The sequence below is a fragment of the Pan paniscus genome, chromosome 5 (assembly GCF_029289425.2).
Source record: "Pan paniscus chromosome 5, NHGRI_mPanPan1-v2.0_pri, whole genome shotgun sequence".
Classification (NCBI taxonomy): domain Eukaryota; kingdom Metazoa; phylum Chordata; class Mammalia; order Primates; family Hominidae; genus Pan; species Pan paniscus.
The window spans coordinates 183843772-183915860 of record NC_073254.2 but is presented as its reverse complement, the minus strand read 5'-3'; the positions used below and the strand labels follow the sequence as shown (position 1 = coordinate 183915860).

The following is a 72089-nucleotide window of genomic DNA, read 5'->3' as shown; positions in this document are numbered from 1 at the left end:
CTCAAAATCTTGGTCTGTAGATTTTAAACTGAAGAGAACTTAGGAATTGTTCAGTTCCATTCTTCCATTTTACAGAAGGGAGAACCAACATCAAAATGAGGTCAATAGTAGTTGACAGAAAGAGATAAATTAATTGAAAAGAATCTGGACAGTTCCAATCCACTCAATAAACTAAAAGCTCGGGTCATTGTCCTCATTGATTTAATCTCTTCTTGCTTAAAATTAAACATGTGCCAGATAAAAGTTTTTCACTGGGATCAAAACAAGAGAACAAAAATCAGCAAATATTTCCACTGTTTTCTTCTTCCTGACATTATATCTGTCTCAACGATGAGACAGAAAACTGATTGGTTAAATCTATATTTAGCTTTATTATATTTATCTTCTTTCTACTTCTAAAAATGGATTTGAGACAGCAGTACAAACTCAGATGCTTACATTGAAGTAATTAGGGCAAGGCAAAACGAGAAACAAAGAAAAAAGTGTAGGAAACAACAGCATACAACAACTGTGGTGACATACAAGAATTGTGGTGAAGACAACTTCAGCTTCTGATTGCAGATTTTAATGCTGAGCATCCCACCAGCCTAGGCAAACAGGGAAACACAGCATAAATATCATCTAACTCTGGCAGTGGGAAGAGACTTCTTTTTTTGTTGTTTGTTTGTTTTTTGTTTGTTTTTGCAACAGAGTCTCACTCTGTCACCCAGACTGGAGTGCAGTGGCGTGATCTTGGCTCACTGCTACCTCCAACTCCTGGATTCAAGCGACTCTCCTGCCTCAGCCTACCAAGTAGCTGGGATTACAGGCACCCACCACCATGCCCAGCTAATTTTTGTATTTTCAGTAGAGATGGGGTTTAACCATGTTGGTCAGGCTGGTCTCGAACTCCTGACTTCAGGTGATCTGCCCACCTCGGCGTCCCAAAGTGCTGGGCTGACAGGCATGAGCCACCGCACCCAGCTAAGACTTGTTTTTATACTAACATAAATGAGGCTTCTCAAATTAACTCAGCAACTGTTTAGAGGCAAAGAAAGAGAAGGCAACTAGCAAACTGAGCACTTACAGTGTGCCAGGCCCTGTGCTGATAACATGATTATCACATGAATATTTAATTTAATCCTGACAATAACATTATGCAATCACAATGTGAGGGCCCATGGCCAGTGGTGGACACAGCCTGAAGACTGGGTTGTCTGAGAGAGGCTTGACAGACACTCCACTGTCTACTTTATGGGGTAGGAAGGAAATTAATTTGCTTATGTATCCTCATGCATCAATAAATAAATTCATAAATAAGGAATATGAAAGAAAGCCCTTGCTCTGGAGTGCATGCCATTTGGTTATACTTAGAAACTGATATACATCCTGGCTCAGAGCCAGGAGCTGAGGCCTAGTGTCAGGGGTCTCCCATGCCCTCATCTCATTGATAAGCGGATCCCGCCAGTGCCTTGGTTAATGACTCACCCCCCATCTGCTGCGACTGCCTGAACTCAGGCCTTCACTGTCCTGCAGCATCCTTCAGGAGGGGGCCTGGCTGGTGGATGGCAGCTGACCTCTGGGGTCGCACTGTCTGGGCCCAACCCTTGACCTGTAAGTTACTGGTGAGTGACCCTGTACAGAGGCCTGAATTCTCTGTGCCTCAATTTCCTTGTCTGTCAGATGAGGGTGACGATAATGGTGTTTATTTATCATCTCACAGGACAGCTGCAGCCTCTTAGATGCCTGCACCTAACACGTGCTCCATGCATTTCTGCGGTGGCCGTGCCTGAGGCCTGCAGCCATGTGTCCTTTTGAGTTCATTTACCAGATGCTTCCAGGGTAAATGAGGAAAGTGCAAATACAAGCAGTGCCTTCCCCTGACAGATGACCTGTAAGAGGTCTCGATGGCCTACCAAACAGAGCCCAAACCTTAGAGGGCTTCTGGGCCTCACGAACTGGCCTCCCGCAGACCCTCCATCCTGGCCCTCACCATCCCCTCCAGCCCAGGGCAGCCCTCGCCCTTCCCCAGCAGCCGGCTCTGTCAGGGTCCTCGGCCTCCCTCCTGCTTCCTGCTGTGCCTGGGATGTTTCCACTCCAGGGACTCCAAGGTCACCTACAGGACTCGGCCAAGTCTCTGCCTACTCTATGGAGACGTCCCCATGCCCAGAACCCAGCCACATGAGCATCTGTCCCTTCGTGGCCCAGGAAGTGGCTGCTCCCTGCACAGCACCCAGGGGCAACTCACAGCTCAAGCCTATCCATGCATCTCTCTCCCCGTCAGACCACAAGCCCCTTGTTGCCGGGTCAGTGACACGAGCACCTCTGACCCCCCAATGCCGAGCACAAGCCCCAGCCGGCAGTCTGCTCAGCAGGTGACACAGGAATGTGACAGGGAAAAACAGCCGCAGCAGGAATCCCTTCCACTCCAGGCACCACCGTGGACCAGGCACTGCGTTAGAAGATTCCACAACACAGACAGGACAGAGATCCCAGTGGGTTTGGCTCTGGTGGAGGACGCAGAGTCACAAGAGCTTCAGAAACACCCCCAGGCTATCTGGAGGGGAGCGGTAACGGGTGGTAAGGGGCAAAGCCATGTTGGGCTCGTGGCTGCTGTGGCTAGGCTCAGGGCTTCCAAGGCCTCGAGCTCTTGATCTGGTGATTCTGGGGTCAGAGCCCACCAGGCTCCCACAGGGCTGAAGCCACGGTAAGCAAGGCTGGTCCTTCCGCGGCTCTAAGAGAAGCCCCTTCCTCACCTCACCCTGCAGCAGACAAGACAAGACCCCAGAGCAGAATGAACACATTTGCCTTCTTCAACTTACTTCCAGCAGGTGCAGGCCCTGCCTCCCTGCAACAGGGAGGGCCAGCTGCTCGCCGGGGACCATTCTGAATGGGGATGCTGCATCCCACAGTTCCGACTGTACAGGTAATGAACTCCAGAAATACCTGTTTCCTCTTCTTTCCAGTTCTGTTTGGTTCTTCCCACCAAAAGCCCAGGTCCAGTCTGGCATGTTTTCAAATTAACGCCAATTATGCAAAAGAGTAGCTTATTCCATAGAATCATAAACAAAGCAAGACAGGCACCAAAGAATTTGATGTGGCTTTTAGTAATGGGTGGAGGAGACTCAACCACTTTAGGTAGGTTACAGTCTGCCCCAGGTTCTCCCAAGACCTCATAAGAAAATCACCTCTGATAAGAAAAATAAAAGGGGAAGGAAGAGCGGGAGTTGGAGAATAGAAGAATCATTTTTCTTTTTGCTTCGGGAGCTGAAAGGGCCCAAATTGTCGCATCCGACCTGCAATCGCAGGCCTTCCACACCCCGGGAGCCACTGGAAGGGAGGGGCCCTTTGGGACTGCTCCTAATGCCTTATCTTCAGTTCTGCCACCTGGGCCTTAAACTCTCCACTCAGACTCCTCACACTCTGTCAAAACAGTAACTGGAAGATTAGATCTCCCTTCTCTGGGAATTAAAGTGCTTCGAGAAAGGGGATGAACACAGCCTTGCCTGTCTCTGATCACAGCCCCCTCCCCACCTACTCTCACCTTCCTCTGCCACTTAAGTACCCCAGGTTGTTCCTGGCTGGATTCTAGCAATCCTAACTAGAACCACAGGACCTGAGAGCCACTATTCTTTACGTCCATCCAATTCTTGGGAAGAGAGCTGGCAGCCTGTGAAAGTTCCACCTAAAATGATTGGTGTTCTTCATTCCGAAACTCCATCAGTACTGGACACGTGCTATCCGGGGCTCCACTCACATTACAAGCGTGCAGGTGCTGTCCCTGAGAGCTGGTGTTGGCCCTGGTGGTGACCAGCTGCTCGTGCAGTGACGGGCTCTTTCACCTCCTACTCACGGAAGTCAGTCCAGCTTCTCCCATGCCCTGCACACGCCGTGCCGCCAGGTCTCATTTCTGTCTGGTCAAACCTGATCTCAATACAAACCCTGGGTGCATCGGGGACTTTTCTGAGTCCAAGGAATTCTTTAACCCACAAATAGATCTTTTCCTGCCTCTTGTAAAGAAAAGTCTAGAGCGGGGTTTCTCAGCAGCAGCGCTACTGCCGCTTGGGGCTGGAATCTGTGGTAGGGGCCGTGCTGTGCATTGCACGATGTTAGCGGCTTCCCTGGCTTCTACACACGAGATGCCAGTGGGAGGTACTCCCTCTCCCAGTGTGGCAACAATCAAAACTATCTCGACAGGGCCACATATCCCAAGGGAAAAACTGCCCCAGTTGAGAACCACTGGGCTGGGGAAAAGACAATGGGAAGTGGTGCCTGTGTGACCGTAAATCCAGACAGCGGTGTCTAGAGCTTAAGGATGTCGGATCTGGGCTCTTCTTGGCTGTCAGTCCTGATTCTGGCACCTCTGCAGACCACTGTGAGAGGTGAGAGGGTGAGGGGGCTGCCTGTGTAGAGGGACCAACGTGGAGCCGGGGAGTCCCAGAAAGGCAGCACCCAGTGCCGACAACCACAACAAATCCACCTCCTGATGTCACACCTGATTAAAAGTCCTCTCCAACCAAGGCCACCACACTGAAGAAAGAAAAAGAGGCCCTATCAGGACAGGAATCTGCTTTAAAATACACACTGGGCAAAGATATATGCTTATTGCAGCCTTATGTGTAGTAGCACTCTGAAAACCACCTGCCTATAAAAAAGCACTGGTTCAAATAAATCACACACATGCAGCCACGTCCTACTGCCATTTTAAAATACAGCAGACCCGTTTATGCTGATATGAAACGGGCCCCAAGACCTACTTATTCAGAGAAGAGCAAGACACTGTAGTGTTTATGGTATGTCTCTGTTTCTATGAAATTAAAATGTGGATTAAAGTGCATGAATGTACAGAGAGTTTTTCTGATTTTTAGTCGTTATACTAATTTGAATCCTTCTGCACAAAGAAGTGTGCCTACAAAACAGGAAACCGACACAGACCTTCTTTAAAAAGAAAATGCTGCAAGGTGACCTAAGAAAAGGCAATTTTGCTAAAAGTAGATGGCAACCAAGCTCAGCTGGCACAGCCCTGAGGTCTCAAGCCTTTAAATTTAATGCACTCTTTAAGTCCTTGGTGCATGCTAATTCTCGATAAACAAAGTTGAAACAGTTGGTAGGTTTTTATGTGACTATTATATTATCATGAATGCTTATTGAGGATTAATCCACAATGACACAATAAACCAGGAAATACCCTCAGACTGAAGGAGTGATTTCTACTAACATCACCCACACCATGAACTTGGTCTTTGCTGGAAGTGGGTCTAACAGACACGGGCAGGATGAGATGAGCAGACCACACAATCAATACACCAAAAGTTACAACTGTCAAGTATTTATTTGTTTTTAGTTCAGGGAGTAACATAATTTCATAACTAGCAGCAATGTTGTCTGATTCCATCTCAATTGCTTCCAAAGTATTGAAATGGAAATCTCTTTGTATATCAACAAAGTCCTAACTACTACCTAAACACTACCCCTCAAGCTGGTGGGACAGTGACAGATCAGGAGCCAGGAAGATACAAATGAATTAACAATGAATGAAATGAAAGGAAGGGCCGGGCGCAATGGCTCACTTTTTGGGAGGCTGGGGTGGGCGGATCACTTGAGGTCAGGAGTTCGAGACCCACCTGGCCAACATGGCAAAACCCCATCTCTACTAAAAATTAGCCAAGCATGTTGGCATGCACCTGTAATCCCAGCTACTCGAGAGGCTGAGGCAGGAGAATCGCTTGAACCTGGGGGGCAGAGGTTGCAGGCAGCTGAAATCATGCTACTGCACTCCAGCCTGGGTAACAGAGCAAGACTCTCAAAAAAAAAAAAAAAAGAAAAGAAAAAAGAAAGGAAGAACATGTAAGTATACATCTAAAGTGATAAAACAATAGGATTTCTCACATTCTTGGGTAAGTTTTCAAATGTAGTTAAAATTAGAAAAAGTCACCAATTTTGTCAAAAGGATCAACTTTTTCAACATAAAGTGTGCTTAAAAGTTTTCATAACAGAAAATTATTTATTTTGAAAACGAGGAGGATCCTGCTTTGGAGTTTCATGTTAATTTTGGTCTGTGTTCTTCAACCACTGAATCATATGTGACTCCGTTGTCTGCCTTTGATGCTATCTTCTTCAAGGAAGGCCAGGCTCTTCGCAGTGAAACAGATTGGCCGATTAGCAGAAAACGTGCCAGTAAAACTCCTGTGCGTGGTCACTTAATGTCATGACCTTTTTGCCACCATATAGTTTTAAAAGAGCTATCCTATGCACGCCTATAAGCTCAGAAACACCAGAAAGCAAGAATGTAATTGATCAAGCACCTGCTATAGGCTGGGCATATCAACAATTCTTTTGCCAATCTTTCAAATAGGGCACCATTATCATTGTTTTTCAGATGAGGAAACTGAAGCTCCAATGGTGTGCCCAGATCACACAAGGTGGTGAGGCAGGGTCTCCACAGGGACCCTGGAGGTGCAAATGCACTCTCCTGACCACATCCCACGAGAGCCACACCAAGTCTGGGCATCAGTGCTGCCACTGAGCATGACATGCTCCCACTGGAGAGACAGCTGGGGTGTCCCCTCTTGCTCCCTCCTGGCAGCTCTGGGGCTAAGGAACCCGGAGACCGCTTTCCTCCCAGAGCCCCATGTTCACCAACTTGCCAGTGAGTCTTACGCCTTCCTTGCTTGCCTTTCCTGGCAGTATTTGTTTTGCGAAGAACAGAAGAAAGCCAAGGCAGGTAGGAAAATCAAGCTTCGGATGTCCTTGGCCTGGCCTTCTGCCTTTCAGCAGTGCCCGTGGCATAGGCAGGGCGGGCTGGCCTGGCCTGAGGCCTAGGGTGAGAAGACGCTCATCCTGACCGACTGCCCATGGGCTGCCAGAGGACCCCACATTTTCTACCAATAGTTCAGCTTGCAGCATAAGCAGGGGTGGTCCTGACTGTCCCCTAGGCACTGCCACCACGGGGAGAACTGGACTCCAAATGCCGTGCAGAAGGGCCGCCAGTCATTTTCCTCCGGTTACACTGTGGCCTCTTTCCCCACGTCAGGAAAAATGAGGCCATTTTAAAAGCCAGTTGAATAAACTGATGAGCCCATTGGGCTGGAACCACAAAACAGATCGCAAGTTGCTGTAAGACAGCCCCAGAGGAAAAAGGAGGAGCAAGTATGTTGGGCAGGTACTATCTTGGTTTGGTCTGGGAAGAAAACTCTCCTACGAAAAGAGAACAAGGAGCCTAGCTCAGGCCTCATTCTTCACATTTCCTGCTAGCTAGCACCCATCATGGCAGGCCCCATCAATTCAATTCCGGGATGTCTGGAACCCAGCCAAGAGCCGCTGGGCCTCCACACACTCAGCAGAGCACAAAGCAGTGACTGCTGCGCCTGGCAGGCACGGCGGGTAAATCATGGCCGCTCTCTCTGCAGCCCAATTTCTCCAGTTTATTACTTGATTTTGAAACATCTCCTCCCTGCACGTGCTTCCTGATCTTGGTCTTCCAGGAGTCTCTGGGTCCCACTGCCCACCCTGAAGACCTGTTTTCCTTGGTTTGCTGTGCTCTCACCTGTCCAGAGTTGCAATGATCATATCTATCACCCTCAGGCTGTCAGAACAAGAAGTCAAACATGTTAGTCACCCTCCTTCCTGGGCCCGTGTTTCTCTCGGCCCTCTCGGCCTCTCAGCCTCTCCTTCGCCCACAGTGGAGGAGACGCAGTGGCAGAGAGAAAGCAGTCGATTCTCCCAGGGCCGTCACCCCTGGGTGGACATGATGTGGCCTGCAGTCCCCCCAACCCCTGCCATTCTGAGTCTTCCTCTCTCTTCACATGCACACATTCAAAAGTGTAAGCACACACATGCACACACACATGCATACACACGTGTACACACATGTCCACACACACATTTTTTTGCTCCCTATTCTGAATCAGGCCTGGTAAGTGTGCACTCTGTGTGCAACCTGAAATTGATGCCCCTGGCTGGTGACCTTGTCCAGGTGGACCCTGCAGAAGGGTCCCTCGGTTGTGAAAAGTCCAGTTTTTACGGCCCAGTGAACATCAAGCATGAATGGGCCTTTCTCCACTCCTTGAATTTTTTTCCCATGAAGTTTAAAACATGTTGAATAAATGAATTGAACTAGTTACACACACTTTGACAAGTCAGTGAACCTCTCTGTACTTCTTTTCTCTATCTGTAAATGAGCAGAGATACATCCAACTCATGGGGCTGTTGTGTGGCTCAGGGGACGGGGTCGGCAGGCACTCACACATACTTGTAGCTGCAGCTGAACTCGTGGGTATCCACTGAGGTCTCACTATTGATAAGATCTTTATTTACAAATGCTATGGGATACAAAAGAAACTAAGGCCCGGGGTCCAGGCACTGACACCTAAGAAGTGAAATGTATGTCACCATGTGCAGCAAGCAGACATTTCCTCGGGAGCACAGAGACCTGCCTTCCTGCCATCCTCACTCTCCATTTAGAGCCTTTATGTGTGATTTTGATTTTGATTTTTTAGGGATGCTGACAAGCAGCAGAAAGAATCCGTGTAGCAGGTGGGGAGAAATAAGGGACAGAGGGTGGGCAGCTCCGACTGCGCCCATAAACTCTGGAAGAAGACCCCATCCCCTCCAGGCAGGGGTGCCCTCAGCATGTGCACTCCCTTTCCAGGCCCCGGGGGGCGGTGCCACTCCTCTTCCTATGCGTGCTGCCCACACCCATGCTGGGGTGACTCCGTCTCTCCTTCAAGGCTGCAAGCCTAAGAGGGTATGGAATTGAGAAAGCAAGAAAACACAGCTCTAACACTAGAGATGCCACCTGGCCCAACCCCCAAAGACATTCTAAGCTGGGACACTTCCAAATTTGGTGGGGTTTCAATCTCACATACTTGCACAACCCTCTTTTAGAAAAAGGCCACAAAATAAATGCAAAATTCAGCACGGATATGAACAGTTATTTGGAAGAGGCTTTGGGCTTCATGTTCCTTTCCTCTGAGACATCTTTAGCCGACTGGCCACTCAGGTTCACGCAGACACTGTGATTGTGAACTGGCTTTCCTCCTCACCTAGATCCCCCTACAGACACCAGCACCAGCCACGCGTGCAGGGGCACACAAAGGTGTCTCTTCAGTGTCTTTGTGGTCAATCCACCTGTGTGTTCATTCGGGGCTAAAATGCATGCTGCTCTGCCTATGTTTTTACAGAATGATGACAACTATGTCAACAGCTGAAATCCTTGGATGGTTTTGAGTGTCCAACGGCAGGCTTGTGGGGAGAAAACGAAGTTAAAACTCATCTGAGTCATTTTCATTAAGTGAACCAGATCATCTAAATAACCCCACAAGAGCCTTTCCAAATTCTGAAGGGCAAGGGAATTGCTGCATTCTAGTTTAATGGTTATTCCAGTCGGCATATTGGTTTTCAGTGGCCTGCTCCTGATGCAGTAGAGTGGACCCATGGGCTAATCCCACTCCCAACCCCACTCTGCCTTTTGCACAAGCTCTTTCACCCTCTGACACCTCCCTCTCTCCTCTGGGTCCCTAGCCCACGCTTCAAGGCCCACTCCCCTTTCCTCCACGTCTCCATCCGCCAGCACTCAGGATCTGTTTAGCTCCATTTGGTCGACAGGAAGCTTGCCCATGCTTGTCACTGCAGAGTGTTTCAGAAACTTCCACCATACATCCCTGTTCCATTTCCCCAAGACTACAGGGCGGCAGGCGAAAATGCCCCCAGCCATCATCCCGGAAGCCCCACTGGCCACATTTCCCAGGACAGAGCCTCACCTCTGTCCCACCTCTACCAGGCAGTCTTATTCCCACACAGGTGGGTCTTTAAGGCCCACCTGTCTGTGCAGATCACCCAGCCACCTGAGCTGGGGGTGGGTGTCACTCCTTTTCTGAAGTTTTGTGGCAGTTACACTACTGCACAGTGATTTTTATCAGAGTCACATGTGTGCCTAACTTCAGTATCCTCACTAGACTGCAATCTTTCCAAAGGCAAGCTTCCCGGCATGTCTATCCCCCTACGCCCAGAACTTTGGAGAGTGAATGAATGATCCATGAACTAAACATGCTTTTTATACAAAAGACTTCAGGCTACTTTTTTATTGAAAACCACATTATTTTGAAAATTATTGATTAAAAATGTTAAGAACAACATTGGGCATAGAGAGGTGTCCGTGTGCCCTTGGGCAATTCATTTACCCTTTTGGTGCCTCCATTCCCTCCGCGGTAAACCGAGGACAACAATGGCCTCTCCGGCTCATCAGAAGTGTAGGTGGATTTGTGAGTTCAACTGCTACACAGTACGCACGCAGAAAATATATGCTGGCCTAGATGACAGGGAAGAAATTCTACTTGCCCCTGTAGCCACACAGTTACAGCTACCTTTGGGAATAAGGCTGTCTGGAAGGTACAGTTCTCAGGTAGTTGGGCCGTGTCAGCACCATTGCTAGCAGCTTCTGCCTGGAGAGCAGCGTTGTAGCTTCCTGGCTGCAGAGGGCCCATGTTCGCACACAGCCCCTACGACCTGCAAATGTTCCCGTGCAGATCTGTCTAAATGAGTCACCTTCATCTGTGTCTCCACGGCAGTCGAACCTGAGCCTCCAGGGAAGCGCCACCCACCCCAATGTGGTTCTCCACCCCCAGAGGTTCAGGCCTGCCCTCGGCTGGATGCTCCCAACACTCTTCTGAACAAATGAACTTGACTGTGTAATGACTACACCATATCTAGTCTGTCTGTATTTCTCTCCAGTTTGTTTCTGCAAACTGCAAAGTGACCACCCTGATGATTTGGTAAAATTGGGTGTATTTTTAAGGGTAAAATTAGAGAGAGTTGGCCTACAACGCCCAGGACAATAACTCACTCATCTTAAAATGACACAGAAATATCCTGCAATAGCTTAGCACTCCCCTGCCATACGCACAGCATGTGAACAGCACCCTGTATAATAATTGCCACTGTCAGACGTCACGTCCTCATCGGACCCGGCTAACTAACCTCCCAACTGGTCTCCCTGTCCCCATCTCACAACCTCTCCTACCCACCCATGCTTTCCATAGTCAGCCACCCGTGACTTTTAAAAACTCTTAACTAAGGGTTTTTGGGGGAAAAATAATAAAAGAGAGCTGAACTTCAATACCAAAAGCCTTACAGCTGAGAATAACTACCACGTCATTTTGCTAGTTCATGAGTTTAAGATCTGATTTTCTAAAATGATTTAAAACCCCAACTAGACAATTCTATTAAAAAAATACATTGATAAAATGGATGACGAATTTGGAGCAAGCAAAGGAAATCTTTGGTATTTGGCATTTTGATAATCATATGCCATCAGTGACCTCTACATGTATCCAATAATAATAACAATCATGCCAAGTGGCATGTGAAAATGAAAAAAGACCACAATGACCACACCTCATAGCTGAGAATAGTATTCAGTGTCTCTGTGCCTCTGTTGGTTTCAAAGCTTCTAGGTCATGTGTTTGAAACTGAAGTGCATTTATCAGTTTTAGGGATGTGACTGTTAGCTCTGGGAATATTTTGTTTTGTGTCTTCATTTTGAAAATCTTTTAAAAACAATGTATTGTCTCTGTGCTGTTTCAAAGCTTATGTTTATGTCTGTGCTTCTAAGTCCAATGATCATCTATATCTATTGCGCCTTTAATATGCTGCTATGCACTTCTGTCCACCTTGAGAGCACCATGTCCTCAAGACAAAGCCCTACAATCATCCAGTATCTATTGTTATTCATTCATGTTGTTTTCTTTTGCTTTTTAAATGTTTTTTAAACAACGCTTGTTTTGAAATAATTCTCAACTGAGAAGTCTTTCCAAAAAGTTTGATTTCTCAGATTATTTCGTAGAGTTCATGGAATAATGTAAAATATTTCAGAGAGAAAGCATAGGATGGTGGTTAACAGTACAACTCTGGAGCTACAGTGGCTGGGTTCAAATCCTGGTGCTGCCACATATTTGCTGTAGAACCCTGGCTAAGTTAATTAACCTTTCTGTGCCTTAGTTTTCTTAACTGTAAAATGGGTATAGCCTACTTGGGGAAAACATTACTCTTCAGTAAAATTTCTAGTTCTCCTCTATTTTCAGGTACATGTCCCCCTTGAAGTTAGGTGTGGCCATATGAAATGCTTTGGCCAACAAAGTATCAGTGGTAGTGATGTGAGTTACTCTCGGGGATAAATACTTAAAAGCTGGTAAACAATTCTCCAGGTTTCTTCCTGAAGAGAAATAATCTTGAAAGCTGAGGTTCATTTTGAGGTGACATAAGATGGAAACAGCCTAGAAAGCTAAGCCTCCACTTAGTCTTGGACAGTCTCTGAGACCCACGAATGACTTCACACGCACAAGAAATAAACATTTGTTGAGTTAAGCCACTGAAATTTGGGTGTTGTTTCCACAACAAAAGCTAGCCTGTTCTGGCTGACACATTTCCTCACAGAGTGTTGTGAGGATTAAATGAATTCGTGTACATAAACACTCTAAAAATGCTAACACATAAAAACTATACAAATATTTGCGAAAATTCTCTATTGCATTCATTCTAACATGCATTTTTTTTCACATTTTCACATCTTTAATTGATAGTGTTTCATATTTTAACCGGCACCAGTGTCTCTTTCCTAATGGTGCACAAAATCACAAGGCATCTTACTTAGATCCAATGAGATAACATATTAGTATTCTTATTATCTTAGAGGCTAGTGAGTAAAGAAAAGAGGGCTTGAGAAAAAAGGACTGCATTCCCACCTATGGTACAAACAAAGGTTTTGCAATAGTTTGAGTAGAGGAACGTGAGGGAGAACAGTCATTGCTCGAAACACAGCAGTAACACATGCCAAACTCAGCATTAGTCCGTATTTATTTTGGGCGCAGATGTATTATTTGGATTCTCTCTTTGTACACACCAAGTGGTGACGGTTCATTAGTAGTGAATACAGCAGTCAATATTCAAGGAAGGACTTTTGGTAAGTGCTTTTAAAAAAACCGTTCAGTATTATACCTTAGAGTGCACTAGTAAATTAATTCACATGTCAAAATAATAATTGGCAGTTACAAACAAATTCATTAGGTCTTTTTCTCAGCAAGACATCAGTCATCACAATCAATTAATACTAATCTGAATATTATTTGTTGTTATAATTTTCTCCACATTAAATTTGGAAATTTGTTTTAGTGATTTAGTTACATGTGTAAGAACTAACTATAAAGTTTTTTTCCCAGTTTTCTATTTGTACACATTAATGTAACGGAATAATAAACATAATTAAATCAAAAAAGATGTCCTTTAAAGGGGGTGCATACATTATTAAACTTTGAGAAACACTGGCTCAAACTACACAAACATGCAGTGGTCTTAGTCTTCCCGACGACACTCCTAAAATATTCTCTGTAAGATAGGAAATCTTCCCGAATGTGCAAACCAGGGAGAACCCGCTGTTGGACAGTCAGCCTGCAAGCTGAGGCTGGAGAGGCCTGTCTGAATCCTCCACTCTCAGTCTCCAGCCTCACCAAAGGCTAGGCTTCCCCTCTTCACAGCTGCTCCTGCGGCTTCCTCACCAGAGCCAACCTTTCCAGCCAAGGAAGGTGGCTGGACTAGCGGGAACGAGAGAACAAGCTTGACAGGAGGTCCTGGGAAACCCAAGGAGGGAATGAGCCTTTTCACACATGCCTCCCCTGAGTGGTGGAGGCCCAGTGTGGGAACACAGCCTCCATCTGCTACTGTTGCTGCCCGGGAACCACAGTCATCGTGGGCTTGTTAACGAACAAGCTCCTGTCGGGGCTGCCTGTGCTGCCAGGGCCTGATCGTCGCAGCCACCGAACATCTGGGCCCCAGACCCACAGCATCTGTGTTGCTTTCTCACTGACACCAGCATCTCCCTTGACCAAACCACGCCACACACAAACCAGATTCCACTTACAAACGCTGTGCTTGGCTGCTTTTATAACTAAGAGCAAGAAAACACTTGTTCTTTCTGCATCTTGATTGGCATTTGGACCTCGACTGAATTATTTAATGAATGAATTAATGATTTGGAAACCCTGATTAGCAGCAGAGTCATGCTGGCTTCTTGGGGAAAATATATTATTCAAGGTGAAGAACTGAAAAATCATTCACATTTGATTATCTGGCTCCATGAACCAACACATAAGCTAAAAACAAACACACACAAACACCACCACCCCCAGACAAAGAGATTTTGGGAATTGTCTCATCTTTTCCAAAACTTATAAATGTGTTGATGTTACGGTGCTGGACTTGACCTTAGAGTCTTCTGGTTCTAGCCCCTAGTTTTACAGATGAAGGAACTGAAACCCAGGGTGAAACAATAACTTTTCCAATGCAACATAGCTAACAAGCAGCAAAACTAGGCTAAAACCAGCTCTCCTGACTGCAGACCAGGGATCTTTCCTAACTTAAAGAAAATATAACAGACCATTTCTTCTAGTTTCCCTCTCACCATCCAGCGGCTCTCAAGCATGGCACCTGCATATGATAAATAAGCCACCACATGTAGCCCCAGATTTGGGTCATTCGACTCAACTGAGCAAACCCACTGTTTGGCAGCATCAGTCAGATGGAGCTGAACTGAGTAGCCGGGGCCCAGGAAACAAGGGCACAACTCGAGGCACTGGTCAGGCCCCTCGACAAAGAACAATAGTGGGCTTGTTGCAACATGACTTGTGAAGATGCAGGGATGGGGTCAGTTGCCATGGTCTGAATTATGTCCCCTGAAAGTCATCTAGAAGACTCCACCCGTCGCACCCATGAATGTGACCTTACTTGAAAACAGGGTCTTTGCAGATACAACCCCATTAAGATGAGATGACTAGGGTGGGCCGTAATCTAATATGACTGGCGTCCTTCTACAAAGAGGAAGACAGACATGGGGACAGATGTACTCAGAGGGGAGACGTGAAGACACACAGGGAGAAGCCGGGTGAGGACAGAGGCAGAGACGGAATGATGCACCCACAAGCTGAGAAGCTCCAAGCTGGAAACCACCAGAAGCTGGAAGAGACAATGAAGGATCCTCCCGACAGGTTTCAGAGGGAGCACTGCCCCACCCACAACTTGAGCTTGGACTTCTGGCCTCCACAGCTTCTGTTGTTTTAAGCCACTCATTTTTTGGTACTTTGTTATGGCAACTCTAGGAAATGAATACAGGTGGTCAACAGTTTTACTAAAACAGTACAAGGCTCACTTGTTGAGTGGTGATTTTAGACTTTTAAACTCTTGAAGGGCACCACCAAAAATTTCTGGAATCTGAAAGTATCCTGCAAACATGAAATAAGAGAGAACAGCTACCCAGACGCTCTCATTTCCCCTGCACGCCTACATTCCTTCTAATCACTATTTACACCCTCTCCAGATCCCACCCCTGCTTCTCTGCCTCCACCGCAAAACAGAAGCCTCTCCCAGCCATCACCCACAGGAGGCAGGGCTGAAGGCAGGGGATGGTAATGCTGACTGTGACCTGGCCCCATGGCCTCTTCATGTTACAACCACACACAGGCCTCTCAGTCAGACATTCATTCAGCAAGTAAGTACTGAGCACCTACCACGTGGTGGACATGACTCCAGCCTGGGGACACTGTGGGGGGCAACAGACCAGACGGCTGTCCCAGGGAGCGTCCATCAGAGATTAAACAGATAGATGACTGATTGACAGATGTGCAGATAGGTGACAGATGGTATAACAGACAGATGATAGGTGACAGAGAAAAATGACAGATGACATGTGACAGATGATTGACAGATAAATGATAGACATGTACAGAGATGATCAATAGATGATACATAGATGACAGATGATTGACAGATAAATGATAGGCAAAAAAAGAAAATTTCAGGTAGTAATCAATGTCAGACAGAAAGAATAGAGTGAGGTGATGGTGGCCAATCACGGGGTTATTTCGTGGTGTCTGGTCAGGGCAGTCACAGAGGAGGGGACCCTCTACCTGGCCTCCGGAAGAAACACCAGTTCCTGCATCCTGACAGAGGGTGTGACCAGAACCAGGACCCTCAGGAGTGAGAGCATATCTGGTGACAGAGACACCCCCAGCAGGTCCCAGCCCGCCCACTTCCATCACAGGGTTGTCTGCACTGCCTCTTGGAAGCCAGACGTGGCCACGTGACTCACTCTAAGCAATGAACCCTAATGGTGCCCACTTCCCCTTCCGCCTTCTGCCAAGGGCCCAAGGCCCAGGTGCAGCCAAAGCCTGGGCAGCCCCAGCAGGGCCTGTCATAGGCACAGCCTCTGGACCGCCCACACTGCACCTGGAGTTAGGAGACCTGCGCTCTGGTCCCAGCAAAAATACATTTTTGTTTTAAACTGTGAAGGTTTGGAGGTTATTTGTCAGCACAGCACAGCCTGACCCTCCATCTCCAAAGGCAGGTTTGGGGCAGGAGGGTGGGGAGCCTGGACGGGGCTGCCCAGGGCTAGGGTGTGGGGGCAGGGGCTAAGGGAAGGGGCTTCTCTTAAGTCTATGTGAAGCCAGTGGGAGGTTTCCACAGGGAACTGGTCCACAATGAAGAGTAGGCAACAAGCAGGAGGGCAGGCCTCACACAGCAGGGGTCTAAGAGCAGGACCCCCAGGACCATGACCTCTAGGATGCACCATTCACCAGCTCTGTGACCTGGAGCAGGTCACTTCTGTGCCAGGTTTCATTCACCTTTTTTTTTTTTTTTGAGACGGAGTCTCTCTGTGTCGCCCAGCCTGGAGTGCAATGGCGCAATCTCAGCTCACTGCAACCTCTGCCTCCCCAGCTCAAGTGATCTTCCTGTCTCAGCCTCCCAAGTAGCTGGGATTACAGGTGTGCACCACCACACCCGGCTAATTTTTATATTTTTCTAGTAGAGACAGGTTTTTTAGTATGTTTTTTAGTAGAGACAGTTTCACCATGTTGGCCAGGCTGGTCTCGGACTCCTGACCTTAAGTGATCCACCCACCTTGGCCTCCCACAATGCTGGGATTACAAGCGTGAGCCACTGCGCCTGGCCTCATTCACCTTTATAAACAAGGATAACAAAATGACCACTGGCACGGTGCTACGTGAGGATGAGAGGCGCCAGTTCACATGAAGGGCCTGGAAGAGCACCAAGCGCCTGGTCAGCACTCAAGAGGAGCTGAGGAATCACCACCATTCCTGCTGCTAGAGACCAGTGACCCATTCCCCAACAAATGCCAGAGCTGGCTCTTAGGGGCCCCTCACTCATTCCTGCAGCCTAAGTCTGAGCTCCGCTTCAGCACCTTCCAGGGCAGCAGCAGAAAAGGGGACTCCACCTTTTCTAAAAGTCAGAAGTCAATTTAGGAGAGTCCCGGAAGCCACTGGAGCTGCTGACTAGGTGCCCAATTCTGAGCACATGTGGGTGACCATGCTTGAAGGGACAGGTGGGGGGTCGGGAGACAGAGGCACCGCGTTAGTAAACAGCTGGAAGATCTTTGTGCTTTTTGGAGACACACACTCAGTGGCAGGAGCCTTGGTTTCCTTCTTCATTTATCAGTTTTGCCCTGAGGGAGAGACAAGGCAGAGACTAGGAGGTGAGAACAATGAATGACAAATGCAAATTTACAATGGATAAAATATAATTAGAGTTAATTCAATCTTTCACTAAAGAGATCAAAAACTGAAGGAATGGTGCCTGAAAGTGCTTCCGACGTCAAGCTATCCTGAAGCACCAAATTCTCAACTGTTGCCGTATCTTTCTGTCCCAGCAAAGACCTTACTCCAAAAAAGGCTCAAGTCTACCAAGAAGGCACCCAAACCTTCTGCACTCAATAAATGCAGAAGGTTTGGGTGAGGGCAGCAAAAACAGTGATTGCCTAGTAACAAAGTGACCAAGGGTCCCTCACGCCAATATTGTAGCACTCATTTTTTTTTCTGTAATTGTGAATCTTCTTGGTAAAGTAAACATATACTAAATTGAAGACCACTGTGCACTGGCTTTTAATCTGTTTTAACTTTCACAGCATCATTAGAAATCACTTTGACGCAGTTCAGGATGCCCATAAGATCACAGCCACCACTGGGCCTGTCCACATGGCAAGCTTAGTAACCAAGGAAAAGTTTGCAAAGCAAAACCTATAAAGTGACAACAAGCACCATGTTGACTTTCAGCAAACGCTAACTCCACACATAGATGCTCCCTATAAACGCATAGTTTTATGGACCTTAAATGTCTCTGATGGTTCTGTAAATGCTACGCTTAGCGAGTGACAGAATTCATGAAGGAAGAGGGGGCTGGCCTTGCTGGGTGGCCACCATACCCTCTCCTGAGTCTCCTGGGGCCCCAGAGTCACTGCGGCCCAGGGGCATGTTCAGGTAAGTTAGAGAGAGGGGTGCCCTGGCAGGTGGGGAGGGAGAGGCTGTAATCCAGGGCTCCTGGCTTCATTGGTTTGGGCAGCTCTAACAGAACACCTTAGACCCGGCGGCTTATTCCTCACACTCTGGAGGCTGGGAAGTCCAAGATCAAGGTGCCAGGCGATCCTGTGTCTGGGGAGGGCTCCCTGATTCACAGCCGGTGCCTTCCAGTTATGTCCTCATGTGGTGGAAGGAGCGAGGGAGCTCTCCAGGCCTCCATTTTGAGGGCAGGAATCCCATTCACAAGGGCTTCACATCATGATGTCATTGCCTCCCAAGGGCCCCACCTCCTAAGACCATCCCCTTGGGACTTTTGAGTGACACAAACATTCGAACCATTTGGCCCCTGATGAAATTCCTAACCTCCCCTTGTTAGAGTCAGTCTCCTGCCGGCTCTCCACTGCCACTGTCTCTGGCTGCCACCTTGGTCCTAAAGCAGCCTGGCCCTGCTGGCTCGCTGCTCTCATTCTCTGGAGCCAGACTTCTGATTCCCATGCATTTGACCTCTGGCCTCCTCAGCCCACACCACCTCAACTCTTGAGCATGGAGCCCAGGAGGAGGCCCCTCCGGGGACAAGGTCACCACCCCTCTGCGCCTCCCTCTAAGGTGCCCCCAACTGTCTCTGCCTCCATGGTCGCTGCCCCCTCCCACCCATCCACATCATCCTGAGAGGCTGTAATCAACCTCCCCTCCCCGCTGTCCCCCCGACATTCCCCTCTGCCCTCCCATCCCCACATCAGTGTCTTAATTCCTTTCCCCGTACTCCTCCATTATACCCTAAATATGGGCTTCTCTATCTGAGAAGTGGGGTCAACCCGAGGCCAAGCTGAGAACCTGCCCCAGCCTCCCTGCAGACCTGGCCTGGGACCCTCCTGTGGAGGAGCTGGGTGCCCAGGGAGACCCTCGCAGGCAGCCAGACAGCCTGAAGAGAACAGGGTGAGGGGCAGGGTGGAGGGAGAGGAAGGGAGGGAAGTGGGAGGTAAGGGGGACTAGGAGATGGGAAAGGAGGGGAAAGGAAAGGGGAGCAATGTGGAAAGACAAGGAGCACCTTCTTTAACATTCAGGTCACTCTGGGATAACCTAAGTCACTCTACAGCCTCAACAAAGAGATGGGGGTGAGCGGAGAATGAGGAGGAAAGGGTTGGGGGTGAGGAGAGGGTGGGGGAGGGAGAGGAGAAGGTGGGGGTACGGAGGAGAGGGTGGGGGGCAGGAGAAGAGGGTGGGGGTGGGGAGGAGAGGGTAAGGAATGGGAAGGAGTGGGGGGAGGGGAGGAGTTTGGGGGAGGAGGGGAGACGGTAGGGGGACTGAAAATGGACATGTCCACTTTCCAGGCACCCTCTCCTGGGTGGGAGGAGCCTACAGAAACCTGAGGCTGGAGGGATTCCCTGGTGGGAAAGGCACGCAGGGCTTCGGGGAGACTTGCTGAAGTCTCCAGGGGAAGCCCTGAGCCAGAGCTGGGGTCAGGACTCGCTGGAGCCAGCACCAGGTGACCGTGGCCCTGGACGGTGTGTGGAGGGGAGGAACAGAGAGATGGAGCTTGCACTTGACTGTGCCTGGCTCCCTGCAGGCCCCCAGGTTCCCCTTTCCAACCCCAGCCATGCCACCGTGGCCAAGATGGAGCAGCCAGAGCCGGGCACACCATGAAAACACTGGCATTTTTATCTGTCCAAAATTCAGTTTTTAACACCAAATAGCTGTAGGCCCTGCAAGAAAGAGATGAGGAAGGGGGTCAGGGGGGCCTATAAGCTGAAAAATACCAAACAAGCCTCTCCTGCTATTTGTCCTCCTGAATAAAAAAGCAAAAAAGTGGCTTTTCCTCTCCTGGTCCACACCCAGCATGCATTGCTCTGCCTGTGCCTCTCACGCTCACGCTGTCCCAGTTCTGCGTTTATCCTCATGCTGGTGGGTGTCCTCCACCAGAGGGTAGGCTCCTGCAGGCAAAGGGTCTGATTCATTGCTTCCTGCACAATATTTCAGCTCCGTGTACAGTAAGAGCTCAGACAGCAACTGAATTTGGGTGGCTGGAAAACTGAGTGGTCAGGCCACTGCCAGCCTCATTTTCCCCCAGAAGCAGACCCCAGGAGGCTTTCACCCACAGCCACCCTCAGAGCAGCCAGCCCACTCCCGGAAGAGCTGGACGCTGGGTCAGCACGCTCCCCTCCAACACTCCCTGGGGAACAGAGGCCAACACATGGGCTGGAGCACCGTGCTGTGATGCCACAATTCAAGGGCCTATCTTTGTAGGCAGCTGAAAAGAGGAAATGCAGCGCCAGCGTAGCTTCTCAGCAGCAGCTCACCCCAAGCTGCCAAGGAGGATGTGGGCAGGCAGTGGGCAGCTGTGTTTCGGGAGGCCTGCAACGCTCCACTTCCCTAGCGCGCTCACATGGGATCCCTGGGTTTCCAGACTCATAATGTGCACGGAGGGAAGGCTGGCTGAGAAGTTTTGAAATCCATCCCTCGTCGATGGGGTCTTATGCCAGTTCTACTTAATACTTTGTTTTTCTAATTCTAAGCATCAGTTCCCTGCCAGAAAATGAGTTGTGTTTGCTTCAAAAATACTACAAAATGCAGAACTGGCGAGTATAAATGGCTTTAAATTTAATAAATATTGATCACCCAACCAATGTGCAATATTTTTCTTCCCACCCTTTCAAACCCTTCCTTGACCTTGAAGTCAAAGTTTAGCTGGAGGACCAGCCTCCCACGCCTGTTCTGGCCTTCGTTCCCAAGTTCAGCCTGGACAGTTAATTGATAACAGGTGCGCCACCCATGGTCCTGGCAGGGCTGACCCGGGCTGGAAGCCTCCAGCGCCCCCAGTGGCAGCCCTTCTGCAGGATTTGTGTCCCAACCCAGTTTATTTGGCAAACAACAGTCTTGATGTGGGTGGAGATGGGAAAAACATCTGCCTTCCTCATCTGGCTTTCAAAATACAGCGTTGCCTGAAAGACTGGAAGGGAGGACAGAGAGTTCTAACTGGCTGGAAACTCCTGCCCAAACAGATGACTTGGAAAGCTGATTTCATTCTGGGGGATGGGTGTGGAGTGTTCTAGACCCACCCAGCAGGTTACAACCTTTCTCTTCATTCCTTCCTTTCCAGAATTGGTTATGGCCATTTTTTCTTTTTTACCCTGAGCATCCACACCGTATCAAACACCATCCAAGTACACATATTTTGTGTGCAGTAGGTTGATAGTTTCTAAAAGAACACACAAAAGCATCTGAGCCAGACTTAAGTATCGCCAAGAAGGAAAAGGCAAAAGGGACCCTATACTTCTGTGACCTGTCAGTGAAGACTTTAAGAACTGAAAAGGACCTTGTTTCCTCCATCACGTGCTGCCCCCTTGCAAACGAGACTGGTGGCATATTTTGTTCATCAGACCATTCTCGATTCTGGACCTCCACACAGATGCTCCGTTGCTCTGCAATATCACCCAGTATCCAACATCGGGTGGCCACAAGCACAGCAGAGAGCTGGTATCATGAAGGGCTCTGATCTCTAGAAGTTTTCATTTTTAGAAACAGGCACTTACATTCTACAAGAAGTAATGAAATGTTGGCAAGTAGCAATTGTAGGCATGGATGCAGGGGTTAAATAAAACTTTCCCTTAACTCACTGCTGGAATGGATTAGAGAAATCCTTCAAGACATAAACTGTGTGAAGGAGAAGACAGATTGCCTTTCTTCGGCTGACTGAAACTTAAATATTAAAAATTAGGCTTCTATGAAAGCAGGAAATGGAATAGGAAGTCCAAAAAGTAACCAGGAGTGGAGAGATGAGGAAGTAAGTAAAAATCATGAAGCACCTCCTTGGCTATACCCAGGACCCCGGGGCTTCACTGCAATCTCCTCTCTTTCCAGAGGTTTCTAATCTCCAGTGCTCCTCCATATCGATGCAGAGCAGGACGCCTGTGAGTGACACGAGGTGCTTGTCAAACACACAAGCTCCTGGGCTGAGAGTCTGCAGCTACAGGCCTGAGTGCAGCCAAGGATTTTGCCTGTTGATTTCCAGATGACCCAGATCCACACTTGGGTTTAGACTAGTCTCCAAAACCTAGTCTTGCTGACTTTCTTCCCATATCTGTGAGCACGAATGTTGGGCCGTTACATAAGCAGCATTGGAAAATCATTACAAAATTCAAGAAGAAATATCTGAGCTATTTAAGTACAAGGTTTACTATGAGCATTATTTTGGCTTCATTTTACGTGCCATGCTAGTTTATGAACATTCTATAAGATTTTAGGAAGACATTTTATATTCATAATCAAATATTGAAAGGAGAGGGCCCTTATAGCTAATCTGGCTCAAAATCAGCTTTCTGAGAGGATAAGGATGCTCAGGAACCACTGATTTAGGCTGGTCTACAAAATGCTGCTAAGTGTCAACAGCCTGTTGAAAGTGGCATCACCCTTCCCTAACCTCTAGTGTCTGTTTGTGGGTGTGCTGAGGAGCTAGGAAGTGCCCATAGCCTTCAGGGAGTATCTAGTGTGGTGGCGAATGGGCAGCCCTTTAAAGCCTGTGCTTCGTGCCCAGCAAAGAGCATTCCCATCAACTCTGTTATTTCAACAGGACTGGGTCCAGGGACCTGGCAAGGAGAACCAGTGGCCCTGGACTCTAGGTTCTGCCCTGGGCTGCCCAGATCCAGCCAGGAAGAGCCCAGGGTTGGCAGGGGATGAGACGTGGGGGCTCCATTGACTGAGCTGCCTAAGTACACGCTGCTGCCTTCCATCCTGCACCCCTTCCCTGCCTGGCCACAGTCAGAGCCAAACTGGAATGAACTGCACTGAAGAGAGAAGTGGCTGCCTCCCCTCCCTCCCTGGGCCACAGCCCTGGCTTCCTCTCCTACAGGAAGGGAGGTAAAGCCGCTCCTTATGAAGGATGTGGACTCAGGAGGGGCCACACACAAAGGGGAGCCTGTCACATGGGGGGAGCAAGTCAGGATGTTACTCACAATCAAAAGCTTCCTTCAAAGGTTCCTGTTTAATTAAACATTTCAAAGGGTAGGACTTCCAACCTGCTGGTCTCCCCAGGACACCCCGAGGGTCTCAGGGGAGGGTGCACTCAGACAGATGGTGCCTCCCCACCCTATCAGCCACCCCGGCCTCTCTCCTCAGTATCTCCAATATAGGGTTACCTCTTAGGTGGTCCTAGAGAACATTTTATTCTAGTGGTCACCTGGCTGAATGCACAGACGTCCCCTGGGACATCTTGCTGGCGCAGAGAGGGGGGCCTGAGGATACCATCACGGGCAGGCACCGTTCCCAGGACAGGGAGAGAGGAAGCAGATTCGTGCCCTTTCTTCATGGTGGGCTCATCACTGAACAGAAAGGAAATCACTGTCAGTCACTCCAGCTGCCAACCTGGGTCTCCCTTCTGCTGCTGCTGGGTAGCAGGCAGTTTTGGTGACCCCAGGTCATGCACCCAGGGGGATTTATTGCCAAGGTTCCTGGAGGACATCTGCCCCCACTGTTCCCTTTGGAGCGTCTCAGTAAGAGAACCCATAATGTCTAAAAATAGTGCATGTCAAACTTCATAAGGTTCTAGAAAGAGGCCTAAGTATAGTTATCCACTAATAAATTAAGCCGATTTTGAGAAAGATTAGCTATAGGGGGCCTTCTCAAGATTTGATTACGAAGATAAAGTGCTGTATTAAAATATTACAGACTATTTGTAAAGCAGTATGGCACATAAAATGAATCTCAAAATAATACTCAGTAAACATTTAAATAGCATGGATCTTTTTGCCTTGTATTTTATAATCATTTTTCAATCCTTATTATACTAAAAGCCCAGGATTCTCATTTTGTGGATATGGGGGGAAAAAAAAAAAGCAAGTCAAAGCAAATAACAAGAAATCTGGTTTCACAACTCCTAGCCCAGTAAGTTCTCGGGACAGAATGAGGTCCAACGTGGTCAACAAACATGACATCATGCCACCCACGAGCTGGACACGCGACACCTGGGGCTCCAGCTGGCCATGCAAGAGGGTGAGGTCTCCATCCCTCCTTCCGTGACAAAAGTAAGCTCTCCTTTCTGAAGAGCCCTCAAGCCAGAGACTGAATCCCCAAATAAAAATACAACAGAGGTCAGCTCTGAGAAACCAAAATGACTCATCACCTCACCTCCTGTCCTAAGTCCCTGGCTTCTCACACTCTCCCCTCTTGACTGTGTTTCGAGGCAAGGAAAATACCTATCATTGCCAATTATGGAACCTGTTACCAATGAAGGCCACCTTGGCTGCAAACTTATCTTTGATATGGGACATTCTCCATTGCTTGTGGTGGAGAGAACAGACCCTTTTCCCTTCTATGGTAATATGCCCCAACGGAGGTTTTCCACCACGTGAATAATCTAGACGACAGGTTTTCTGTGTAGCATCTTATGCCAACCTATGTCCCTCGTGCACAGCTTTGGAGAAGGGTCCATAGCTCTGTCTAGAGGCCCGTCCACCCTGAGCCCAGAACATCTCCATCCCTCAGGCGGCCGCCTGCAGCAGTGCAGCTGGAGGAAGTAAGTATTTTAGAGCATGTTTTCATACCTTGCTACTAGAGAAGTGGCAAAGCACTCTTGTTTTTGAGAAGTGATAACCTCTTAGAGATGAAAAAGGAAAAAGCTAAGGGGAAGCACTGAGCTGGGGAAACTCTTACAAATCAAGAATCTTATAGCAGAAGAGTTTTGCTTCTTTTGGAAACTGAATCAGTGTCACTAGTGGAATTACACCCCCGTGGGGGGTGGGGGGGCACTGTTTGTCTGGCAAACAGTGCAAGTCATTTGTCACACCTAAACACGACTAGGTTCCCCTCAGCTACACCGTGTTTCCCACCGTGTGACCTGTGATTTCTTCCTGCTCTCCTTTCCATCTGTGTCCATAAAGACTTGGAGTGAGATCCGGTTTGCTTTTCTGCCTCCTCTGTCCTATCTGCCAGAGAAAACATTCTGGAATTCCTCCCAGGAACCTTCCCCCAGTGGTTTCTGTCCAGCCATCCGCATTCTGTCCTTTGGGGAAATATTTCTCCTACCATTCTGCACCAGCAGGTGTGCTGACGTAAGCCTGTGCACGAGCACCACTTTGCCTGAAGATCACATCTGTCACAGGAGTGTCTGTTCTGTGGACAACACTGAGGAACGCCTCTCTTTCCTCATGCCAAGCCACTAGCCCTCCACAGACACTTTCTAAAAACTGCCACCCACATCACAAATGGCTGCTTTTACTTCTCTCTCTACTCTCCCAGCTCGTTTTAAATGCTCCAGCTTAAATGTATCACATGTCCTCACTGGAGTTTACGGATAGCTTCTAATGTACCCTAATTCTAGAGTTATGGGAGAGAGAAGCAAATAAAGTACAGGATGTGGCTAAACCAATTTGTAAAAGGAAAGGGAAAAAATGCAACCCAGGCAGAAAACAACGGCATTCTTTTCCTATTAAATGTAAAGCAAATATTAAACTCCTGCAAGGATTTTAGAATTTATATCCATACCCATGCATTTATATCCTAATTGCTCATCACTATGGGAACCAGCTATTTTTGACTGATACTTTAAATATAATAAAGACACAAAAGAAAAAAATAGATCCAGCTTTCTGGGTGTAGACATTTTTCTAGGTGGTGCTTAATGAATTTAAGCTTCTGAGAGATGGTTTGTATTCATTGGATCCCCTATCCTGATACCAGACCCTAGTTCCTTGGTCTTAAACTGCAAGGATCAGACTCGCCTGGAGGCTTGTGAACATCCAGACTGGTGTGGGGCACCCCCAGAGTGTGTGACTCACTGGGTCTGGGAGGGGCCCAAGAGCCTGCAGTTCTAACAGGTGCTATAGATGCTGCTGGCTTAGGGCCCACTTTGAGAACTGGCTGCTTAGCTCAGTGTTTTGAGAATTAATAAGAGGAGGACACGTGGGAGATGAGACTCTGACATTAAGGATCACACCAAAATACCTCTACGCCCTTCGCCGAAGTCCTCACTTGGTGTCTTCATGTGCATATTCAAAACTCTGGAATTCAAGTTAATAATAAGAGCATGGAGGCCTATGCTCTATGAAATGTCCTGACAACATCCCTAACTTATCTCAAAGAGACTTACTACACATTGAATTTAGGTTTCACAGGGAAGTTTTTGCATGTTAATTAAATGCCAATTGATTACTAAAGGCAAATCCACTGAGGATTAACTAATGTCACTGACATGGACTTCTGACATAACTGCAAAATCCAGTACTTAACAGATAGTAACAAGCTGTCTCATTAGAAATCAAATGACTATGGAAGAAATCATTTTTAAATGTGGGTATTTTTCATCATGAGATTTGCTGACACATGGCAGCAAACAGACTTGATTTGGGATAACATTTTCTAACTATTGTCCTTAGCCTGCCATGTTTCTGAAGCTGCTCCTGCCACAGCAGAATGCCTCTAATGGATGACCCCCCACTTAGGACAGCACTGACTCGCCCACGCAAATCCAAAGTGTGGTGCATGCAAATTTCAGCCTCGAGTTCTAGTCTCAGAGCACAAAATTGTAACAACTACAACAAAAATAACAGCACCACGCACTGAGTGTACTGTGCTTCATGTACTACATGAAAGAGGAACTGCAACACCAATATTCCAGTCAACGGAAACGGGGTTCAAAGGGACTAAAGAGTGGACTGACCAAGGTGACACGTGCGAGTCAGTGGTGGAGCTAAGATCAAAGCTCTTCGCTTAATCACTACAGATATAGTAAATATTAAACATTTACAGTCTACACAGTCTCTATTTTGTTGAAGATTTTTATGTGGCACATAATAGCATCATTTTACATGGTACATAATGGAATATTTATTACATTTTACAAATAAAACTGAGGCCGAGTGAGATTGGGAGAGTTACACAAATTCACAGAGGAAGTCCATAAAATGCCATGATTCTAACTAGACTACAAAGCCCCCTCTAAGCTCTGTCATTGCTCTTGGAGAATCCATTCGTGTGCTTCACTTGGTAAGTTCAGAGGTACTTACAAAATGCCCTCTATGTGCTAAACACTGGCAAAATGAACTTGCTGATAATTTTTATGACTGATCAACTTGAATGATGAGCTCCTATAGATTAAAGATGGCCACGTGTTCTTTGATGCGCTTCCCTATTAAGGGGAGACTATTTCCCCTCCCACAGGAATTCTGGGCTAGTCTGAGGCCCAGTAATTATATCCCAATTACTCATCACTATGGTTACCAGGTACTTTTGACTGGTACTTTAAATATTATAAAGACACGAGAGAAAGAAAAAATTGCTGGCCAGGTGCGGTGGCTCACGCCTGTCATCCCCACACTTGGGGAGGCTGAGGCAGGTGGATCACTTGAGGCTAGGAGTTCGAGACCAACCTAGCCAATATGGTGAAACCCCGCCTCTACTAAAAATACAGAAATTATCCAGGCATGGTTCTCAGCTACTCGGGAAGCTGAGGCATGAGAATCACTCCAGGAGGCAGAGGTTGCAGTGAGTCGAGAGTGCACCACTGCACTCCAGCCTGGGCAACAGAGTGAGATTCTGTCTCAAAAAAAAAAGAAAGAAAGAAAAAATTGACAAGATACAGACTGCTGGGTGTAGGCATTTTTCTAGGTAGTGATATAGTAAGTTTAAGCTTTTGAGGGACAAAAGAGAAGGAGACTAATCTCTTTAGTCTTCTATATAACTCATCATTCAAGTTGACCAATCATAAAAATTATCAGCAAATATATATTTTGTCAGTGTTTAACACATAGCAGGCATTTTGTAAATTGCTCTTAACTCACTGAGTGAAGCACACAGGTTGATTATCCTAGAGAAATGACAGCTGAGAGGGGGCTTTGTAGTCTAGTTAGAGTGCATTTTATGGACTTCCTCTGTGACTATTCAGCTTTGACTAACATGGCATGGTGAAGTGACTGCAGGCCAGTCCACAGGCTTCAAAAGGACAGGCAGCTTCCACCTTGGTCTCCTGGAGCCCTGTGCTGCCAGGTAAGAGATCTGACAGTCCCGCCTTAGAGGCTATGGGGAAGCCCTGAGATGACATGGGGAAGCTGAGGTATCAGCTGAGCCCAGGCTTCCTATCCCTACCAGAGTGCTGGGCCTCTGACAGAAGCCTTCTTGAACCCCCAGGCCAGCCCAGCTACTAGCAGAAAAATTTCAGGTGTCTGAGCCCATTCATGCTGCTAAAACAGAAGACCACAGACAGGTTGGCTTAACCAACAAACATTTATTTCTCACAGTTCTGGGGGCTGGGAAGTCCAAGATCCAAGCACCAGCAGATTTGGTGTCTGGTAAGGACTCACTTCCTGGTTTGCAGATGGGTACCTTCTCATTGTATCGTCGCAGGGGCAGAAAGTAGAAAGGGAGAGCTAGCACTTGTGTCTCTCCTTATAAGGAAGTAATCCCATTCATGAGGGCTCTATCCCCATGACCTAATCACCTCCCAAATACCCCACCTCCTAACACCATCACATTGGCAGTGAGGATTTCAAAGGTATGAATTTTGAGGGGACACAAATGTTCAGTCCCCAGCACTAGGTGACCTCAGTTAATACAACATGAAATTAAAGAATCATCCAGCTGACTCTTGTTCAAATTCCTCACTTCCCAAATGACAAAACATAGTCAAATTGCATGTGCTTTCAGTCACTGACTTTTGGGGTAGTTATGCAGCAACAGGTTACCAGAAAAAAAAACACTTGTTACCTGGAAGAGGGGTGCTTCTGAGACAAAAATGGCAGCATGTGGCTCAGGACTGGAGACCTGGTGGTGGAGGTGGAGCAAGGTCTGGAAGGCCTCAAGACATCTGTTAATGGGGAAGGAGGGACAGTGAGAAATTGTTATTAGAGACTGGAGTAGAGATAGCCCATGTTATGTGATGGCAAACAGTTCAATGAACCCATCCCTTGACGAACATGGAAAACAGAAGGTACAGCTATGAATTCACGAATTAGGCCTAGGAGCTTCCCAGGTGGCATACAGAACTCATCTCCTGGTTGTCAATGATAAAATTCAAAACAAAGATGAACCAAAAAAGGAACTGTTAGTTTTTATAAACAGAATGTAGAAGAAATATAAAGGAGCCAGGACTTGCTAGGTTTGAAAATAAAACTTTCTTATCCTTAGTCTCTCCCAGCAAAAGATTCTCAAAGGAAAAACTGGTTCCACGGCAAAGATCAAACCCAAGATGTTACTGCAAGATTCTTTGTTAGCTCTTCAGAAGGTCTAAGGTGGTGTCTCACGGGTCATTTCAGACAGACGAAAGTCCTGCAAGGGATGTTCAAGGCATGCCTCAAAGAGCTTCTCTATTAAAAAGATGGCTTCCATGGCTCCAGACAGCCTCCCAAAGAGCTAAAGTTAAAGAAAGTTCTGTGTGGCTCCAGGGAATTGGTGTGTACTGAGAAGGGGAGGGGCCCACACGAGCTCAGCCTCCCAGGACACTCTTCCACAGCTGCAAGGGCATGCGTAAAGCCATCTTGAACCCTCTGGACCAGCCCACTTGCCAATGACCACAAAGTGATCCCTGTCAAACTCTACGTGAAGCAGAATAATCGTGGGCCAGTGCCTGCCCAAATTCCTGATCCACAAAATTGTGAGACATAAAAAGATGATACTTTAAGACACTAATTACAGAAGTCACTTCTCACGCATCAAATAACAATTATGACATGAAATTTCACAGCAAATGAGATGAGCACTCCAAAGGTCAAGTGGAAATTGTTATCACCTTCTTTGTGTTCATATCTGCATATGGTTCCACCAAGGTATGACCTGCTACTAACCACCTAACAACCAGATGCAAATTTCTTACCCTTTCTGCAGCAATAGACACAGTTCGCTTACCCCCCTCCCCACCCCTCTGCCCTTCTTGAAACTCCTCTCGGCTTCCACTGCACACTGAACTTACCATTTTCTCAACTCCGCTTTCGAAAATGGCTACCATTTGTCCCTTTCTATTTTCACTTCTACCACCTACTTTAAGCCATTCTCTCTCTTACCTGGGCTGTTGTAGTTGCTTTGTAAGTAGTATCTCTACCTCCAGGATGTTCTAAACCTCATGTCATACTAATTTCCCAAAGTGCAGCTCTGATCATATCCAGCCCTACCTCCTACCTAATGTAAACTATTCACCAGTCAACATACATTACTCACTATTCTCCAAATATATGCCCCAGATCTTTACACATGCCATTTCTTCTCCATAGAATAACTTCTTTTTCTCACTCAACATCCCTCTCAGCCTTTAAAAGTCAGCACTATTGCCACCACTGCACTGCTGTTTTCCTCTCTGAGGAGGTATGGACCTAACCCCCCCAGCCTAAAGTCAGTCTCCTTCCCCCCAAATTCCCATGGTGGATGGCTCACAATTGCCTAACAGTTTTACCATATTCGGTCAAGTGATAAATTCATAGGTTCATCCTCTACCAGATTATATGCTCCTCAAGGTTGGGAAGTAGATCCCAGCTGTGGAAACACAAGAAGTCCACACACTGGGGAAGACAGACCTTGCTCTCAAAAAATGTTATATTCAACAAAAGACAAGACTAACACAATGAACACTTAGAGAACGAAATAAGACGGGATATAATGAATTTCTGAATTACACGGTACAGATTGTAAGTGCTTTAGGAGATTGGAGAAGTAGAGGAGCTATCGTGGAGCGCTGGAATCATCAAGTGGAACTTTGTGGGTGAGGCAGAATGTGCACTTGTAATGTCAGGCTGGGAAGAGACAAGTGGAGAGGAAGGAAGCCACTTCAGACAAAGAAATCAACGTGAGCTCACAGACAGGAGCGGATAAACACTATGTATTCACAGATGAGTGAGGAGATGGGCTTCAGCTAATTAATTCTCCAGGAACAGGGAGACTCTCCAAGGCAGCCTCTTCTCCTAAGAAATCCCTATTCTTACCATAAGCTCACCTTACCTTTGGCTATAGAAATCATTAAGATATTTCCCAGACTAAAATCTGGGACGTGTAAGGGAAAAATATTTGAGTCCAGTACGGTTCAGGAGAATCAAGGAAATACGAGCACCCTGCAGTGAGGGTTTGGGGCAATTATTCCCCCCACCTGTAAGAAGCACACACAGGAGAGTGGACCACTCCCACGGCTGTATCCACTGCAGAGGGCACTGAGCCACAGGCCCTCAGCAGCCCAATCTCTGCTCAGTTTGCAGAACCACTGTCAGTTTTTCAGCCTGTCCTGCTTAACCTAGTGAGCCTTTAGTCATATATGTTTCCTAAACAAGGTTCTCTCACCTTTGTTTTAAAGACTGTGGATCTGTGGCCCCAGGGAGGTTTGAGGAAATGGCCGAAGACCCCACTGCCCAGGATACAGCAAACCCAGAAAAGGAAAGCTGCTGTCTGGCTCTGCACCCCAGGGGTTCTCCCTCTCTGTTGTACTTTCTCCCAAGAAGATGAAGTCTTGCACAGGTCACTGATATTATCTAGAGCAATAAGCTGCCACATGGAAACTATCTGATGGCGTGTACTCAATAAGTGTTTGCAAGGAGCACCCTCTCCTACCTCCCTGCCAGCCCACGAACACTGTCGTGCCACCAACACTGTCGCCCTCTCAGGAGGGTGGAGGAAGAAGCAGCAGCCTTTTCTCATCTCTTGTCGGCTTTTCCTGAGGACAGTAAAGAAGATTCGCATGAGATGGGACAATACGCATCCCACAACCATGGTCTCGTTCCTCTGGGAGTGGGGGAAGCGGCTCTCCTAGGCTTTCTCTCGAGCTGCCTGTCCCCTCAGGCCACATCACCCTGAAGAGCAGGCCCTGCCCATCTGCTGGGCGCACAGGCTCAGCTGGGAAGTTCAACTCAGGAGAAAGGGAGTAGGGCGCTCATTTGGGCTTCACAAACAAGCTGTTGGATCCAGTTTTTCCAGCCAAGAGCAAATTTTGGCCCTCTCTGAATTCTCTGTATCTTTTTCCACAAGTTCAGAATTCAGAAGGCTTGAGAAAACTGACTCCCTCAGAACCCTCCAACGCCACCATCCTGAAAGAAAAATCAACAGAAATGGTGCTTCATGGGAAACCTCAGGGGGCTCAGAGCACAGAAACGATCCATGCCAATGGTTACTCATGTGAAATTCCTCCACTCCCTCTCAAAAGGACTCTGAATTCACGACCCCTCCCCAAAATAAACAAAGCTCTGGGCCTGACATTAGTCAACTCATTTCACGGTGTTGTGGGGCCTCAGCCTTGTCCTCTCCATCTTTTTCCCCAGTTCTTCTCTGTGTGCAGGGAAGTGCCTCCCACAGGAACCGGGGGTGCCTATTGTTAGCAGAGCTGACCCCAGCCCTGGAGGTGGCACTGACTGCTTCATCGTGGCCTCTGGAGCAAGCCAGCAACCTACAATGCCTTTGAAGAGCCAGATGGCAGGAATATGTTTTCATAGCTACCTTCAAAAATAAGAGAACAATGAAACAGACCTAGACCATGGAGAAGCAAAAAAGGGCAGCTCCTTTATGACTGCAGCCTGTCCGGCTCCATCTGCTCCTGGGTCTGTGGCTGCACGGCACTCAGGCTGACGTCTCCATCCAGGGCTGTGGGTCCCCCTCCTTCTGCATGAACTCCAACCTTGAGTGGGATCCCACAATATCCTTCCTCTGCCAGACCCGGCTCCACCTACTGTCGTTCTCCTAACTCAAACCGTGATTCTTTCTCTGTCAACTGGATGCTTGCCCCAGCCTATAAACTTGCCCCAGTTGCTCCCATCCAGAAGGAAAAAAAAGAAAAACCTCTACCTGTCTCTCTAGCACGCCACCTCCACTCTCCTCTCCCCTGGCCAGGTGCTTCAAAGAGCTGTCCATGTGCTCCATCTCTTACCCCTCTCATCAATGCTACCTACATCTGCCCACACCACTCATGGAGACCACTCTCTCCGTAACCATCTCCAAAGATGGCCTGTACTGGGCTAAAGAGTGTCTCCCAAACATTAACATCCACCCCAAGCCTGTGAACTTGAGGTTATCTGGAATTAGGGTCTTTGCAGATGTCATCAAGTTAATATGAGGTCATTAGGGCGGGCCCTAATCTAATCTGACTGGTGTTTTTATAAAAAAAGAAGAGACTGCAAAACACACAGGGAGACCACCATGGACAAGGGAGGCAGTGACTGGAGTGACGCATCTACAAGCCAAGGAACACCAAGGTCTGATGTCACCACCAGAAGCTAGGGAGGCAAGGACAAATTCTTCCTAAGAGCCTTCAGAGGGAACAAGGCCCTGCCAACACTTTGATTGCAGACTTCTAGCCTCCATATCGATGAGAAAACAAATTATTGTTGCTCTAAGCCACCCATTTTGTGGTACTTTTTACAGCAGCCCTGGGAAGCTAACACATGACCTCTTTTCCAGTTCTTCTAGCCACTTGTTTGCAGAATGTGGCACCACAACTCCATCCTTTCTGAAATTCTCTTCATCAGTGATTTCAGCAAGATAACTTTCTGGTTCTCCTCTTAATTCTCTGCTTCTCCCTTGCCTTTTTCAATGTCAGATTCCCCCACAGTTCCGTCCTTACTCCCTTTCTCCTCATTCTACTCTTCTTTCCAAGGAGAGCTCATTTGACTTCTGTCCACGATGACCCCCACATTCACACCTTGCCTCTCCATTGAGCTCCAGGCCCGTGTCCCCAAACACTTAACAGAATTCCCATCACATACACCTCATAATACCACCCATCCAGAAGTAAACTCATTATGTGCTATATTAATTTTTTTTTAATTTTTATTGAAGATTGACCCTGGCTATCAGATGGAACACCAGACCTAGTCTTTTCTATGGCTACTTCGGCTTCCTCCCAGCACAGTGGCTGGTTCTGAAACTGAGAAACTTAAGGAACACTCAGAAAAAGGTATAGAGCCTTTCACTGCCGAATCACGTAAGCCCCACAGCATCTCTTCCACTCTAGTCATAAATCTGCCCAAATGAAGGGGAGGGAGAATAGACGTCACCTTTCAATTGGAGAAGTGACAAAGTTACAATGGAAGAAGAATGGACGGGATGGGAGATAGTGGGTGCTAGAAAATGCAACCTGCCATGGCTTCCTAACTAGCCTCCCTACCTTAGGGTCTCATCCCTCAACCAAAGTGACCTCTGCATCTGTGCCAAGCTCATGGCTCACCCTTGCTTAAAACAGCTGATGAATCCCATTTCCTACAAAATAGGTTTCTCAAGCTTTCCTATCACCAGGAGCCTGGTTACTTTGCTATTGGCTCTCAGCTCCAAATGCACCCTTGTAAACCCTTCTGTGACACTGGGCTGTGGCTCTGTATACCACACTTCCCAGGCCCCCTTGCCAGCTGCCTCCATTAGGTTCTGCCAAGTAACTAGAAGACACTAGAAGGAAACTCTAAATCAAGTGGGTGGAGAAAGAGGTTCCTCCCTTCTCTTTGCTTCCTGTCAGCATCACCCCTGCATGGGCACTTTACTCCAGCAGTGACCGAAGGTTCCAGCTTCCACTTTCTTTCTATGCTCCCAGAAACAGCCTAGCTGAGTTCCTAAGAGTCCTAGAAGCAGCTGGGTCAGACCCCTTTTTGGAAGCCTGAGTCCCGCCTCTATAAAGCCCTCTCTCCAAGTTCCAGGATCTGAAAACCCCATCTCTCCCCTTGTTCTCCCAGCCCTCAAGGTGGCACCTGCAGCTGTCAGGGTTACCTTGGTGTTCTCTTCTGGCCCTTTCATGGCAATGCCTATGAGATCAACCCCCCATATAAAAGTCCCTCTTTGAAACACCTAGTGTGGGTCCTCGCTCCCTCACCAGGCTCTGGCTGATAGGGCATGTTAAGACTTTTCGTTATCTGGCTGCAATCTGCCCTTCAAAACCGACATTCCAAGATTCTCTCCATAAAGCCCTCTGCATTCTACCCACACCTACTATTTCGCCCTAATTTTTTTTCATCCTCTTACGACTATGTATATACTGAATCGCTAATTTCATGAGGGAAGAAACTGCATCTTAAATATTTTACTTTTTCTATTTTATTTAATTGATGCATAATTGTATATATTTAAAGAGTACATAGTGATGTCCTGATACATACAATCTATAGTGATCAGATCTGGGTAATCAGCATATCATCTCAAACATTTATCACTTCCTTGTGTTGAGAACATTCAATATCCTCCTTCTAGCTATTTGAAACTGTGTATTCTTAACTACAATTATCCTGCAGTGGTATAAAAAGCTAGAACTCACTTCTCCTATGTAGTTTTTGTTTTCTTACATAGAAGCTGTACTTTTTTAAATTTTTTTCCTTTTTTTTTTTCGAGATGGGTCTCACTAAGTTGCCCAGGCTAGACTCAAACTCCTGGGCTCAAGCAATCTTCCTGCCTCAGCTCCCCAAGTAGCGGGGACTACAAGCACACACCACAGCCCTTAGGCCATTTTTCTCTCTCCCTTCTCTATCTCCCCACTTTCTTTACCAGTACCTCGTGCAGGAAAAGACATATAATGTTAGTTTAATGAATGCAATTATTAATTCATTCACTATATGCCTAGAGAAATGATATACTGAATGGATTTCTGACATTGACGGTAGACATGTAAGATAGACATTAAAGGATGGGTCTTACCTAAGCCTCACACACCACATCACCAAGCTGCCTCTCACTTGTCCTATAGATTAAGGAAGGCATGATTATGACCTTACGTATTACATACAGTAGTCCCGTTATCTGTGGTTTCATTTTCTGCAGTTTCAGTTACCCACAGTCAACTGTTGTCTGAAAATATTAAATGGAAAATTTCTGAAATAATTCATAAGTGTTCAATTTTACACCATGCTGAGTAGCATCATGAAACACAGTCCCAGTGACAATTAATACTGAGTGTCAACTTGATTGGACTGAAGGATGCAAAGTATTGTTTCTGGGTATGTGTGTGAGGGTGTTGCCAAAGGAGATTAACATTTGAGTCAGTGGACTGGGACAGACAGACTCACCCTCAATCTGAGTGGGCACCATCTAATCAGCTGCCAGCACAGCTAGAATAAAGCAGGCAGAAGAAACCAGAAAGACTGGACTTGCTGTCTTCTGGCCTTCATCTTTCTCCCATGCTGGATGCTTCATGCCCTTGAACATCAGACTCCGAGTTCTTCAGCTTTTGGAGTCTTGGACTTACACCAGTGGTTTGCCAGGAGCCACTGGGCCTCTGGCCACAGACTGAAGGCTGCACTGTCGGCTTCCCTACTTTTGAGGTTTTGGACTCAGACTAGTCAACCACTGGCTTCCTTGCTCCTCAGCTTGCAGACGGCCTATCGTGGGACTTCAGCTTGTGATTGTGTAAGTCAATTCCCTTTAATAAACTCCCTTTCATATATGCATCTATCCTATTAGTTCTGTCTCTCTAGAGAACCCTAATACAGTCCCGCTCCAGCCTGCTTGCAATGTGAGTCACCCCTTTGTCCACCTTATCCAAGGTGTAGAAGCTACCTGCCCATTAACTTTCAACATCGTCCACTTCTGACATCCAACCATCAACGTCATCATTACCCAGGCTCCAGGATCCAGGGTCACCTGAAGCAGATGATCCTCCTTCTGAGGTTTCATCAGAAAGTCAAAAGCGACATCACAATGTCCACGTCATTCACTCACTTCCTCTCATCCTGTAAGCATTTTATCGTCTCATATCATCAGAAGAAACATGAGTATTTTTTGAGAGAGACCACATTCATATAATTTTTATTACAGTACATTGTTATAATTAGGTATAATATGTGTGTACAAGAAAAAAACTGGGTGTACAGGGCTCAGTACTATGCCCAGTTTCAGGCATCTGGAGGTCTTGGAATACATCCCCTACAGATAAGTGGGGCTCTTGTAATAACCAGGGAAGCCCCAAAGGGATAGGCATAAATCTGAGCCACAAGCACTGGAGAATGCTGGTCACAGCTCTGACATCTGATTATGTATGACACTTGCCCAACCGCAGCTCCATTTCAAGTATAAAAGGGGCAAACTGCTATGAACAGTGTAATGGGCTATTTAAATTACCGCATCACGATAGCACTGAGAACTGATCTTGTCCTTTTTGCGAAAGCACCCAGGTGTCCCACTAGATTAGTGTAATAACCCTGTAAGAATCTCTGGCCAATAGTTCTCAGACATAACGTCCAGGACAGTGAGCTTAGGGGAGTTTCTCAGCCCCACAGAGCCTGAATGAGGCCCCAGGAATGCCTAAGACTTACGGAGAGTTGAAAACTAGGACGTTTTTAAACACTTTGAATTAGAAATGAGTCATCTTTCAAAACCAACTTTGCCTTTCGTTTAGGTTTCTAGTGAAAAACAAACATGCAAACAAAACCCCAAACTAATTCCAAATACCTCAGAAGTTAATTTGCTTTTCATTTCTTCTCCAAACAGATACAGAGGTTTTCTTTCCTTTAGCATATTTTAGTTTAGGCTCATTTGTTTGCTAGGAACAAACATTCCCTCTAGGTGGAACAGATAAGGAGCTGTTTATGTAAGGGGTGATGAGAGACCCCCCCTCATGGAGCCCTAGAATAAGGCTGTGACAAGAAGCTGCCCTCCAGTTGGAGAATGGGGTGCGGGGTGGGATCCGAAGCAGATTCCCGGACTCCCACAGCGGAAGCAGGTGGATCTTCACGTGAGCGCTCCACCATCAGCAGCCACAGAAACTCCTGTGTCTCTTTTTTCTCTTACTAAGTAACAACAGTTTCTTTGCTTCCTTCCAGTTTAAGTTCTTAAGAGGGAATCTGATCAGACTGGCCCATAGACGCCACAGATCTGTGGTCAGCCTGGGGATACAGACCGGCTTTCCTGGGTGTTGAGTGTTTACAGATATGAGTGCTATATGTGTGTGTGTCGGGGTGCGGGACATTGGTTCACTTAAAAAGCATCACGTATATTATGAGAAAAAAGGTTTGCAACTGGAATATCCATTTTATGATTCTTGATCAACTTGCTAATATGTTATGGTATTTCACACCTGTGTGAGTCTGGGAAAGGGGTGGGCAATTCTTAGCTAGCCTGAGTGGTTTTATGCTTTCGTGCGGACCTCACAGTATTCTTCAGGTTCCCATTTCTGGGTCTGATCTCCTGCACTCTGCTGACCCATGTGTATGCAGCTTGATTCGGGGCAGTATCTTCAGATCCCTCCCGAGCTCCCAGAAACGGAGCACCCCTTTCAGCTCCTTGCTGCTGGGGTCCCTCCATCCTTCTAGGTGGCCCTGTTGGGCAAGACCCAGGACAGTCCCACACCAGCTCTTTCACATGGCCAGTATTTGGATCGGAAGACAACGATACATCCCTTGCTCCAAAAACTTCTGGGAGTGCAGGGCAATCCTAGGCATCTCTATGCTCTTACTAGAGCCCACTTCATCCTTCTCAGGCAGCAGTACTCTGCATCTCCCAAGTGTAAGAACACACTTCAAGAGCCCTGCAACAGCTGATGGAAATCCTCTCACTAGGCTACAGATGAAGAGTGTGGTTCCCCCAGCCACCTCCTCCCTGTGAGGGAATGAGGATTCACAACACAGCCACATCATTTTCCACACGCACCTCTCCACAAGCGTTCACACATCTTCCCTCTACTCCCTTTTAGACTTTCTATGTGGTTTAGAAGTCCAAGGCTCATGGAATCCATCTGCAAAGTTTCTCCTATAAATTCTGCATATAAATACTCGTCTCCCACTCACTTTGCCATCTCTCCTCTATCCTAGTGGTGCTTCAGTCTAAACCTCCATTTTTAAATCCAATCACACATTAACAAGTTTTGACAAAATCTGAAGTTATTACTTTAATACCATATTATATATTTAAAAACATATTACCTATTTTATAATTTTTGATGTCTAATTTATGAACTTGACATGACGAAGCCAGAAATTAATCCACGTAATAGCAGAAATTGGTTAGCCAGCATGCATTCAGTGACTCTCATGTGCCACCTTTGTGTGCTGGGTGCCTGCAAAGACTACAGCAGACCCATGACCCAGGAAACACAAGCACACTTCAAGAACAATGGGACCACAGAGTTGACCACAGTGCTATGCCTCAAAGGCCAACATGGAGGATTACAGTAAACAGCATAATGCTAATAAATTGAGTAGGGGTTTGCGGATAAAGCAATGCAGTCCTAGAGATCTGTGGTTACATTTTTTCATAAGAAATGGACATCAGCCGGGCGCAGCAGCTCACGCCTGTAATCCCAGCACTTTGGGAGGCTGAGGCGGGCAGATCATGAGGTCAGGAGATCGAGACCATCCTGGCTAACACAGTGAAACCCTGTCTCTGCTAAAAAATACAAAAAAATTAGCCAGGCGTGGTGGCGGGCACCTGTAGTCCCAGCTACTCGGAAGGCTGAGGCAGGAGAATGGCGTGAACACGGGAGGCGGAGCTTGCAGTGAGCCGAGATCACGCCACTGCACTCCAGCCTGGGAGACAGAGCGAGACTCGGTCTCAAAAAAATAAATAAATAAATAAGAAATGGATATCACAGTTTATTGTTACAAACATATTTATCTAGAAGATGTTATTTACAGGATTGTTTACAATGGTATAACATATTAAGAGCTCATGGATAAATTATGAATGTAATACCAAATACCAATATTTAAGCTTCTCATTAAAAGTATCAAAAATCAAAAATAAAAAAACACTGCCTTTGAACTTATTTTATTCTAGTCAAATACTGTTAAGCATACAAGAGTAGCATCTGCTTTTATAATTCCAAGTGAACGTAAAGAATATGCAGAATTTAGTGATAATTTTACTGTGTTTGGTGACTCTACACATGCAGTTAGTTTAATCCAGTTGGCCCATGTTTATAAACATGCTATTCAGGAAGCAGAGATGCTAAAAGTATGCTTGTATACTTTTCTTTAAAGTTTTAATGCTATACAATGAAAAACGTAGACCAAGTTCACAATGCACAAGCCCTAAACAAAACCACGCGTCTCTGGCTGGTGCAGTATTTCCACGACACCAGGCATCAGCCTAGCTTGTGCTAATGTTGTATCTTGAGAGAATGACAAAGATGAGTCTTGGTTTTTAACAACTGGCAATTGCTGAAAAAAAGGATTCAACAATGAAAATGCTCAAAAAATTATCCTCAGAAAACATGTGATAAGCATAAACCTTTCACTGCTATGATTGCTGGGGATAATCTTGCCTCTATATTTCACAAAAAGTTACCAAACTGATATACACCAGATTTCTCAACCCCGACACTACTGGTATTTCTGGTGCGACATTTTTTTTTTTATTGTGGGGGCTGTCCTGTCCCCAGGATGTTTAGCAGCATCCCTGGCCTCTAATCACCAGATGCCAGTAGCACCTCCTCCCCAACTTGCAACAGCCAAAAATGTCTCTAGACATCGCCAAATGTCCCCTAGGGGCAAAATGGCCTCAGTTGAGAACCAGTGACGCCCACTAATCATCTGGGGCACGGAAGTAAAACACTCTGTAGTTTAATTCAATGCAACTACATTTGTTATTATCTATATATACGGTGTAGGCATGGAGCTTTCAGTCCAGCAGGAGAGCTTAAGTAAAAGAGGGCTTGACACCATGTGTTCAGGAGTCATATGGCTGGGTCAGACTGTCCCCTTTGCTAGCTGCCTCTCATCTTGAAAAATTCACTTAATCTCCTTAAGTCTTGGCTTACTCAACTGGGAAATGGGAGTAAGAATAGCACCTGCTTTGTATGCTGTTGTGAGAATTAGATGAGAGAATAAATAGGCATTCATTCCAAATAAAATGGCATTTAACAAAGTACTGGTATACAGTAAGTGTCCAATAAATGTTGGAAGATGCATGGGTGCTGTAATAGCACACAAGAGGACAACAACAGTTGCATCACCCTTCTCCAAACTCAGCTGGAAACAGTGGAAAGGGAGGATTTGCCAGCCTGCTCCCCGTTACCAAGAGAAGGGGTTCATCTGAGATATGTGTGCGTCCACACATAAACAAACATGCATATGGTTGCGTGGTTTTAAAAGATCCAATCTATAACATCCGTGTTGAATTAAGGTGTCAAGTACATTCTGAGGGTTTTATCTTTAATAAATTAGATGACAAGTTAAATTTGTTTTCATTCTGCTTAGAAATATTAATACTGAATTTTGAAGCAGACATTACTGATGCTTTCAGAGCCTATTTTTAGCAGATTTTCTTTTCTAAAGATTATTCCATAAAGACAGGTGAAAAGAGAAAAAGTAAATTGTGATGTGAAAACTGTCGCTCCATAAAAGGCAAATGATATATTCATTATATCCCAGCAGCAGAAGGATGTGAAGTGGTCCCCTGACTTAGTTTGGCACAAGTCCTTCCACAAACCCCAGGACTGTGGCCTGATGTGAACACCGCTGCTGCTGAATGGTCAGGTGGGCCTAACTCCAAGCCAACCTGGAGTCACGTGGTTGCCACACAGAGACCTTCCACTTGGGAGCTGTTGAGAGAAGACCCAACAGGACTCTGCTCTCCTGAGGGTCCCTCACCAAGAACTGCCTGGGCCTGGGCCTGGCCCCGTTCTCCAGCTGGGCACAGCCGTGGGCAAGGCACATGGCTTGATGAGTTGAGGAGGGCTGTCTCAGCCCCGCCAGCCTATGCAATCAGCCTGTGCCCCTACAAGGGGAGCCATGACCCACCCTGAGCTTGCTCTTCCAGGGTCTCTTGGTCCATGGTTTCGTCTTCACTTAAGAGGTGCCACTATGACCAGAAAAAAAGAACTCCGCTCCATCCTTAACCCTGGCTCTGAGCACAGGGCACTAACTTACCTATTGAGCCTCAGGTGAAGAACCTGATGCTCTGGTCATCACATCTGTAAGGAGGGCCAATATGTAAGGCCAGCCAAAATCAGTGCCATCCCCTCTTGAATTTATGAAAAGTATTCCTCCTCTGAACACCCCTGCCTTCCCCACCTCTCCCTGGCAAATCCATATGTATCTTTCAAACCTCAGCTCAAAAGTAGTCTGAACATTGAAGCCTCTCCCAGCTCCCTCCTCCACCACCAAACTCTGAGGTCACTTGCTCCAACTAATCATGCACTACATTGTTTGTTTGTTGAGTCTATCTCCCCCACTCAACTGTGAGTGCTTCATGACACACTTAATAGGTAGAATAAATGATATGATTGATATTTTATGGAATTGAATGTAGCTTTTCATTTTAAGGGACCGATTAACACTACACTAGGTTCAACTATTATTTTTCTTCCAGTGAAATCCTTCAAGCCTTCTGAGCAATTTAATGTTTTCCCTGCAGAATCATCTAAATATGAAAATAGCCACTGTGCATCAGAACAGAGCAATCACCTATTAGTGACTAGGTGTGCCACTTTCATGGAGATGGCTTCCACATCTCCTAACAGAGGACGACCGTGCTTATTTAAATGCCTGCTACGTGGCATACTATGGAGGATGATCAAAAGCAGGGCCAGATCTGCTGGGCAAGTGGGAGCTGCAGAGCTGGTGAGTGATGGGCCTGGGCTTTCACCTGTGGCCTGGCCAACTGAAGCCAGTGCTCTTCCCACCACTTGCTGATTAAACACGACTTCCTTATTGCTTTTCCCAGGTGAGACTAAAAATCCTGAGAAATCATCTCTGGCTACAGCTGAAATCTTCCCATTTGAAATTCAATATCTGGATGGACACCAGACTAACCTTGTTTATGAATTAAAAGCATCTCAATTATTTCAGCCTGCTCCATTCCGAGCTTCAGTCACGTTCTACGCTGCACTCCCTCCCCAATGCCTTTCATCTGGAGCTTCCTAAGGGCTTCCTGAATTGCTGTGAACTTTCTTTCCTAACAGCCTTGTCTGGGAACAATCATGTCCTAATCTCTAGCAATACAGTAAAAAAAGAGTTTTAAGCTCTTCAGGCCTCAGTTTCCTCACTGGTAACATTGGGAAGTACTCTCCTGCAAAGACAGAGAAGCACACTGGGTTTTGCTCCAACTTTTGTCAGTCTTCCCACTCTGTGCCACAAATTTCAAGAAGGAAGATAATAAGCTCTTTCTTTCTCAAAGTGTTCATGGCTTCAGAGAGCCCAAGCCTGATTAATCTCTAAAACATTGGTAGCCCTCAGAGCAGACTGGGGTATTTTTGTATACAACAGCTTGAACAGAAAATTTTAAAGTGAGCTCAAGAGTTGAGAGCGCATGTTTATAAATGCCTTTATGCCTTTATTTGACCTCTCCTCTGTTTTTAGAACATCATTAAGGAAGATCATTTCTTTCACTAATGATTTTGAAAGAAGTCATGGGTTATCCTTAGGAAAGATGAAAATGAATTAGGCCTTGAAAATGACAAGAATTGAAGTCAAAATCAAGATATCACATCTTTGGCTATTACACTTGCACACACGTGCACACACAAATGTTCAGAGCAGGCAGAAGAATCAAAAGTATTTGATTTCTTCTACTTTTATGAGAAAACCACTGAAGTGAACTTCACCAACACCATTTTCTCCCTCAAATTCCAAACTAGTTTGTGCTTAATCCCATTCAAGCACATTCATAAGAGACTTTTATCCCTGGAAGGACCATGTGAGTCATCCACATGTGGAAATGCACAGTTCATGTCCCATATAAATCAGATGCTGCCTGGGGATGAATTTTCTTCAAATAGGCATTTGCAGCAAGACTGTGTGGTACCCACATCTGTCTTACCCTGAAGCAGAGGCTTCACTTGATCATGTTTATTTACAGTAAAGTTCCCTGATAAAATCATCACATGCTGGAGGGAATGGCAATGAGTACACACACAGAGACCAGCACAGTCCCCCACAGTGGGCACGCCTTCCATATCCTGAGCTCAGGTCACAAAACCAAGTGAGGGAACAGCAATGAGTACACACACACAGACCAGCACAGTCCCACCCAGTGGGCACACCTTCCGTATCCTGAGCCCAGGACACAAAACCAAGCCACTCTGCCCTGGAACATGATCAAAGAAATACCATTCTCAACATCGTGCCTCGGTCTGATCGAGCTCACTGCTTTTTGATTAATACTCTCATGCTACCACCTCTATTTCAGAAAACACAATTACTAAACTGGAGGAGGTCATGTTTGTTTGTTTCACAAAAGGAGAAAAGGACAGAACAGGGAGAGAAAATTAAAACATTACTCTGATGATATTTCAATTAATCTGGGACCTCGATATTCTGGAGAAAGTCCTCTTTGATCCAGTTATTTCCGTAAACGCACAATAACCTCTGATTACTGTGAATGGTCATTTATTCATGCAAGTTTAGGTCACCAATGAATGATTGTGCCCAGGCAAAACATACACATACTCACAGTCACTCATTCCTTATGAAACCTAGGGAAATGCAGTAAATTTTAACTTGGGAGAATAAAGGTTAAGCATGGCAGTTAAAGGGGTAAAATTTGAAAGTCAATCATTAGAATAAATATCCCTAGTGAATTACCACAATCCTAATGTTTCTAGCTCTGCTGTCTCCCAGATTTAAAGCACTTATTAGCACCCAGTAAGAAAAGCAATTCCTGCCCATAAAAGCCAGAAGGTCACCTTTTTCAACTTGGCCCAAGATATTCAATCCTTCCCATCTGCAAACATGGAGCACTTGGCATGAGCCAGCGTTACTCTTGGCTTTGATGGCAGATGCAAGAGATGGACAGGCCACCACCCTCAAGCTGTTCCCAGTCCACTGTGGGGAAGGGATAGAATTATCTACAATGGAAAGAAGAGTTTTCTAAGTTTTCTGAACCCACCAGACAGAATGGAGGGAGGGAAGATCTTCATGAGAGGCACGAGGGATGCTGGAGAGCCCCTAAAGGGAACAGTGTGCTCCCGGGTGAGGGCTATGACAGCTCCAGGCAAACTCTGGAGTACTAGGTGGGTGTCAAAGTGTGGCCTGGTCAGGGTCCAAGCCAGGCAGCAGAGCCAGTACAAGACACACATGGAAGGATCGAGGACCAGGAACCATCCATGGGACTGTGGGGGCTGAGTACACTGAAATCCACAGGACAGGAGGTCAGGACACGAAGTCCATGGGGAGGACAGGGCTGCTGGATCGGCAGGTGGAATGTCCTCTCTCTGGGAAAGCCTCAGCCCTGCTTTCAAGGGCCCACTAAGTCAGGCTCACCCAGATTACCCAGGATAACCTCCGTAAAGTCAACTAAGTATGGACTTCGATTACACCTGCAAAATCCCTTCAGGGCAACACCTAGACTAGTGGCCGACTGCGTCGTTAGACCATAGCCTCACCAAGTAAACGCATCAAAAGCTGCCACGGGAGGTTATTGTTGTTACTGGAGTCAGCTAATTGAGCCGCCAGGCTGCCTAGGTCTGAACTCTGGGACTGTCACTACTAGTTCTATGTTCTTGAGCGAGTTACTCAACTATTCAGTGCCTCAATTTCCCCATCTATAAAATGATGATGACAAACAGTACCTACTTTATAGCTGTTTTGTAAGGATTAAATTTGCTGACAAATGTGAAATGCTTAGAATACTGAAATGTAAGAATTCAGTAAGTGTTACCTGTTTTGCTGTTATTATGACTATGATTACTTAAGGCATGTATGAGTAACAGTGTGTGTAGCTAATACATCAAAAATTACTTTAGCAAGCTGGTGGCAGAGCCAAGACTGGAAATGAGGGTCCCAGAATCAAATCCTTTGGTAGCTGTTTATTCAGCATCTGTTATGCTTGCAAGTGTAGAAATTTAATGAAGTGTAAATAGAAGTCTTATCCTTGTGAAGTCACATTATAGCTGATAATATGAGACAGACTGTACCCAACAATGCATTCCACATGCCAAATGAAGGGTAGGGAAAATGGTGCTGTAAGAGTCCATGTGGGGAGAAGGACTTGCCTTTGTCTGGGCAGATGCCTTGCGAAGGGGTGTAGTCTCTTCTGGGGCGGGAGAGGTGAGAAAAGAACAGAGGGGAGGGGTGGTAGGCAAGGGCCACAGGGGCAAAAAGGCACAGAAGCCAGAAAGGTAATGAGGGCACTGGGCCAACAAGAAAACCCCCAAAATGTGAAGTGTTCATTTCTAAGGACTAGTTGGTATTGCTTCACTTAGGAAAGAATTCATTTACCAGCTTGAGCCTTTGTCTTTGTATAGAAATCCCAAAGCACAGTCCCACAAGCTTAACAGCAAGCCAGAGATTAAAAATGCCTCTGTTCATGATTTTTTTTTTTCATGGAGTTGGGTTTCCCCTGGTTTTTCTCCAGTGGTAGGCTTTAATTGAAGCAATAGATACAGCAGCTGATACCTCATATTAAAATAGTTTCACCAGCCTGGCACAGCCGAAGGATTTTATTTTACAAAATCTATAACCAGAAAACATTGGCTTCGCCTTTTGTACTAGAGATGTGATGGAATTAAAGGATTCAAGATTGCAAAGCCTTCGTGAATAATTTAGAATCATCTAGTCCCAGCAAATATTCCCTTCACTTTCTATGTGCCAATATTGGACTCTGACATCTGAGGAGGGTTTACTGCTGCTGAGTACTCTCTAATTCAGAATCATCTTCAAACATACACATACACACACATGTGCGCACACACACACCCACACATACACACGCACGCACATGCGCACACACTCCTTTCAACTGTTCTGTGTGACTTTATGTCTGAAATCCCAGAATTCTCAGTATGATGTCTAAAATATCACAATTCTCAGCTTTGTGATTTATATAATTTATTTTAACAAACACTTACTTGACACTTACTAACCATATCCCAAACAGTGGCTCATGTTGGTCCTCATAAGAAATCTATTAGGTAAGAACAATAATCATGCTCTTTTTGTAGGTGAGGTAATCAAAACACGAAGAGGTTAAGTCACATATCTAAGCCACACATCTAGTAAGTGACAGAACTGGGATTCAGATGCAGGCTCTCGGATCCCTGAGTTTATACATTTAACCGTTAATCTGCCCCTCAGACTGGACACCAAAAGACCGATATCGATATCCAAGGACTGCTATATCCTTTCTGCTACATACTCAGGAAGGGTCAAGACACTGAGTGGGTCTCTACCCAATTTGGAGAATCCATTCTCAGCCTGAATCCCAACAAGCAGTTATTGTGTCCATTAACCTTTGAACAAGAGAAAACATTCTCCATTGCCACAGCATGTCAATGACTGGATACAGAGACTTGGCAGAAACTGCCAAGGCATCCAATTTGATCTATAAGCCAAAGCAGGGCAAAATGGCATTTCCAGAGGAAAAGAAACTGGTAGGGCAATTTATAGCCCATACTGGAGCAGAAGCCTCAAGAACACCTTGGGGAAGCATTTTATACTCTGCATAAATATTAAATATTTATCAGTGTAGACTGAATTTTCCCTAAAAGGTCATAAAGGTCCTCATACACCAAAGTGACCCTCCAAGTGCAGGTGTGCACGGATCACAGCGAAAAGGATCATCTAAATCTGGACCACACAAGAAAAAAGAGGCATCCAGACCAGCATGGTATGTACTCTTGCCCTGCCTAAGAGCTTCAATCATATAAAGGACTTGGGAGTCTATACCAGACTTATGCTACAGATCATTTGCCATACAGGAGGCTTAATTATCATCAAGTTAGTACAGAAAGAAAAGCTGCCTCAAGTGAATCCGCTTAAAATAGAAACCAATATATCACAGTTGAATGATCAAACTGTTCAACTGAGGTTTTATCTTGAACTAGAAATCAAAACAAATTTGTTTTGTTTCTATTTAACATCTTTTTAGGTTCTTATTAAACAAACAATGCATCAAGTATGGATGGTGGCAGTGTTTGAGCATGACAGCTTACATTTATACCCAACTTCCTCAGCCCAATCAAAAAGAGGGTCAGTTTTGCAAAAATATCACAGCACATTTCATCAATGCTTCCAAGCATCCCTCTTGATCTGTTGAAACTTATCACATCACTGTCCTTATCAGTTTTCTACTCTTCACATGTTAGCTAGTATAGCCTTCCCAGGAACTCACTTTTCAAGGGCTTTGCACACGATTTGAACAGTTCTCCAACATCACTTTCAGTAATTTCATAAATCCTGCTTCTATTGTAAGGCTCAAAATTTCACTTTGCAAATGTTTTGCAGGCATTTGCATGGCAATGTCTGATGTAATAAAGACTATGATAAAGAAGGAAGGAGGTTTCCATGAGACCAGTCATTCTTCTATTGATTGGTGTCTATTTTTTGTTATGATGACTTTTATTTTCTCCAGGCAGACTTACACCTGAAGATACCACAGAAATAACAACAGAACAACAACCTCTTCTTGTGACTCCGTTTAAGTGACTGAAACCTTGGAATTCTCCAGCTTGAGTTAAATTCCTACATGTATCTTTTTTATTTTCATCATGAAGTCCTGCATTATAGATGCTCTAGGGAAGTTACAGCCTAATTATCTGCATCAGATGAACCTAACCTCCAGTAGGACTCTGGTACTTTCCATTTTCATTAAGATAAACAATGACATATGCTTAAAAGCTTCCAAATACAAATCTATTAAAACTAATATATAAAATATTCATTTTTAAATATTTTTATAACTAGCCTGGCAAAAATTTAAAGAACATTCTCACATACCAAAAACAATGACAAATCCTGAATAGAAAGAGGTAAGCAAGGGCGATCTGCTAATGTCTGAGGGCTGAGTGGGGAAAACAGAAGAGCAAGTATATGTAAGCCATTAAATCAGATCGGAGACCACCACACAATGAACACCAGGACCCTCGGTAAACAACACCCACAAGAAGAAGGCAGCATGAAAAGACTGCTTCAGCACGGGCTCTGAATGGAGGGAGGAAAATTCCCTGAGAACGTCTAACCACATTCTGGTACTCACTGTGTTTGGGGCCAGAATTCACCCTACTTATGTAGCTCTGTGATCCATGGTATTTCTCTCGATAGACACAGGACAAAAACCTTAAACCCAGACCTCAAAGAATTCCTATACACTAATTTCCAAGTAATATGTTTCACAATTCAAAGTCGAGCAATGCATACAAGGATAAAAGCTACTATAAACAAGCAAACCCACAAAGAAGTAGAATTGAGAATTATCAAAATATATATATATAAAATACACATATCTAGTATGTTTGAAGAAATTAAAGAAGATACCAAACTCATGATGCAAAATTAATAATCATGAAAAAACCATATCTTCTAAAATTGGAAAAGGTGGAAAATAAAATAAACACACAAATTTAATATAATAAAGTTAGGAATGCAAAGGTTGGGTTAAAGCAGAAAATTAGACATCTGTGAAGAGAGAATTAGTGAAGTGAAAAATAAATTTGAAGGAATATTCCAGAATGTATCACAGAGATGTAAAGAGGAAAAAGAAAATATTAACAAGGAATTGAGAAACACAGTAATAGAGTGAGATGGCCTACCATATATCTAATTGAAGTTTCTAAAGGAGATAATACAATGAGACAGAATATTTGAAGAGATAATGGTTGAGAATTTTTCCAAATTAATGACAGACATAAATCTTCAGATTCAAGAAACCCAACAAATCTTAAGTAGGGAAAATAAATACTAAAACACTGGAGAACAATAGTATATTAATTGGGACAATCATGATTGAAATTAAGACATTCTAAGTTTTTTTTATTCTTTAGGAAGAAAGTAAAGATATTAACTGAATTTAGACTTTAGCTTAAATATATTTTAGTGATTTTTGGAAAATCACTACAAGATAATACATTACTTCAAATCAGTATAGAAAAAATTACAATAAAGAAGGAAAAGGAAGAAAAGGCCAGTCAATCCAAACATAAACAAAAAAGAAAAGCACTAACAAAAAGCAGAGCAAATATAAAGCACAAAAATGAAATGGCCAAGATAAATAAGATATATCTATAATCACAATAAATGTGAATGAACAAAAAAACTCATGAGTTAAAAGACATTGATTGTCAGAGAAATTACATATATATTGAGAAATTGTATCTATATTGTCCACAATATGTATAGCTAGAAAGAAAAATACACACACATACACACACACACACACACACACACCCATACATACATACACACGCAGTATACTGGAAACATATCTAAGACAGAAAGACTTAGAAAAGTTGAAAATAAAAACAACATAGAAAATACTAATAAAATAATTGGTATTAATAGGAGAAATAGTCTTTAAAGTAATAAGTATTACTAGACATAAATGGGGCCATTAGGCTATAATAAAATGATGAATTTTATTATCATTTTTATTATGAAAATTTCTAAAATCTTAACCTTGTAGGCGCACCTATTAACATAACTGCAAAATATACTTTTAAATGGCAGAACTTCAAGATAATCTGACAAATCTACCAATATAGAGGGAAACAGTAACATTCCTCTCTAAATAATTGGTAGACCAAGCAATAAAAAATATGAAAAATATAGAATATTTTAATAATATAAATAACTATGCTGATTTGCTTCCTAAAGCTACAGAAGTATTTTCAAGAACACATGAACATTTATAAAAATATTTCTGGCCATAAACAAAACTTCAGCACATTTCTAAAAATCACTATAGTACAAACCACATTCTCTGACCCAGTGCAAGTAAGTTAAAAATCAAAAAGAAAAAGAATTTTTACACCCCCCACCAATGTATAAAGTTAAAAACACCCTGTTAAATAGCTCTTGGTTCAAAGAATAAACCGTAACTGGTATTTTAAAATGCTCTGGACTAAACAATAATAAATATATCACAAACCAAAACTCACATGTTGTATCTATACCATCCTCAAAGAGAAATGCATAGGCTTGAGTGCTTATTTTAGAAAAAAAGTTTTTAAATGGCTTAAAGTTAATGAACCAAGTATAAAACTTAAATAGTTATATAACAACAAAATAAAACTTTAAAAAACTTAGAAGTATGAACACAAAATGATGAAACAGAAATAATGAAACAGTTTATACTGAAAGTATAACAGAAAATGATGAAATAGAAAACAAAGACACACAAAAAAAAGAAATTAACAAAACCAAAGGCTGGATTTTTACAAGACTTAAAACATGGATAATCCTTTTGCAAGATTGATCAATAAAAGAGGATACATAAATAAAAAATTTCAGTGCATATGCTAAACTACACATACGCATCAAGATTCAGGATTCAGGGCAAGCTACTCAAGGTGTTTTAAACTGTAAAGCACTGAATACATGGAATGAGGGGCCTAAAACTTGCTGGAGGGTCTGCAAGAACCTTTCCAGGTTGGACTTACAAATATGACTCTGGTAACAACTTAGAACTACCCTCAAGGGGAAGTTCCTTCTTCTGAAGCCACCACTAGAGCTGCAAGCTCAAGAAGACATTCCAGGAGCTGCCATCAAAGGACTAGGAAGCTGATACCAGAGCCAAAATCACAACACCCTCTTGTAACCCAGAAGCCTGAGCACAAATGCGGAACACTCTATACAAAAAAATCCAAACAGCCAAAAGAGGGCAAGAAGATTGTCTCTGCTTCACTAATGCCTTCCAAATTTCACATCAGTGTATCTAATTGGTGCAAACTACCCAACTTGTCTCTCTAAATGGAAGAGGGGCAGGTCCAGAGAGCCAATCTACACACAAATCCCTCTCCTGAAGCATCCGTCACCACTTATTTCCATTGAGTTGTGATTCCCTCCTACAAGCAAACACACTAAAAATATCTAAAACTAGAAGAGAGCTCTTCTCAGACTTCATAAGAATCAGGATAGAAAAATGTGTTTAAACTCCATTTTCTGTCAAATAAGACTAGTTGCCCATTAGTGCAAGTCATATTCTGCCTTAATCCACTATCTTCTTTTTTCTTTTACTTGTTTTTTCCTACCTCTCAAACAAAAGCTCACTTTTGATTTCATAGATAATGTTAAGGACTAAATAACTCAAATAACTTCCCTAGTTCCTTTCACATTGCATATGATGATCTAGAAGAAGCCATGAGAGCCACGTCCATAATCATCTCAGGTCCAAACTAGAAAATACAACAAACCAAGAAGTATCAAGCTGAAGACAAATGTTGCATTAAAAGTTGATATAACCAGCTGGGCACAGTGGCTCTCACCTGTAGTCCCAGTTACTCAGAAGGCTAGGGCGAGAGGACTGCTTGAAACCAGGTGTTGAAGGCTGAAGTGAGCTACGACTGCACTCCAGCCTTGGAAACAGAGCAAGAGTTAATCTCTTTTATTTATAAATAAATAAATAGGAAGGAAGGAAGGACGGAAGGAAGGAAGGAAGGAAGGAAAGGGAGGGAGGGAGGAAGGAAGGTTGGTTGGTTGGTTGGCATAACCCATGATGCTGAAGAGTGCTCCTTTAAGCTAACCATCATTATTATCAGCCAGAACAATACTGAAAGTGCAGCTAATACATACGAAGAACTGTCAACATTTTATCACAAGTGACATTTTGTAAAAAGCTGACAGAACTTTTATGGAACTGTCTTAAGACTGCTGCATGTGCCAGTTGATCCACTGATGTCTGACGTGATCAATGAAGTTGCCTGGTGACTCACAACATCCAAAAAAGGGAAAGCAAAACCTCTTCCCAAAATCTTCATTTGGTTCAAGATGCCACATACAGGATGATACTTTAACATGTATGGAAACACAGCTTGCAGGGCATAACTAGCATTCGCTGCTATCTATTTCTCACACGCTAAATACACAGCACTTTGATAAAACAGAGACAAGGCATGCCATAAATATCTGCAGATGCCCTGTGTATTCGTTTTCCATCTCCATGTAACAAAGTACCTCAAATTGAGTGGCTTAAAACAACACACACTTCTTATCTCGTGGTTTCTATGGGCAGGTTTCCAGGCATGACTTAGTGAGTTCTCTGCTCAGGATCTCACAAGGCTGGAATCAAGAGTGTTAGCCAGGGCTGGGGGCTCCTCTGAGGCTGGGTTCTTGGGCATGTTCACAGGGTTGTTGGCTGAATCCATTACATCGCAGCTGTATAACTCAGGTCAGCTCATTTCTTCGAGGCTAGCTGATTTCTTCAGCTTTCTGACCCCTAGAGTTTCTTTCAGAATGCTCACCTGGTTCGGTCAGACCTATAATGCATTCTTATAATTCTGTGTTGCCTCAGCATCCATTCTGAATGCAAGTTTAACTTTCTCCTGCAGAAGCAGGGCTCAGTGACCCCTGGCAGTTTCCAGTCTGACACCACACCTACATGGCTCAAGCTGGTGGCCAGAGATGAGAACTTAGAGGTATCTCTCCTGCCTATTAGACTGGGTCCCCCTTTCCTGCCACTTCCTTTAAGGGGACCATTGATTCAGGCATTTGCCCCCGAACTTGGAGGGCCCACAGCCTATTCCCTTATATATACTGCTAGTTGCCACACACACCCTCTCTCTGCCCAACTCTTCATTCCTGCCTTGCCTGACTTTAGGATAGAGGACTGCCCACCCACATCATCACACCCTCCTTGCCCAAGATCTGTAAGTAAAAATCTTTTAGCTTGTTTCCTATTGTGGTGGTGGATTGAGGTAATCATAAACTGGACACAGCTCACACAGAGCCACAAGGGTGTCTGCCAATACAAACAAGTTTCCCATGTAAGGAACCCCCTGGTCATGGGTCAGACAACTAGGCATTAGGTCATCCACCAGGTTTCAGAAGTGTCCCATGAAAGGCACACCGAAAACACCCACATCCAGCTCCCTTTGTTCCCTGCTAGGACAGGGCTGCTAGTTGCTCTGGTACTGGAACCCAAAGGGCTCTCAAATTAAGGTCCACACAGGATAATCTTCCTTTCAATTATTATAAAGTCAACTGATTAAGGACCTTAACTACTCTAAAAAATCCCTTTACCTTTACCATATTTTATTAGTTAGAAGCAAGTTAAAGGTCCCATCCAAACCCAAGAGGAGGGGATTATACAAGGGCATAGGTCATTGGGGGTCATCGTAGAATTCTGCCCGCTACCATCTTTATGTGGCAAAATAGCAAGGAACCCCTGCATACTTTTCCATATTAGGTGTATGGCTAATAATGTATTGTAATATTTAAATGAGCAGTCAGTCTCTCAGAGAATGCTGCTGCTACTGCTATACCTCAGATTTTTTTTGAGTTATTCACTCAACAAACATCTTTCTACTAACAACAACATATCAACTACTGTTCAAAGTGTTGTGTATATGAAAATGAATGAGCGACAGTTCTTGACTATGACGAAATGACAACCACAATCACCTTATCCCATTAGCCAGGCAACAATAGTCAGGTTGGTCTTTTGTTACTGATTTGTCACTATTTTGCTACATTACTTGTTTTTCTGCAAAACCCTTTCTCTAGCATGACTGCAGAGGTGGTTATTTAGCCTGATTTTATTATGACCATGAATGTAGGAGCCTGAGGCCAATGCTGCAAACCAGATGTTTCAGGAAACCATTCTTACCTGTCTGTGCTTAATGAAAAGAATAATGACCTGTTTCAAATGAACTACCCAAGCAAAGATTCACAGGCTTTCTCTTCTGAAAATCATCAAGGATAAGAGGAAACCTGGTTCAACAGCAAACCGTTCTTCAGCATGTCAGAACAAACTATGGGTTTTCTTGCCCTGCATTAAACCAAAGCTACCATGCAAAGCTGATAAACCAGCAATCTGGATTAGTCATTCATAGCCAAGCATCCACCAAGCACCTGAATATGTTATCCATCTGGAATTCAGAAGCCTAAGTGGAGAATTTGTCCAATAATTCCCAATCTATTTAATGGAATCCGAATCTCCATTCACCACACATATAATCTAATGGAGCTGTGTGTGTAACCCCTAAGATCAAAACCAGATGAATATCCCAGAGCCTGGTTTCCTCATGAGATGGAACATGGAGTAATTATGGGACAGCAGGGTGTGTTCACAGTGTTTTCCAAAAATTATCAATCGCTTTGTTGCCACTCAACTTTGTAGGTTTTACAAGTAAATAAAATAAACTTCTTGATAGTAACTATTACTTCCAAAGAAAGCGGTCTAAGTGTTCCATTACCCTGGTGTATTAGTGAGGGTTCTCTAGAGGGAAAGAACTAATAGGATTCACATATATATGAAAGGGAGTTTATTTGGGAGTGTTAACTCACAGGATCACAAGGTGAAGTCCCACAGTAGACCGTCTGCAAGCTGCAGAGTAAGGAAGCCAGTCCGAGTCCCAAAACCTCAAAAGTAGGGAAGCCAACAGGGCAGCCTTCAGTCTATGGCCCATGGCCCGAGGCCCAAGAGCCCCTGGCAAACCACTGGCGTAAGTCCAAGAGTCCAAAAGCTGAAAAAGTTGGAGTCTGATGTTCAAGGGCAGGAAGCATCCAGCACAGGATAAAGATGAAGGCCAGAAGACTCAGCAAGTCAGCTCCTTCCACCTTCCTTCTGCCTGCTTATATTCTAGCCACACTGGCAGCTGAATAGATGATGCCCACTCAGCTTGGGGGTGGGTCTGCCTCTCCCAGTCCACTGATTCAAATGCTAATCTCCTTTGGCAACACCCTCACAGACATGCCCAGGAACAATACTTTGCATCCTTCAATCCAATCAGGTTGACACTCAATATTAATCATCACAAGTCCACCCCTTGTCAACTTGAACCCATACACATCTCCTGAAACCATACATAATCTTCAAAGAAAGACAATAATAAGATCATAATTACACCTAATAATACATATACCCTTCATACAACCAGAAGCATACTAATCCTTAACCTAAATGCTATTACATAAAGTTAACAACACTTAAATGCTGATATGAAGTCAATAAATCTTGTCACATGATAAAAGAAAGGAAATAAAAGATTTTCTTAGTACAAGTCTATACATGCACAAACATGTTCTAAACAAAATAAGGAGGAAATACTCATGACAATTACAATCCTCGTTTCTGCAACTGGTCACATGATTGTAGCTGGTATTGATGACTACCTTCTTCTACTACCCATTCTGTATTCCCTATGCCTTCAGCAAGCACCTCAGCAGGTCGTGGTTTTTTTTTACCTGTTAGAGTGACCCAAACCTTCATTCCTGAAGGCTCTGGGCCATCTGTAGTCCTCCTCCCTGGATTGGGTTGTTGTAGTTTCCCATGACCTTAATTACAGGGCATGGTAATACTAAGAGATGCCCTAAGGGATCTCCTGTATTCCACACATACTCTTCCTTACCTCCACTGTGGAGTATTAGTCTGATTTCATTTTGATAGTCCAGGTCAATCACCCCAACCAACACTATAACTCCCTTCCATACTGTTGATTTAGAAGTAGGAGGAGCCCAAAGTGGCCAGGTCGCAATCTTAACTTCCAATTTAATGGAATCATTGTTGTGTTTCCTGGTGACAGCATTCCTCCCTCTTGAACTAAGACCTCTAGGCCAGCAGAACATAATGTCATGGGAACAGGAAGCAATAATTGTGCTAGTGGATCATTCCTGGGGAGGTGGCTGACAGGTGGATGAATGGCCTGCAGCTGGTGTCACCTTTTATGCCCAGCCTTATGATTATATATGTATATATTAATTATGTATTATGTATGAATATGTAACATAACATGTATACATATAATATGTATACATGTCATACACAAAATATGAATTTATATATTATATATGATTATACATTATGTATATTATAATACATGATTTAGTTCAAATGTTTCCTTCACTTGACCAGACCTGACATCTAAAGTTATGACTCTGATGCAGTGTCCAAGAATATCTTTTGGTCAATTACACTAACAATCAATTGTAGCAACTATAAGAAAACACCAATTTTGAAAAAAGAAAGAAAAGAAATCTTACTGACCTACTTAAAATTATGCTACCAGGCCACAATGCTAAACTCATTCAAAGCCATCTCCTATTATTAAATATCATTTTGCCTTTTCTCATTTCCTTCTTTTGAATATCACTTCTATTTTGGATGACATTAACATAATGCCATACTTCAAAGAGTACAAAGTGCTTTGTTAGCTCCTCATCATGTTCCCATCCATTCAACAATACATGGGCACCTCAATATGAGTCACTGTTGCCAATAACAATGGTCATACTCTTAACACCATGTTCAATTTGAGCACCTCAGCTTAAGGAAGAAACGGAGAACTTGGAGACAGTTCCTCTAAAGAATCCCAATTCTTTCTCTTTTTCCCTTTGCTCCCTCTCCACCACTGCCCTTACTTCTCCTTCCTCCCGTAGCAGTCACACTCATACTCACTCACACATGCACACCACTTGCTTTTCCATTTTCCAGTAAAGCTCAGTGACTGGTACAGTGTGCCTGCTGTGCACACCTGTAAGACCCAGTAACTACAGGTTCAGCAAGAGACCATGTGTAAGAATCATTGCATTCAAGTGATAATATGGGATTTTGCAAGTCTACAGATACAATATTAATTATTTACCAAAAAATGAGTTGCACCTGCATTCAAAATATAACTATACCAAATTTATAATATGTAGATGATTTCAACTCTTTTATCACATATTTGTTTTTTTAAAAATAATTATGTTAAAAGAGGCTCCCTCAGGAAACAAATCCTTATATTTAACTTAACTCCCATTTTCCATCCCAGGCTTCTCTGTAATAAAACCAAAACTCATCTGACGTGTTTGTAGAGCACTTTATCCAAAGAGTCCCAAAGGCTTTACAGATTTCATTCTATCAGAGGGAAGGGGAGTAAATTATTCACTTTACTGAGAGCTATGAATAACGTTTCCTGGCTACCTCAGTCAACTACCTCTAATAGTGATAAACTAAATAAGGCTCTCTCAGCCATTTATAGGCCCACATCTATCTGTGAGCTTGCCAGGACCCAGAGAGACTAGATCTACTTTCCCCATGTCATCTTTCCATCCATCTTTCCCATCTCCAATCACATCCCATCTTCCCCCTCTTCACTCTGATCTTTACTCACCAGATCAAAATGTGGAAACGGAAAATGAGAACAATCAAAAACTGAAGGATCAATGCACTAAATAGTTCCCTGACACCCTGAAAGGTTAATGTCATTTCAAAGAACAAGCCTCCATTCCATCTTACCAGTCTCCTTGTGCCATCCGTCCCCAAAATTAAATTCAGTATTCTAACTACATACTATCATTGGTCACCAATAGAAGCAAAATGGAAAGAAGGACCAGGAATGAGTCAAAATAAACTAATGTCTAAAGACAGACAGTATTCATATATATATATATTATAGCAGTCATCAGAAAACACTAGTAAAACACTAAAGAAGACCACGAAAAAGAACTGCAGGAAATCTTTAGCAAGGACCCAGTGAGAAAGCCTATAAATGCTCTTTTATAGTAGAATGCTCATTCTCAAAGAGGCAACAGGCATCATTCCATTGTTGCTCAAGGAAAATAAAGGTGAAGAAAATTCACCACTTGACTGTACTAGTTCTGGAAGACTCAACAATAACCTCCCTAGAGTCATTCAATCAACTAACATTAGTCATGATCCTACACTGTCACAGCATTGTGCAAGGCATGGAAAAGGTATAAACATGCAAGGTATCAACATCCCTGCCTAGGAGATCTTCTAGTCATCACTTGATTTTCTACTATTGGCCTACATTAAGCTGGGAACCATCTGGAAAGGGCTAATGGTGTGATCTAGTTTGGATCTGTGTCCCTGCCCAAATCTCCTGGTGAAATGTAATCCCCAAAGTTGGAGGTGGTGCGTGATGGGAGGTGAATGGATCGTGGGGGACGATTTCTCATGAATGGTTTAGCACCATCCTCTAGGTGTTGTCCTTGCAATAGGGAGTGAATTTTCATGAGATTTGGTGGTTTAAAAGTGTATGGTACCTCCCCAACCCTCGCTCTTCCTCCTGCTCTGGCCATGTGATACACCTGCTCCCCCTTCACCTTCCGCCATGATAAAAGTTTCCTGAGGCCTCCCCAGAAGCAGAGCAGGTGCCAGCATCGTGCTTCCTGTACAGCCTGCAGAACTGTGAGTCAGTTAAACCTCTTTCCTTTATAAATTACCCAGTCTCAAGTATTCTTTATAGCAATACGAGAATGGACTAACACACAATGGAACTTCTAATTTATTATTAGAAGCACACACACCCCAAATACTCTTTTTAATGTTAACATTACTTACACCATAGTAATAAATATATGCCGAACTGCAAATAAACATCTTTACAGATTAAGAATCAATGCACTAAATGTTTCAGCTTCACTCTACTATCTAATCAATTCCACAGCAGTTTATTGCTGTGTATATGCCAAATCGATAAAAAATGCACCTTAAAAATACCTATAAAATAGAATGCTATAGAACAGATACTATAGGACTACAAGAAGCAATTACACTGTGCAATTATATAGCATAATACCAACAGCAAGCAGTTATTGTAACTACCCATGAAAAATTATGGGATGTTTCAAGCTAACTTGCTTTTCCATTACATCCTTCTCAAACAAAATCCAGTATCAAGGAGTGTATTATAGTCCTTTATTCGCATATTCTGGCACTGCCACCAAAATTGAAATGTTCAGGGCTAAATAGGACGAATAGAATGATTCAAAAATTGTATTCAAAGCATGGGCTCCCTTTGGTCCCCAGTGGAATACTACTAAGGCTGCAGAAAGACCACAACCCCATGCTCAAAAAAGGCGTGAAGAAAATAACTCAGAGGACGAGGGTCACTGCCTTCAAACATTCAAACAGGTACCACATAAAGAGGGATGAGACATTCTACAAGGACCCACAGACCAACGAGTCAGAGCTGCTAGGAGAAACTGTGTTTTAATGTGAAGGCAGATTTCCTAAAACTTAGCTCCTCCCCAAAGGAAGAGGCTTGTCTCAGGCCCCAGGGAACTCTTATCTTTGAACTGTCAAGACCATGTATTAGATGGTTACAAGAGAATCTTGCCTTTTGGAGGAGAGACCTTGATGACTTGTACAGCGCCCCTCCTGCTCACCTGCTGCTTAATAGAGAATGGTATCATGTGTGGAGCCATTAAAGGCAACAGGGTATCTGAGAAAGTATTCCCGCTGCTCTATAAGGGAGAACTTTCCAGAACTGAACATCAACTAGCTGCTTCAGAAACCATCACTAATCAGACCTCGGGAAATCCAACGAATTGTGCCCCTATTAAATGTAGTGAGTACAAAGTGATGTCCACCAAACATAACAGCACACAACTTAGACTGCCGAGAACATAGGAGAATATTCTAGGAAGGAAATAGCCAAGCCCAGCTCCCAAAGTACAATTAAGGGAGTTTTTATTTTATTGTGTTTTGTTTGTTTGTTTGTTTGTTTTTGAGACAGAGTCTCACACTGTCTTCCAGGCTGGTGTGCAGTGGCACGATCTCGGCTCACTGCAACCTCCGCCTCCCGGATTCAAGTGATTCTCCTGCGTCAGCCTCCCGAGTAGCTGGGATTACAGGCACCTGCTACCACACCCGACTAATTTTTTTGTATTTTTAGTAGAGAAGGGGTTTCACCGTGTTAGCCAGGATGGTCTCAATCTCCTGACCTCGTGATCCGCTCGCCTCGGGCTCCCAAAGTGCCGGGATTACAGGCGTGAGCCACCGCGCCCGGCCAGTGTTTCTTTTTTATAAAGAAATTGTGTATGCACATTTTCCTTTTCGCGTGGATTTTGTGTTTTGTGCTTTATTATTGCTCCATAAACGATTACCGTGTATGTGAAGCTAAGTTAGATGTTTTGCCGCAATGGGGTCACCGTTCCCTGTGAACGCAGACGCGGCCCTGCGCAGGCTCGGGTTCCACGCCAGGCCTGGCGCCTTTGCGCTGCAGCACTGCCCGGAACAGCGAATCCAGCGAGAGTCAGAGGGCCTGAAGGTAGACGTCCCAGGCCCCACACTGCCCACCCAGCACTGCCTTGGGACTGGCGCGGTGCTCCCATCTCACCCTGGTATCTGCAGAGTTCAAGGGGGCGCAGTGCGCTGCGTAATGCTCCGTCCTCATCCCCGCGGGGCCTCACTGACAAACAGGCATCACTCCTGGGAACCCACCAGCTCTGGGGAGGGCTGTTTAGACTGGGCGGAGGCACCTTACTCTACCCATGCACTGCAGGTCGCCCACGACTTGGCCCCAGTAGCCATTACCTCGAGTATCGCCAGTCCCAGAGGCAAACGGAAGAGGCCTAGGCATCCACAAGTGCGTCCCCAAAGCTCCCGCGCAGGAGGAATAACTGTCACTTCCGCTTGCCTCTCATTGGTCAGAGTGAGTCACATGGTGGCATGACGTCAATGGGGGCAGGGCCAGCATCCTCCCGGGTGCCCGCCCTAAGCCTCAGCGGAGCCGCTGGGAGGTGGAGGCGACTTACCGTGGCAAGCCTGGGTGGGTGGGCAGGTGGGTGCCCCTTACTGCTGAGATAAGGCTGTTCAGGGAAGCAGCCTCCTGACAGTGCGTGATAAGCAGGCGTGTAAATCCCAGTGCTAGCCAGGATCCAGGAAAAGGCCAGGCTTTCCCACCTGGCAGGTGAGTGGGGTCCCCTGGACCACCTGGAGGCCACGCAGGAGCAGCGGTGCTACAGCCCCGTGCAGTGAACCCACTCAGATCTCAGGCGTGGTTTCTGGGAGCCACTCAGCCCCTGGCTTCCTAAGACCTTTCCCACCCCACCCCGCCCCTAGTCTTCCCTTCTAAGACTCTTTAGAAAGGAGCCTGTGGTCAAACTTTGCCCACGCATCTAACCTCCAGCCTGAGTCCCTGGGAACTTTATTACGTCACTGCCTCCTGCATAGCTACTGTCCACGTTTAAATATTATTTGAACCATCGTAGCTTCGAGAGGTTAAAACTTTAAGTGAAGAGGAAAATGAACCTTACAGTTCAGCCTCGACTGCCCAATGCCTGTGACTTCTCAGGCATCGCAGCACAAAGATCTACAAGGAACTCATCCAAATGAGACATCTTCCTCATTAGCGTTTATCATTAACTGAGAAAAGAAAGAAGCATTTAAAGTATCTTTTTTTTTTTTTCCTGAAGGTATGGAACTCCAATTTTCTCCAAGTAAATGTGGACCCATTCGGTTGTTTTTTAAATGAACGCTTTGTCTTTACAATTTGTGCTACAGCAAGCTCTCCTCTTCATTTCTAACTCTTTTTACTGGAGGACCCCTAGAGAAAGTAGTTTGGGGACTTCCATGCTTATTAGATGCACATCAAGCAGATCCTGTTCACTCCGTCTCAGCTTTCCTTTCATGGCATCAGGGGCAGGATATTATTTGCAAGCAGCCAAGGTAATTACCATCCAGCAGGGTCCAATTGTTTTCAATTAAAAGCTTTACTGCAGTCTTTAGTTTTAATACCATTGTGGCCATCTGCTTTCACTGAAGATCTACCAGCCAAAAGCCCAGACCACATCTTGATGCCATTAACTCCTGAGAGCCATTTTCCTCCAGAATGAACTCAATAGTCCAGGGAAAATATGGGGATAGCCTCATGTTATCTTTGGTGGCCTGGGGAAAGCTATAGGACTCAGGAAAGTTATTTTCAGAAAGACAAGCACTACCTCTTCTTGCCTGAAGTACTAGGTAATTGTCTTAATTCTCTGCTTCACTTCAGCAGAGGATGCCGAACTGTAACTGCTCCATTGCACATTTTCCATCCAGCCTCAATATTCTGTAGCTCTATTACAAAATGTCTCTGAACTGTAATTTCATCAGATGGATCACTTTGGTATAGACATTTTCCATTTTGATATTCAATTTCTATCCAACTCTGCTTAGCTCACCATGACCCAAAATCTAGGTGTGGGTAAATGGTAAGGAGTGACCCAGGTTACCGAATGGATGCTCACACTGCAATGTGAGGTCATTTAACTGTTTTCATGGCTTAAAACCTGCAGGCCATTCCAGTCACAAATTTATTAGGGATTAACTAGAGAGTTTTATTGAACTATCAGGGACAATAGCCCAAAGCCTAGACTTGGAGTTTACAGCACATGTTTTGCCTACTCCTGAGGGTTCACACTGTGCATTGGTTCCACCAAAGCCATTTACATTTCTCCCTTCTCCTTCCCTTCCTCTGCAAGGGAGGCTTCTTTGCAACCCAGGTGGCCATGGCCCATAACCCTGGCCAATAAGATGGAGGGTGCAAGTCCAAGAGGAAAGATTACCTTCTCCCAAAACCATACAGAGGCTCTATGCTCTTTGATTTCCTTTGCCCTTGTGCAAAAATCACTAGCTATGTCAGATCTACCAGTAGGATTTATTGTTTTGATTTGTTTGTTTGTTTAAAAAAATCCTAACTGCTGAAGTAATCAAAACTAAGAAAATGGTCACAAAAGTGTCCAAGAAAACCAGAGGTATTGCCTTCCTGGTTCCAGAAAGCATTTCCATTTTGAGGCAGCAAAATTAATATCTTAATTCTCAAAATTATAAGACAAAAAATTCTGGAAGGAATTACTCAAACTAAAAGAATCTAGAATGCAAAATCAATAATCCCTGTGGCATAGCTATCACTTTTCTACAAATATTTCTGGCTTTCCTTCTGGGAATAAGATGGGCTTGTGCTTCCTTGCCCCTCCAACATGAGATATCACGGTTGTTTGTTACAGCAAAATAACCAGTCTGACTGCTACCCAATGCTAACAAACAAACTCTGGAAAATGCAGGGACATTGAGTTGGAGAAAATGATCTTTGAAAAGCCCTGAAAGGCGGGGCACGGTGGCTCATGCTTGTAACCTCAGCACTTTGGGAGGCCGAGGCGGGCGGATCACAAGGTCAGGAGATCGAGACCACAGTGAAACCCCATCTCTACTAAAAATACTAAAAATTAGCCGGGCATGGTGGTGGGTGCCTGTAGTCCCAGCTACTCGGAGAGGCTGAGGCAGGAGAATGGCGTGAACCCGGGAGGCGGGGCTTGCAGTGAGCCAAGATCACACCACTGCACTCCAGCCTGGGCGACAGAGCGAGACTCTGTCTCAAAAAAAAAAAAACCAAAACAAAAAGAAAAGAAAGGCACTGGAATGTTATCAAGATCACCCAGCGACTCCGATGTGCAAGAAAGCTTAGAAACCATCCAATCAAAGTCTTTTTTTCTTAACTAAAAAAAAAAAACACTCTTTTTATGGGCATAAAAGTATTTATTTCAAAGAGGTCAGAAAGCAATGGCTGGCCATGCCAGGAAAGGAAGCTAAGACGGCTAGGATCTAACTAGGAGGGTAAGTTGCAGCCTGTTCATACTGCCCAGATGGAAAGGGGACTCCTATAATATCAGCTTCATACATAAAGGGCCCCACTGTCTGTAACTTCCGTTACCTAATACCATCTCCGTCAGCCTTTCAGCCAAGTATGGTAGCATCTTTCTCGAATATTTATAAATTGCCTACAAGCACTGAAATTGCTGTTAGAAACTATACATCTTCAAACATGCACACTCCATTCTGTTCTCTCCAGACTCTGTTCTCCCCAGAATCCTGCTAATTTCTCTACAGTTTCAAGTCTCAGTCAGGGCTTCAGAAGGCTGAGGAACAGGCTACCCTCTGCAGTCAAGTTTGTCCTGGCTACGAAGTCCTGCCCCACCTGCAATCTGCCTCTGCCCTCATGCAGTTGTGACAGACTGGAAAGCACATTGTATTGAATTACCCTTTCTAGAAAAGAGCCAAGTAAGAAATTAGTTATTCATAAGTTCTTTGTGCATGATTTGCCACAGAAATAACATGAACTATTTTTGTAGGGCTTTGACAAACCTGACTAGGCTTAGCCCAACCTGGAATAGTCCCCGGGGAGCCTGCGAAAAACAAGCCACGTGAGCCGTCCTGATGCTAGCTTCTGAGGGCCCTGACCCCCAGATCTATATCCTCCCCCTCACCCTGCTTCTCACTCCCACCCCCTGCAGTCCTTCCTCTCAGGCTTTTGCAGTTACTCAAGAAACTGTGCACGTAGCAGAGCAATCAGATGCTTTCTCTCAGATGGCTTGGCTAATGGCCACTTCCTGTGGTTGTCAAATGAAAAAAGAAGAACTAGCACATCCCCAATGACTTATTGTATCACTTCCCGTATCTGACTATCTGGCAGCCAGCATAATTTAACATCACTCGTAAATTAAGAGCCTCTTGCGAGGGTGCCACAGCTGAGCCCACCACCCCGTTTTGCTGATTAGAAAGAAACCGTGCCAGGACTTCCATTATGAATAGTCATTTCCTAAAATGTAACTCCAACAACACTGACATCTAATCATATATTAAATGAATGAATAGGGGTTCCATATCCACCCTGTGGACCTCTGAGCTCATTCTGAAGATTAAAGTGACTTCCTTTAACGTTCTCCCCACTAGCACCGTGCCCGTAAGGCCAGATTTCACCGCGACCGCCCCTTGCACCCCCCAACCAGCCCTCCAGCCCCCAGGTTATCCCCCACACTTTTCCCTGTCTCTTGGCTTTGCTCCGTTTCCCCTCCCTTCATGGCCTGGCCTGTGAGAAGAGTCAAGGTGAGCTCAAGCAAGGACCCTCATTCTGCCCCAACACCTCAGGCCCCTTTCTTGTTGAGAGTGGACAGCTCCATCAGGCACTTGGTGCCAAATGGAAGCAATGGAACTCGGTGCTGGCTCTCCATGTCCAGCCAGCGCTGGCTGCAAGCAGCAGAGACAAGCAGGGGCAGAAATCATAAGCAGACCGCTAGGGCTGCGTGTCCTCCCTTGGGCAGGCACACAGTGGGGCGTGCTAAGCAGCTTCGCAGGTAGCAGCCAGCGCTGGCTGTGCCGCATCTTGTTGACCTTAGCAGAGAATCCCATTCTCTGCTAGGCTTTCCAGCCAGGCTGGAAAAACCTAGCTCATACTTGAGGAAAAAGACCTCCTTGATGCCACAGGTGGTTTTGCATGTGCGTTCGTTCTGTTCTCTTGCTTTTTTCAGTGTGGGATTGTGAATGAGCACTGGAGCTGGGTCCAATGGCCCAATTTGCACACTGGCTTTGTTTGGTGCAGAGCGTGGCCATGGCCTCAGCAGCCCTATTGGAAGTGAGCTGTGTTTGGGTAAATCATGACCTCTCTGAGCCTTGGGTTTCCCTCTGTAAAATCGCAACCACACTCTACTGAGCCTTGATCTATGTTCAGGACTGTGAAAAATCAATGAGATAACACATATGAAAATACTCTGGGAAATGGAAATTTATAGCTGTCATTTTGCTAAAACTTACAAGAATAGATTAGCCCAGTTCTAGTAATAACTTCATCATTTATGAGTTGTGTGTCTTTAAACATGATATTTAAACTTCCTCAACCACAGGAACTTCATACAACTCATGGCTCCTTCCTAAGTTTGCTGTGAAAACTAAAATGAGTTGATATAAAATACATACCACAGTACTTGGCAGAGAACGTGAGCTCGGTAAATGACAACTGCTTTTATTTGTTATTGTTAGTATTTTTATTATCTGAAGAGGACAAAGAAGATAAAAAGCTTGTCCAAAAAAAAAATGAGATGCCATTTTTATATTTTATGAGTCTCGAAAAGATCAGGGACGTGGTTTCTGAAATGACTTTGATTCAAAAATAAAGACCAGTGTTTGATAGCTTCAGAATATTGTCTAACGGATTTGGGAACTCTGAAAAAAAAATATGAGAACAGCTGACACACTGCAGCTTAAATATAATCAGTCACTGAAATTGCTCTGCAATTTGTTTCAGTGTTTTCCTGTGGATTTCTTTTTTTAACCCTACATGTGTCCTAAATATATAATTATATGGCAGAGTATAATAGCTCATTTGGAATTATTGAGGTCCATTATATAATCCAGTATGACCATGGGGCGGGGCCTGGAGGGGGTGGTTTTTCACTTGATGAGCACCACACATGCACTGGAGTAGAAGCTAATAGATGGTCTTAGCCCCAATTGTCTTCTTCCCCAGGCCAGTCTCCCAAAAGACAGGGAGCACACTTTTCTGCCCTACAACCAAATTGTTTTAAATTGCTGTTGTGCATTTGCTTGAGAGGTCAAAAATTTTACAGAGATGTAAAATTCCTGAAGGGCAGAGAATAAGTGTGTACGTGTGTATATGTGTGTCTCTGTATGTGTGTCTGTATGTGACTCTGTGTATAACAGTGTGTGTGTGTGTGTGTATATGAGTGTTTCTGGGTGTGTGTGTGTGTGTGACTGTGTATTAGTGTATGTCTATGAGTGTGTATGTGTCTCTGGGTGTGTGTCTGTATTTAACTGTGCCTGTCTGTGTGTCTGAGTGTGACTGTGTATATGACTCTGTGTATGTGTGTGTGTATGAGTGTTTCTGGGTGTATGTCTGTATGTGACTGTGTCTGTGTGTGTATCTGTGTGAGTGTGACTCTGTGTGTGTGACTGTGTGTGTGTGTGTATGAGTGTTTCTGGGTGTGTCTGTGTGAGTGTGACTCTGTGTGTATTAGCCTATGTCTGTGTGTATGAGTGTCTCTGTGTGTGTGTCTGTGTGTGTCTCTAGGTGTAAAGTGTGTGTCCCAAAATGCTAAAAATGGTGGCTTGGACACAGCAAACACTCAATTTTTCAAGAAATGAATAAATGACACAAACTGCATCTCCCCAGATACCTTTCCTTTGCATCAATCTATGAAATCTGTGTATGTATATAACTGTTAGGCCAGACTTGAAAATATACATTTTCTACCACCCTTACTTGGATTTAAAATAGAATTGGCCAGAGCTGTGGTCTTCTAGTAGAGTTAATCACCTTGCCGATATATCCCTGTTGATTAACTGATGGAGTCAATGCAGGCTTTTTGTCAATTTCCCTTCCTATTGGATAATTTCTCTCTTTCAAGAGAAATTAGGGCACTAGAGACCATATACTCAAAATCCATTACATAATTTACTTTTAATCCCAAGAAAAACCAAGACTGATGAAGGCTTTGCTGTGCCCTGAAAGATTGACTCATAAGGGTTGGGGGCAGAGACGCTCACCTGATCCAGCCCTGCTGCATCCTCATGCTTGCAGGTTCTGAGCCGGGTATCCAGTCTGCTTCTTTAAGCCAATTCTATCTGAACTGGTCAGTCTTTAACTTCTTGCATTTAAAGTTTGTGAAGAACTGTGTTTCACCCAAAATACGTTCATTTGCTAGGACACAGTCCCTCTGCCGCATAGGACTCTGTCAGCCCGTGGAAATGGGTGCCACTTTGCGAGCGGGCAAGATGCTTCTCAGCCCACTCCAGAATGCCTGTATCTGCTGACCCTGGAAGTGCTGTCTCCATCAGGCCCAAATCCAGAAGTCCAATCTGCCCCAAGAAGGCCCTCGCTTCTCTCTGGAGTTCAAGAGAACCTTCTGGGTATTCCAGATACCTCTGACCAACCAAGGGCAAGAGCAACCCCCACAGAGTGGTGACATTAAATATGGCACTTGGAGAAATCTCAGCCAAAAATTAGATTCTGCAATTATGTCCCTTAGTTTCAAGGCTGCAATCCAGGAATAGTCCTGACCACTTGTACCCCCTCTTTCCCAGGAAGCTGCTAAATGCCATATAGACCATATTCACAGGGATTCAGCTTTCTTCCTATCATTGAAAAGGAGCCATCAGTGATCCCAAGAGGGGATGAGGCCTAAGGCTGGTGGAGGAGCCCAGGAGCAATGGGGGATACGCTCATTGTGGGGAGGCTGTAACTGTGGGTGAGAGTGTTCATCTAGGTTGCAGAAGGAGGACTGCTCAGGTAGAAGGAAGAGGGAGCTGTCTCAAACCAGCAATGGGGGGTCTCCAGACACAGCGACATTAAGGTGGGCACATAGGAGGGCTCAGCAAAGGGCATGACCTGAAAGCCTTCAGGCAGGATGCAAGGACTGTGTCCTGGTGAGAAAAACCATTGAGCCTTCAGAGTCTTTATCATGACCCCAAAATATCCCAATGTTGACTCAGATCTGACTGGCATTTGGCAGTCGCGGTGTCCCCATGATGACATTTGATAATACCTTCCTTCCCTGCCTTCAGCCATTGCTTGCTTCGATCTTGCTTTTGATGTCCCTCACTTTTGTCCAAAATAAACTCTCTGCTGCAGCCAGCCCTGGCGGCTTCTCTCTGGCACATGAACTTGGCTCCCATGCCCACATGCCAGTGGAGTTTCCATAAGAAGCTATGGCATCCTTTCGTGATTCATTCTCAGGATTCATCCAGACCAGCTCCTCACCCAGAAAGGTGACCATCAGGAGTGGGCGACCCAACAGCACTGAGTCCCCAACTCCAAGCAAGCGGCCCCTCCACCTCCCCTGCCTCCAGGCCTTGTTCTTGCAGTTCTCCCTCCCAGAGCCCCCTCCCTTGTCTTCCTCACCTAACAAAACCCTAACCATCTCCCAAGGCCCAGTTTAGATCCTTCTTCCTCCATGGAGCCTCCTCTGCTCGGCCCAACCAGAGGAGAGGGTTCATTCCCATGAACTTATAGAAGCCATATAGGTCAAGGAAAGAGGCTCTTCAGTTTAGCCTTTATCGGAACAGTTTCTGTGAGCTAGGCACTCTGCTTAGGGCTTTCTGGGAAGGACTAATCGAATCCTCATTGTAGGTACTATTATTAGCTACCATTCTCAGTTGGGGAAACTGAGGCACTAAGACGACAATGGACATACCCAAGGTCACCACTGATAAGCAGCCATTCGGGTGCTGAAACCCCAGTGCACTGGCCCTAGCGCTGGGCTCTGCACCACCTCCCGGGCCACCCTCCTGTTCCTTTTCCATTGGACACTCAGCCCCACGTGGCCTTGAGTCAGCTTTGGAGTTTGTCATTCTATATGCCCATGTCACCCCTGCAACCAGAGGGCAGGGACCATGGCTCAGTGTCTAGGAATGAAGCCGGCGGGGGTCCAGAAGGGCCTGAGGACTCTGGGTCCTGCCGTGAAGCGCGGGGAGGAATCTGGGCAAGCCCTTTCTCTGTTTTGCTTCAAATCCACAGACTAACCAATATTTCTGTTTAGAGGTCCCTTGAATACGTTACTCCCGAGCCCAGGAGTAAAGAGGGAAATGGCTCAGTGGCCTGGGCTCTGTCACTGAATCTACATCTCTGTGTCAGGGGACCGCACACACTGCGGCTGGACGCTGGGTTTCTGTCCTTGTCACACGCGTTCCCTCCCAGGGCCATAGGCTTTCCACGGGAGCAGAGGAGGGAGTTGCTAGGGCTGGGAGACACTGGTCTTAGAGGAAAACCAGTCTACACAAGAATAAAAGACTCAGCCAGGCTCGTTCTAAAGCCCACCGCTCAGGACTGAAGTTGGAAGTCAACAAATAAAACTGCCGTGTCCCCGGTCCCCAGAGGCTGCAGCGGAGGACGGCTGGGTTATTTGTGCTGAGAACTGATCCCCTAGCAGAACTGAACAAGGCTGCACGGTGATGGAAGGGAATCCCGGTTAATGCTGGGGATTTCAAACACATCAGGAACAGGAGGCGGAAGGACAGCCGGGAAGTCCACAAAGACCAGATGCGCGTCCTTCCTCGGCGGGAGAGGTTACAGGAGTTTCCTTCTCCAACTGATTCTACAACTTCCTATCGTGCAGCAGCCTCCACTTACCAAATTGATCCCATCAGAAATGTGGGAGGAAATACTGATTGTGAATCAAAAATCATCCCCCTGTCAGGCCTAACTTCTACTTTTACCTCTACTTGACATTTGCTTCATGATTTAATTTACCTTTTCCTATTCACCCTTCCTTCTCTAGTTTACCTGGCTCCCAATTGAATTGAGCAGCTGAATTTTCATTATGCAAATCAGAGGTCTGAGGAAAGTGTCTGAGCTTTGAATTCCTGCCAGCAAGCCCATATCTGTTCTAGTTCATTCACCATAAAATCATGAATCCGCCTGACCCGCACTGACCTGCTCCAGTTAAAACAGGCATTAACAATGGGGGAGAAGATTCATAGATAGGGAAGGGGACTAATTTTTCCGCTAAGCTTCACTCACCCTCAAGGACAAAAACAGTTCTGCAACAGCTTCTCTCTGCCTGTGTCCATTTGGAAACAAAGCAGATCCCAGGCAAAACCATGAGGTTGGCCCTAATCACCTGCCTAAGATCCAGCTTCCTCTTGTCATCTTAGGTGCCCCCCTTGCTCTAGCCCAGAGAGAAAGCACAGGCTGGCCCAGGGGGAGCTGAACCCCCATAATCCGCAGCAACTCCTCCAGAAGTCCCTGCAGTGACTACTGCACACCATGCCACTCTGAGACACAGTCACAAGACAAGTGCCCTAGTGTCTTCCTACCCATAACCCCTCCTACACAGAAGTTCAGGAGCTGCCAGGGGGATGATGCAGCCTCCCCTTCAGGGGCCCACTGCCCTGCCTTCCAAGCCCTTCCCATCACTGGGGCAATGAACCTGGCCTCACCACACTGTGTCCTGCTGAGATGTGTTGTCTGCTCATTGCTCCTTTCAGAAAAGCCTGCGAGAGAGGAAATGACACAGAGATGGAAGGAAATGCAACCCTGGTAAGTGAGCTTTCTCCTCTGCAGCCTGCAGTCTCTGCTGGCTAAGAGTCTGGGCATTGGCAGCTTTGCAGGGTTGAAAAATGCCAAATGGTTCTGTGACCCAAGATGAAGCAGTGATAGCAGGGTGGCTCTAAAGAGGGAGAGCCTCAGCAAAGAAAAGCCTGACCCCAATCCTGTCTCAGTTACCTCTCCTGAAGAGTTCTTGGGTAGATCAGGGAAGCCAGCCCAGCAGGCAAAAATCAGAATACAAGTGTTGCCTTCCACCCAAGCCCATTTTTTCAGACACCCTCAAGGGGCCACTATTATATTGAGAGAAAGAGAAGATGGGAAGAACACAGAAGCCTGGGGCAAAAAATACACAGAGAGATCAAGCTCAAAAACTGTCCAGATAAGACTCCTGGCTGTTTCCTACACATGGAACTGGCTAGAGAAAATAGACTGAAAGATGTGTATGTTTTGGGGTAGATTGCATTGCCAAAGAAATACAA

The 72089-nt window shown here is 45.2% G+C and overlaps 1 long non-coding RNA gene across 1 annotated transcript; it reads left to right on the top strand.

Annotated features, from left to right (window-relative positions):
* Positions 1 to 61540: 61540 nt before the first annotated feature.
* On the top strand, positions 61541 to 68559 carry LOC130541626 (uncharacterized). The gene is made up of 2 exons (XR_008955713.2): positions 61541 to 61704; positions 68270 to 68559. It is a non-coding gene; the product is annotated as an uncharacterized LOC130541626 (long non-coding RNA).
* Positions 68560 to 72089: the final 3530 nt, after the last annotated feature.